We start from the raw sequence: 71,542 nt of genomic DNA, 5'->3' as shown, positions 1-71,542 counted from the left end.
CTTCACCTTGTTCAGCAACTGGAATGTCTGTCGCCTCTTTCTTTACCATCTGTAATAGTACAAGTATAGAACCCTGGTACATCATTCTTTATTTGGTGCTTCTGTAATTTTTAAACATTTGTACCTGTGAATCGAATAATGCATTGGTTGTTTGAACCTGATGGATATGAATAAAGCTATAGCCTACTTTCAAGTTTAAATTAGGTACAATTTTAAATAGCAGCAATTAAATTAGGGCGAAATTACGTTGTGCAGGTCATTACGGCACACACGGTTAGTAAAACACAAACGTTTGTGATATACACCATAATCCGAGACGGTTCACAGAGAGGAAAGGTGTGCAAGCATGCACACAGTTGCCGTTCGCAAAGCGTGTGTGATGTCAGACACTATCACATACGGTGCGGCAAAACTAAATGTGTGTGATTGTCTACCTATCGTACACGGTTTATAATCATGAACTGTTTGTGATGTGCTAGGCATCGTAAACCTCCCGTGCCTAGAATCTGCCTAAAATCTGCCTGGAAAGCTCCCGTGCCTAGAATCTGCCTGGTTTTAGGCAGAACCACAAAACTCCGACTGCGATGGCAATGCGAGCACAAACGAGTAGCAACGATGAAGCGTTTGGGATATTCGAGATATCGAAAACGGTTATATAGGGACAATTGTATGCATCAAGGCTCCCTATCCCCGACGGTTTCTGGGTCGTGTGGGAAGGACCCCCTATTACCCACACTCACTTGGCGGCGGTTCCAAAAGTCGTCGCGGAAAGGGGTAAAAAACCGTTTGTTTAGGACGTACGCGCACCAGTGATCTCTTGGTTTCCCCTTCTTCTATAATGAAGGCTAAATTGATTTTTGCCACTTGTATTCGTGGCTGCTGGATGGAGGGATAGACATCCCACCTCCCTCACATCCAAATACCAAAGTTACCCTAGGTCATAATCCTAATAGGTAGTGGGTTTTGCCACATGTTTGTCATCTTCAATTTGTCATCTCCTCATAATCCTCATGAGGAGGATATCCCAACACTAATAACTTCAATCTCAACTTTTTAACTGAAGTGGAGATAGAGGCTTTGCCACCCGATCAACACAATCAAAAGCACTAGAGAATAGAGGTAGCGGGCCGTCATGGTTGTACTTATGAATAACTTAGCAAAACACAGTATCCTCCATGAATACACGCCTGAGTTCATGTTGTCGAGACCATCTAAAACCTCAGTTACATGACTTTTTTGTTGCAAATTAGTCGATTTTGATGCGTCATACTATTCATCTTATTCCTCCCACCTCTTCTTCCAACCCAGTACAAACCACCTGCCGCAGGCCACCTAATGAGTGTATTTTTTATACTCATTCCACCATTGATTAATCTAATAATCCTAGATATTATGAAAATCACTCAAATTTTCTCACTAATGACTAATAAACACAAAAGATTGCAAAGCACTTTGTGTAATTTGTTTACGTAGGAAATGGACCATAAAAGGGAAGGAACTGGAGCAACAAATGAAATATAAAGTTTGGACATCAAGCTAAGCCAACCAGAGGCATCACAAAGGATCCAGAGGAGAAGACACCGTCTGCCTGCTCGGGCCCTGTGCCAGCAGTTCCGAGACGTCATTCCTGACACACTTTATATAAGGCTCAAGGCCCCATTCGCAACAGAACAAGCAAAAAAGGAGCAGAGAGTCTCCACGATCACCACCACCATTCCCAGAAAGCCTAACACGTAATCGATGAACATTTTTATTCCCAGTACATGAATTTTTTTAAATATTTTTATTCCTAGTACATGAACATTTTTTCAAAAACATTTTTTGCAAACAAATGTGTCAACTTTAAAAAATATATGGACTTGTTTTAACTAATTTAGTGATGGTAAGGTCATTCTTCTATATACATGATATTTAAATAAATATGTGTTATTTATTTGAAAGCATGAAAATTATATTTAGTGATATATGTAATGTCCTTACTGGCCGCACAGGTGGCGACCCATCATTTAAGGGGGCCTTCAGCAATTTAATCTGCTATTCTATGTTGATCCCTCAAAACTGTCGGACTGGGTGATGCTTCTGTTCACCTAGTCTACTTCATACTTGCTTTCTCCTCTTGTTCCTCATTCATGCATTCTTGTTAGCAAACTAGGTTTAAATTTGAGAATCTCCTATTCACCCTCAGCCCCCTCCTCTAGTCGATACATCTCGATCTTTCAAAAAATTAGGAAACTTGGAGATTATAAAGACATGGGGAAGGATATAAGAAATCATGCTTGAAAGGAAATTAGGAAAACTCGGGGGGGGGGGGGGGGGATAATATTAGTTGTATGCACCTCTTTTTAAATGACCCATACTTTCCTAGAACACTTTTCACTGTTCTACATTTTTATAACTCCCTTATTTTCATTTTTGCAGATGTATAACTCCCTTATTTTTACCTAATGCAAACTAGTTATTTTAGCATTACTAAATTTTAATATAGAGTATTTGTTCATAGGAAATATTTCTAAAGTTTCTATATTTCATAATTATTTGCAATATATTTGAAAATAACCGCAAACTTCCTTCTTTAATTACCTGCTATTTTTTTCAAAATTCTTGATATCTATACCTTTCAGAAATTACCAGTCCCGAAGAAATGTTGACCGGGTAGGCATTGTATGAACCATTATATTGTGGCAATTTTATGTGGCGCAAGGGGCCAATCCATTTGCTATCGACAATGGAGGATCTAGAACTTTTGGAATTGATTGAGGGACTGAACTTAGACTGTAATAACAAAAGAAAAAACTTTTACCCCTTCATTTATCTTTTGTTAAATTTTTCAGCTTTTGTCAAACCCTTGTTCTGAAGTAAAGTTGAAGTTGAGAGTACGTCTAGACTTATTTTTTGGGTGGTATTTTTATATATGTTGATCTGGAATATGTTCATCTCACAGCATAATGCATATTCTGTTGACCTTTTTTCTAGATACACATATGTTGACTTCCAGTAACATGCATGGTAGGTAGTATCCTCCTTCTTCAGATCTACCAATCATATATGTAGATTGCAAGTGTTAATCTGACCCAAGGGGAAGCACACGCACGAGCCACGTCTGACTTGAAAGAACGATCAATCACTTTTGCGAATATCATAGATTTTAATATATGAGACAAAAGAATATACATACATGTTACAAAAAGATCGAAAAAATCCCCAACTTCAGATCAGAATCAGAATGCAGACGAATAAATGGCAGGCAAATCAAGCTACGTACACGCGCAATCCCATGCAGCTTGATGCCATTGCCATATGCAGCCTAGCTGAGATCGACGGCAGTACGTGCGAGGTAGTAGCGAGCTAGTAAGAAAATGCCTAGCTTGATCAGGTGATTAATTAATAGCCGAACTGCTGGTTGCTGGTGAAGGTCATGCCGAACCCCCACCACGCCGGCACGAGGTTGTACATGTAGAGCGTCTGGCCGTTCGTGGAGGTGACGGAGAAGGAGATCCCCTGCCCGACCAGCGGCGCGTTGCACTGCCAGTTTGCTCCCCAGTTCCGGCTCAGCTGGATCCAGTCCGTCCTCTCCCCCTTGATCGACACCGACCGGATCGACCCCGGCCCGCCCACGTTGGTGATCAGCACCAGCTCGAAGTTGTTGAACCCTCCAATGGTGAACCTGATCCCTCCCATCTTCGAGCACCTCACCCTACACCACCATCAGGACATGGCGACATGCTCATTAGATACTACACTTATAAGATAATGGAAGGAAGAAGAAGAAGTTATGTGGGCACTCTTCACTTACTGCTGGTAGAGGACGGGGACGATGCCGGCGCGGTAGATGGCGAGGGTCTCCCACGCGGGCTGGGACATGTCGAAGTGGGGGCGCGGCGGGTTGCACCAGCCGCCATTGTCGCTGGCGAGAGCCCAGTTGGGAGGGCAGAAGTTGGTGGCGGTCACGGTGATGGACGTGCCGGGCTTGCACATCGTCGACTTGCCGGTGTCGCAGGTGATGAGGTAGCACTGCCCGCACGACGCGCCGTCGTTGAACAGCGCCGTGCTCAGCGCCGCGTTGTTGACTCCGTACCCAGAACCGTACAGGTTCCCATACCCGCACGCGCCGCCCATTGTCCCGGAGCCGTCGGCGCCGCCGTAGAACGTGGCCGTTCCTTGGTACCACCACGCCTGCGCGGCCGGCGCGAAGCAGCCGGCCGCCGCTAGGACGACGAACAGTGCCAACATGGATCTGGCCATCTCAACTCAGATGAGATGGGCAGCGAGCACTAGGAGAGCAACAAATGACGATGGAGGGACTGGCGGAATCAATGGTATAAGCTTGGTGGATCTGAAGAGAACGTGGAGTGGCTTATATAAGAGGAGCAGGGAAGGGGAATTTGTCAGGGAATGGCAGAGAACATGCCATCGATCGATCGACATCCCAGTGCATGCTAGTCTGCTAGCGAAGCTCACATGCAATATGATGCCAACAGGGAATTGCGCGTTAATTAAATTGGACGACTTATTGGTGCATGCATGCGCGTGCAGCATGGCATGGCATTTTGTACGTCTCTCCTGATGATCAAGTGGGAGGATAATACATTCCATACATGTTCCGTAATCCGTAGCTCCGTGCTCGCCGGCTTGAGATGGAGCCAATTGGATGATCGACAGCTTAGTATCCATGGCATACGCCGTTAAACTAGAGTATTTTGGAATGAACTCGCATGGCTTAAATTATGGTCGTCTCTCTTGTGTGTGGGATAACCGATTAGCAGCAGATTCTTGGAGCGGAGGGAACTCGGAGCCACATGAGGCCATGAGGGCCAGCGGTGTCAGCACATGGACGACGGCCCTGGAGGTGGATAAACTAGACGAAGTACGTGCTTATCATCTCACCGCGTACGTACGTTGGTTGGTAGATGCCTAATCATTCTCAATCTGGCTGAAAGAGTCAGCGGTTTAGTGCCTGGACTTGGCCTAGTTGACGGCATTGTTTAGAGGAAATTAAAGAGCTGACCAAGTCGTTCACACTACGCAGACAATCAGACGGAGTGACAAGCAGAGGAAATTGTTTGTTTTGACAGAGTTTGGTACCATTCCTGGTGGTTATGCTTCCATGGACCAATCAAGTGCAGTTAAGCGTTGCGGGGTTACGGCCTCTAGTGTACTGTACTGACCTTGTACCGTTGTACGGTACCGGGACAGCCCCTCTTTCCGTTGTTGTTGCCATTGTTGTTGTTGAGTACTCCGGACTGATGGACATGCATGGACCAGTCCCAAGTGCATTTGGCTAAGCTAGACCAAGTGGCATCGTGCACAAGAGAACCAATAACTTTACCAATAGTTTAACAAAAAGAAAATGTTTCTGTTGTCAATGTTCTTAACAAAGGGTATGACCAGGTTCAATTTTAGAAGAACTATTATAGCGGAGCATAACTGACACCTAGCTACTTTGGAATTACTCTGTCAGATTAGTAGACAATGTAAGTTGGCTTCTAGCTGCTAATTGTTTTTTCACTATCGGGTCTTTCTATCAGAAAATAATAATGAAGAGGTAAACTTCACTGACAAATTTCACTGGAAGATTAAGCTCCCTGTAAACATTAAAATCTTTGTCTGGTTGATCTTGCGAAACATCATCATTACAAAGGATAATCTGCTTAGAGGAGGCTGCAAAGGAGCAAATAAAACATGTTAATTTTGTGGGGGGAGATGAGACAATTGGCCATCATTTCCTACAACGCCAAATTGCTAAGTTCATCTGCAACGTTCTTCAATTTGCATTTGGTTTTAGAGACGATGTATGTGGCAGTATGCATGATCTACTTCAGCCCTGGTTATCTATGATCTACTGCAGTGTTCTGGACTACTTGGAAAGTCGGAAATGAAGCCTATTTTGACAATAAAAGGGTTGCTGGCCCATTTGTATTTGTTTGGGAAAATATCTGGTGCACCGGAGCTTGTGGTGCTACCGGTGCATCGAGCTCACATTATTCTTTTAAAATGTTCAAAAAATTCTGAAAAAAAAATTTAGCAGACTTAAACAACATCAATGTAGGTTGTCACAAAATTTCAAGTCAAAATTCGAAACATAACTCGACAAACAAAAATGACAAATTCAACACTGAATAGTACGTAACATAACTTGGGCTTTAGATTTGGCCCATTATCACATTGATGTCAAATTTGTCATTTTTGTATCTTAAAAAATATTTCAAAATATTATACGAAATTTTGTGACATCCTAAATTGATGTTGTGTTAACATGCTAGAATTTTTTTAGATTTTTAAAAAATATTCTATGACATCCAGTGCACCGGTAGCACCACAAGTACAGATGCACCGGATACATTCACGTATTTGTTCCTTTAGTTGACTATTGGCTAAATGCTTGGTTAACTCTGCAGAACATATAGGAAAAATGTGATGCCCTAAGATGGGGAGTAAGACTGTGCGAACAAGTAGTAAGTGAATTCTGCTCAAGGTGGAGACATGTCATTTGTCAGATAGTTTGATTGTGTGCGTCTTAGCTATGCAGAAATCAAGTGTTGCTCATTATGCTTGTATCCGCTTGAAGCTACATTTTCAAAGAACAAAAGCGCCTTTTATCGAAACAAAGCTGGCTAAAAACTGGAAATTTCCGCTGAACTAACGATTGTTAGACTTTGTATTATAGCCCTACTGTGTAAACCATACCTTATTGGTATTGGACTTATATATCATCATTATATATATGTGATAAGCCATCCCTTTGAGGGTTGAGCAGTTCTCCCAAAACCTACGTTTTACATGATATCGAGTCTAACCTAGGTCCTCCACCTCCACCCCACCCGCCGCCGCCGCCGCACCAAAACCCTAAACCCTAGGGCTGCCGCCGCCGGCTCCATGACCGCTTCCGCCTCGGGCGCCGCCAGCTCCGGGTCTATCCCCGCGACGCTTGTCGCCCTCCTCAACCTCCCACCTCGTCCCCTGGCTCCGTCCGTGCCTCAGTTCTTCGGCACCACCGCCGTCGGCTCCCTGTTTTCAGCGCCGATCCCACCGTCACTGCCCGCGACGGCCTCAGCACCAGTCGCGCCGCCGCCGCCCGCGATGGCCCCCTCTGGATCCTCCTCGACACTCGCCGTCATCCCGGCGACCTCGGGGGAGACGCTGCCCGCGGAGCCACCCGCGGCCTCGCTTACGGCACCACCCGCGGCCGTGATCCCGATCGTCCCCGCGCCGCCACCCGCGGCATCGATCGCGGTCGTGGATCCTGTCGCAGCTCCGGCGCCAATCGTCCCTGCTACTGGCGCAAGCACGCCCACCGGGCCGTTCCACTTCGACAACTTGATCGCCATCCGACTCACGCCGGACAACTACTTGTTCTGGCGCGCCGAGGTTCTACCGCTGCTACGCAGCCGGTCTCTCCTCGGGTTTGTTGATGGTTCGCTACTGTGTCCTCCGCAGGTCATCCCTACCATCCATGGCCCGGCCATCAACTCGGAACACCGTATGTGGGTGCAGCAGGACCAAGCGATCCTCTCTGCCATCCAGGGTTCCCTCGGCGACGGGGTCGCTGGCCTTTGTCTCTTCGCAGCCACCTCCATGGACGCCTGGACGACCCTGGAGCACGCTTTTGCCCAGGTCTCTACCTCCCGCTCGATGGCCCTTCGCAGCGAACTCGCCGACATCAAGAAGCTGGACTCCTCCGCTACGACCTACTTCAACAAGATGAAGGTGCTGGCGGACACGCTCACCTCTATTGGTCGGCCGCTTAGCGACGAGGAGTTCGCCGGCTTCGTCATCAAAGGCCTCGACGCCGACTACGACAATCTCGCCGAGGCTGTCCACAATGCCAAGCCAGCGATGCCTCCTCACGAGCTCTACTCACGCCTCCTCTTCACCGAGCAACGCTTCGAGGCTCGTCGCTCCTCCGCCACCATCACCGCCCAGCCGGCGGCCTTCTGGGCCTCTCGTGGCCAGCCCCCATCTGCCCCGTCACCTGGCAAGGCAGCCCCGCCCCCTGCATCGACCCTGGTTGGGGGCCCTAACACTAGGGTGGTGTGCCAGCTATGTGGTCGTGAACGCCATGTCGCCTCCAAGTGTCACCGCCGCTTTCAGAGGAGCTTCCTTGGCATCGGCAACGACGGCAAGGGCAACGAGCGCCAGTTTGCCATGGCAGACTTTGGTCCTCCCGCCGCCGCCCCGGCTGCCCACATCGCTGCCGCCCCGTCTTCCCACATCACCGCCAAGGGCAAGGACCCGCACGTCGAGCAGGGATACACACCATCCTACCCTGTTGATCCAGCCTGGTACATGGACACCGGCGCCACGGATCACATGACGAACGAGCTCAACAAACTCTCCACCTACCAGCCCTACTATGGGCACGATCAGGTTCACACCACCAATGGTGTAGGTATGCCCATCTCTCATATTGGCCAAGCATCTCTTTTAACTAGTCATCCCTCTAGGCAGCTCCATCTTCGTAATGTTTTACGGGTACCCTCGGTAACTCGTAATCTTTTATCTGTCCCTAAGCTCACCCTTGATAATCATGTCCTATGTGAATTTCACCCTTTTAATCTTTTTGTTAAGGATCGAGCAACCCGGGACGTTCTGCTTAGTGGTCGGTTGAGCCAAGGCTTGTACCGTTTGGAGGATCAATCTGCCCCGTGCGTCTTCAGCGGTGTTCGTGTGGCCTTCCCAGTGGCACTCTCGCTTTGGTCACCCCGCCACACCCATCGTTCGCCACATAATCCACCGTCATGAGCTGCCATTAGTGTCTAGCAATAAAGAGATGTCCGTGTGTGATGCCTGTCAGCAAGGCAAGAGTCATCAGCTACCTTTTGTTTCATCTACTAGAGAAGTAAAGAACCCTCTTGAAATTGTGTTTTCTGATGTGTGGGGTCAGCACAAACATCTGTTAGTGGTCACAACTATTATGTCAGTTTTGTTGATGCCTATAGTCGCTTCACTTGGCTTTATCTTCTTAAGCGCAAATCTGATGTGTTTGATATATTCATACAGTTTCAATTGCATGTTGAACGTCTACTCAAGCATAAAATTATCCATGTTCAATCAGATTGGGGGGCGAATATCGCAACCTCAACACCTTCTTTAATAAGCTTGGGATCTCTCATCGTTTATCATGCCCGCATACACATCAGCAGAATGGCGCTGTTGAGCGCAAACATCGCCATATAGTTGTGACCGGCCTCACACTTCTTGCTCATGCTTCTGTACCCTTTCGTTTTTGGAGTGATGCTTTTGCTACCGCGTGTTTTCTCATTAACAGATTACCTACGCGTGTTCTTAATATGAAAACTCCAATTGAGCTTCTCTTAGGTGAAACTCCTGACTATACCTTTTTTAAGGTGTTCGGGTGTGCCTGCTGGCCTCATCTTCATCCTTATAATGATCGCAAACTTGAGTTTCGCTCCAAAAAATGTGTGTTCTTAGGGTATAGTTCTCTCCATAAAGGCTACAGGTGTCTCCATGTCCCAACCAATCGAGTCTACATGTCTCGGGATGTTGTTTTTGATGAGACCGTCTTCCCCTTTTTTGCCATGCCTCAGTCATCCACCACAACACCTTCTATGCATTCATCTCCTCTTATGCCTAGCCAATTTGAAGATGTTGCATATTCGCCTGTGTTGTTACCTAATCATGGTGCAGGAATTGGACGTGGAGCTCGCCTGGAACTCCTCCCTGACGGACCCGCTACGTCACCTGTGGTGCACGTCGATCGGCCGGTGCATGCACCGCCTCCCGCCCTCGACCCTGCACCAGGCACCCCGTCTCCAACCGCGCCTGGGCCGGAGCCCATGCTGGCTACTGCGACCGGGCCAGAGCCTGTGACGGCCTCCTCTGAGCAGTCTCCATCGCCACCTCCTCGTCCGGACTCCCCTCCATCGTCGCCCTCGCCATCCGCGCGGGCGTCCTTGGTGCCTACTTCGCCCGGGTCTGCAGCGGCTCACACACCACCGGGGCCTACGTCGCCTGGCCTGCGTCGCCTGGTCCGCCGTCGCCCGGCCCGACGTCACCCGGTCCTTCTTCGCCGGAGTCCCCCGGACCAGCCTCACCTGCTCTGGACATCCCGCCGGCCCCGGTGTTTGCTCCCCCACGGCGTCCACACACTTGCAGCCGCAGTGGCATTGTTCGTCCCAAGGAGCGCACCGATGGCACGGTCACCTATCTTGCTGCTTGTCTGGCTCATGCTGTGGATGATCCAACCGCCGAACCACGCAGTTATCAAGCCGCTATGAGTATTCCACACTGGAGGGCTGCTATGGAACAAGAATATCATGCTCTTATGAAGAATAAGACCTAGACACTTGTTCCCCCTCCGTCTCGCGTCAACATCATTGATTCGAAGTGGGTGTTCAAGGTGAAGAAACATGCAGATGGTTCCATTGAGCGCTACAAAGCGCGCCTCCTGGCTAAGGGCTTTAAATAGCATCAGGGCCTGGACTATGAGGATACATTCAACCCAGTTGTCAAGCCTACCACTATTCGACTTCTTCTGTCTCTGGCAGTTTCTCGCAGATGGTCTCTCCATCAGCTTGATGTGCAGAACGCTTTTCTTCATGGATTGCTTGAAGAAGAGGTTTACATGCGGCAGGCACCTGGATTTGTTGATCACACTCAGCCTCATCATCTCTGTCATCTGACGAAGGCCATATATGGATTGAAGCAGGCTCCCCGTGCCTGGCATGCTCGCCTGGCTTCAGCTCTACGCACTCATGGGTTCATTCCTTCGACGGCTGATACTTCACTGTTCTTGTTTCAGCGACCGAGTGTGACCATGTACCTCCTTGTGTATGTGGATGATATTGTCCTGGTGAGCTCATCTCCGACGGCTGCTGATGCTCTTGTGACTGCACTTGGTCGTGATTTTGCACTTAAGGATTTGGGACAGCTTCATTTCTTCCTGGGTATTGAGGTCGCTCATCAGTCTCGTGGTAGTTTGGCTCTCACCCAGAAGAAGTACTCTCTTGATCTCTTGCGCCGTGCTGGTATGCTCAAGTGAAAGCCATCGCCTACGCCCATGTCCTCCACTGACACCCTTTCTGCTACTGATGGTGCTCTTCTCTCTCCTGAGGATGCTACTGAGTACAGGAGTATTGTTGGTGGCCTGCAATATCTGACGATCACGCGTCCTGATCTCTCCTTTGTGGTTAACAAGGTGTGCCAGTATCTTCATGCTCCCACTGATGTACACTGGTCTGCTGTGAAGCGCATACTGCGTTATGTGCGTCTCACTGTCTCCTTTGGTCTTCACCTGCGCCCCAGGTCCTCCGGAGTTCTTTCTGCATTCTCTGATGCTGATTGGGCTGGGTGTCCAGATGACAGGCGATCCACGGGGGGACATGCTGTGTTCTTGGGTCCTAATCTGATCGCCTAGAGTGCACGCAAGCAAGCCACTGTTTCCCGCAGCAGCACAGAAGCTGAGTACAAGTCGGTTGCCAATGCAACTGCTGAACTTATATGGATTGAGTCCCTACTTCGAGAGCTAGGAGTTGCTCAGCCACATCCTTCGGTCCTTTGGTGTGACAACATCGGTGCTACGTTTCTGTCGTCAAACCCGGTGTTCCATGCACGGACTAAACACATTGAGATTGACTATCATTTTGTGAGGGAACGTGGTGCACAGAAGCTACTACAAGTCAGGTTTATCTCTTCAAAAGATCAACTTGCGGACATCTTCACCAAGCCTCTACCTTCTCCCATGTTTGAGGCCTGTACGCGCAATCTCAACCTCCTAGATACTTCAGGAGTGAGTTGAAATTGAGGGAGGGTGTTAGACTTCGTATTGTAGCCCTACTGTGTAAACCATACCTTATTGGTATTGGACTTGTATGTCATCATTATATATATATGTGATAGGCCACCCCTTTGAGGGTTGAGCCAGTTCCCCCAAAACCTACGTTTTACAACGATTATCGATGTTGTGATTCTTTCCTCCTTAAGCATAATCATATTTGATGATTTGCTATATTTTGTGCATGATCCCAGTATTCACATAGTCGGCAGGGGCTATGTTGATAAACTGTCTGATATTTGCGCTAAATGTTTTATGCACCGCAGAAGCTCGGAACTGCCTCTTTGGGGGTATTTTATTTCCCTCCTTTTTTGTAAGGGGCTTTATTGGTTTGTATTAATGGAAATCATAGGGCGCCCCCTCCCTTTTTCCTGAACATAAGGTCCCTCTTTTCACACACACACACACACACACTTCTTGGCTTCATTGATTAAGAGGATTTGGCGTACACAATTTGTAAGATAGAATCCCTAGGGATTTTCAGTTTGGGTTATTTGATTTGTAGGATTGAATAATGTAGTAATGTTTCTGAGGGATCCTTCGGCACTATATTTTTACTGTAAATTTCAATCCTCTCAATCTCTCGGAACGAATCATTTGTTTTATGTGATGCAATCAATAAAAATTTGGGGCAAACACAATCTTATAGCATTTGAGTGGGCCTTTGCAATTTCTTTGTTTCTCTTATTCATGTGGTTTCAAATTTCCGGCAATCAAAGAGTATCTCTTTTTCATAGTTCATCCACACGCATTTGTACCTAACGAGGATGTCCATTATTAACATTTAGGCAACCTTTATGCGGTCGAGTAGTAGGATGCTAATGTATGATCCGCAGTTTCATGTGTGGATTCTTATTGCTTCTCATATTAGGTTTCCTTATAAGCCACCATATAAGTACCTCTGTACAAGTCACACGTGATGATATAGTGCCTCATTGTAAATTCCATATGTTTATAGCACTTCCCCTCTGCTCCCGGTATACCGAAGATTGATATTTTGTGCATATAGTTTTCTCCGGTTAGGGTTTAGATGTAAGAAAAAGATTGATGTCCCTATTCTTGATTTAACTTCTTATTTCCTTGTGGATATATAACAAAGAATTTATATCAGTCATGCATTGACGTGGAACTACATGGTGGTTTTGGTGGGCGTTTCGAGCATTCAGGCACTATTTTTGTTTGAGTCCATTCACTTATGTAAGACAGGGTGTTCTAAAAAGATTTTGTTTTAGTACATTGTTTTTTCTTATAACTAAGAGTATATCTAAATATTACTTGGCTTGGAGTTTACAAAATCTCAATTGGCGGGGGGCATGAAATAAAAAACTTGGTTTACATCCATTGAAAAGAGCATATCACCTAAACAATTCTAGTGCCTAATCCCAGTCAGCTAAGATTGAAAAGAAAATCATCTGGTTAGGAGAAAAATGTATAATCAAATTGTAAGAGTGATGGATTTGCTATCTCTCACTAAACCTGGTGTTTTCTTACATACTCCCTCCATCCGGTGAAAAGTGTATATATCGAAATTTTAGAACAAATTATGGAGTGGAGTAAAAAATGCATTGAAAAGGTGCAAGCCACCATCTCTCTCCTCTTTAATTACCCAACCCCCAATGAGCTAAGTGCATGTAGAAATTAAGGAGACCACGTATAGAATGATATTAGTCTTGATTACCGTGTGATGAGAGAGAAATGTTTTTTTTCTACTTTAAAGTGCATTGGGAAGAAAGAAGTACACTCTTTTGTGGGCAAATTTTAAAGACAATGTACACACTTCACCGGACGGAGGGAGTATAGCTTAGTTGACGACATTAGGTGGCATATTAACATGGGAAATTTTTGTTTTTGCCACTCTAGATTTTGCCAATATTTCTTATGCCACTCTAGATTTTTGACATTTCACTTTTGTCACTCTTAGCTTTTGACACTTATCACAATTGCCATTTCATGGCATAGACAAAAAATTTAGAGTGGCAATTGTGATAGATTGTCAAAAGCTAAGAGTGGCACAAGTGAAATAAAATTATTTTGCTTTTGCCACGTGTGATAATTTTCATAGGTTAAGAGTGGCAAAAGTGAAATTTCAAAATTCTAGACTGGCATAAGGAAAATTGGCAAAAATAAAATTCTCTATTAACATCACTTTTGCTTTGGACAACTATTCTTATAGTACTTTTTTTACTATTTAGTATTATCAGTTGGTTGCCTAGAGCAAAAATAGAACTTAGCTGATTTCAATCATTTTCATGATGTCCTTCGTTCATTTTTTTTCTTCCCAATATCAGTTGTGCGCAAAGGTGGATTTCACAACTGACAAAGAATAAAAGTTGTGTTTTCAATCTTACAAAAAATATCGGTTGGGGCGATGGACTAGTAGTGGGTGCAATAAATTGAAAAGGTGGTAACTACCGCGGGAAAGGAATACTATCGAGTGTTAGAGAGTGGATTGACACGAATGAGGTGTTCGTGTAAGGAGACTAGTAGATGATGAAAGAGGCAATGGAAACAATCACTAGAGATACGTGATGAGAGTAGGAACAATGACAAAGGGTGAAGGTAGTAGCCATCAACAAATAGTTAGGAGGAGAAAGTTTCGGTGGAAACAAAATTATAATAAAACTTTATGGAAACCTTGTTCGAACTACGTCTTCAAAACATTGTGAGCATTTTTTTCCACTTTGTGTTTACAATTTTGTTTTGTGTGATCCTTCTTCGCCTTCTGTACACATTTTTGAGAATTTTGTTAATAAAGACAATAGCTAATAATATTTTTATTTTTAGATTACTTCTTCCTAGATCTAGACGGTGCAAAAAAAATTATTGGGGTAGCTTTGTTCAAATACAATACTGGGAATTAGGACTGCTATAGAAATATACTCCATTCCAAGATATAAGGTATATTAGTATTTTTAAGTCAAATGTTCTTTTGGTGAGCAAGTTTATAGGAAATTATATCAACAACTACAATACCAAATAAATAAAATATAAAAACCGATCTCATGATGAATCTAACGATATGGTTAAACATTCTAGCTATAGATATTTTGTTCTATATACTTGGTCAAACATAGACATGTTGACTTTTCCAAAAATTAATACATCTTTTATTTTGGATCGGAGGGAGTATCATTGCTAGTCATGGTTGTCTCAGAGCTCAGCTATCTTTTGCTACATAATAGCAAGTAATAACATATTTATAAGTTGGATTTAATTATATCTTCATTTTTAATGAATATAATGATCGTTAATAAGCCCGTTCAATTCAATCTTAATGTATGTAAGCTAGAGAATATATTGCTTATTTTTATTTTATTTTCTGACCATGACGCAGGCAAGGACGTATATTTCTAACTAATAATATATACTTTATTTGATCGTTTGGTAGTAATGCCCATCGGAAGAACACATACTGATTTTTGCTACCTAGATGTAAGCCGAAGAAGGGTGGTAATAGAAAAGACTAAGTGGAAGATATATTTAGGCTGTTCAAAATAGTCTCTTTTTAATGCTACTTTAGCTATATTTGCTTACCCATTTGCCTTGGTATATAAAATAAAATATATGGATGACACGTTTTTTGGGAGGAAAGGGTATTGAATTAATTAAACTAGATCAAACTGATATAGTTCACAGATGTTTACACCCCTTTCAGGTCCAGCCGTAACGGCCATTTTAATCTCAAGTCTCCCAACCTTAGCTACATCATGACTAACATATATGGACGGCACTTTCAAATGCAAAACAATTTCCCATTGTAATCTGCATAACAACAGGGGGGATGATTGTCCCATTTAAGCCACCGGATCTTATTCGGTGCCTTAAGCGCTCCTTTGTTTTTTGCAACTAGCGCACACCCTTAGATTAGAATGGGCCGGGCCATCTAAGCACCTAGGGAGCAATCTTGTCCCAGTTTATGGAAGCTTCTCGGAGCTTCCCATACGGTTTCGGGAAGCGTTTCGAAGTTTTCGGTCATTATTTTTCTTTTCTTTTCTAGTTTTTCTGGACCTTTTTTCCTATTTTTTTAATTTTCTTTTATTTATTCTTACTTTTCCTATTTGTTTATCAAATGCAAGAACTTTTCAAATTTGGTTTTTTCAACTTGGTGAACTTTCGTAGATTCATGAACTTCTTTTCATTTTTGTGTGTAAATTTTCAATTCAATGCACATTTTCCAATTCACAATTTTTTTCAAAATTTTGACTTTTCTCAAGCTCATGAACTTTTTTCCATTTTTTGTGACCGTTTTTCAAATTTATAAACATTTTTTCAAACTTCTTTCAAATGAGTACAAAAAATTAAAATTTAAGAACTTTAATTATTTGTTTTTTAAAATTTTATGATTTTTCCTTTCTTGAACATTTTCCAGATTCATGGTTTTTTTAAAGTCAACGCTGAACTTGTTAAAGGTCAATCAACCAATGATCAAGCAGTCAACCCTGAAAAACTGAGCGAGGGGGAGCGAGCAGTTCTCTTGGATCCATAGATTGTTCCAATTCCCCGCATACCACAGGGGGTAGAGACAAACGTGCACCCATGGGTGGCGCATGCGAGTGCCCTTGTGCTATATGGGCTGACCCATTCAGGATTTCCTCCACGCGAGTTTTGGGAAGGTTCTAGAACCTTCCTAGAACACTTTCTTTCTTTTTCTGGTATTATTTTATGTTTTTCCTTTTTCTTATTTCTCTTTATCTTTTATTATATTCTTTTTTTGTTACCATTTTAAATGTTATTCAGGAACAGTTTTTGAAATTTGGGGAAAAATTGAAATTCGTGAACATTTTTTGAATTTTGGACACAATTTTGAAATTCTTAAAAAATGGATCCTTTGAATTCGTGAGCATTGCTGGAAGTTTTTGGAATAATACTGAAATTCCTGAATAGTTTTTGAATTCATGAAAATTTTTGAATTTGTTAATATTATTGCAAAGTCATTAACAATTTTTAAAATCCATGAATGTTTTTGAAACTCGCAAACATTTTTTGGAAACTGGAGCATTTCTAATTTGTGAACATTTTTTGAAATTTGAAACTTTTTATCAAATTCATGATCATTTTTTAGAATTATTGAAATTGATATTTTTCCGTGAGATTACATGTCGATGTCTGTTGCCTTAATCTGTTATCTCACGGAAAAAATATTCACTGACATCAATCGTACAGAACGAGGCAAAACCAAGAATGCAAATTCCGAAACCTCCGGTAGGCCTACTCCGCTGGTGGATCAATTTTTGAATTTCGCAAACAATTTTAAAATTCACCTCAGAAACCACTCCAGCTTCTCTCAATCTTCTGTTCACATTATTATTCGACCACACGACTACGCTACGCTAGCCTCATTTCCACCCTGAGACCCAGACTAGTCTGCACCATTATTGGACGGAACCAAATAGGATGAAAACCGAGCCTCCAAGCAAACCAGGGAAGTCGATCTCGCGTCCGACCGCTGAATGTACGACGGACGAGTCAGTAGGAGAACTGAAGGCTGGAGGTGAAGGCCTGGCCGAAGCTCCACCACGCCGGCACGACGTTCGGGAAGACGACGGTCTGGCCGCCGGTGTCGGTGACCCCGAAGGTGAGCGCCTGGCCGGCGAGCGCCGCCAGCGACTGCCAGTTGGCGCCCCAATTCCGGCTCATCGGCATCCTCTCCGTGGCCGTCCCCTTCACCCACACCGCCTTGACGTCCCCTGTCCCGGCCACGTTCGAGATGAGCACCAGCTGGAAGTGCTCGAACCCTCCCATGGTGAACCGCACCCCTCCCCGCTTCACGCACGCTACCCTACATAAATAAAACATCACACACTGATTAATCTATCCAATATCCATCCAAGTCAAACCGCCCATCCAATGGTGGAGCCGTACCTTTGGTAGAGCACCGGCACGACGCCGCCCTTGTAGATGCCGATGTGGAGCCAGGCGGGCTGGGCCATGTCGAAGTGCGCGCGCGGCGGGTTGCACCAGCCGCCGTCGCCGCCGGCGAGGGCGTAGTTGGGCGGGCACAGGTTGGTGGCCGTGACGGTCACCGACTTCCCCGGCAGGCACCATTGCGACTCGGACTCGTGGTCGCACATCACCCGGTAGCACTGCCCGCACGACGCGCCATCGCCGAACAGCGCCTCGCTCAGCGCCGCCGTGCCCGTCCCGTATCCCGTCCAGTACAGGTTGCCGTACCCGCACGCGCCACCTGCATCCATGCACGCATTGAGAACTTCGCGTACTGCTTAACCACTTCACGGTCCCTTCTAGTAGTTCTACTTCTAAAGTAAACAGAGGCTAGCAGTGGGCGCCCGGCGAACTTACCCATGGTGCCGGAGGCGTCGCTGCCGCCGTAGAACGTGGCCGAGCCTTTCGACCAGCCCGTCGCCTCCGCCGCCACGAAGCCCGACGCCGCGGCGACGACGACGGCGAGCAGCATAAAGCTCCATGGTTTACTACTCAGCATCTCCGTTTCTCAAGATCGTCGGTGAGAGTGATGGCCGGTCCGCCGGTGTGATCGGTGAAACGTGAAAGGTAATCCCAACTCCAAGTGATCCACTCTAGTAGGAGTACTACAACTGTACAACATAGTACACTGTACACACGGTAGTTTAAATAAGTAGCGGGAGTGAGCGATCGATCGAGTGGAATCGATTTCATAATTTCAACCCTGCCGGCCGGTGCAGTGAATCGGTGGCGCGCATGACACGTGCACTGGAAACTGGATCGCTCAGCTAGAACTGCGCTCGCTTCTCGCAGATCGGATCGTCGGTCGAATTGCTCCATTTTTCTTTCGTCTTTCCTCGTAGTTTAGCTTCCATGTCCAGTGTAAGAAAAAGAACTCCTGATCTGCATCCACGCGTACGCCTTCTATTCCTTCCCTGCTGGACTGTAATATCATTGACCGACCATATATATGCACGCTGACGAAGACGAATACCCACTTCCGCCATGAATCTTGCTCAGCTCTTCCGCCATGAATCTTGCTCAGCTCGATTCGACAATGGGATGTCTTAGAATAAATCCGAGGCATACCGTCAATTATTCGAGGACCAAGCAATCACACAAGGCACGACATCGAGATTTGTTAACGAGGTTCACCGATATGGCTACATTCCCGGGCCTGACTACGGGGGCTCCTCCCCGTGACTCCGTCACAATACCGCACACCGGCCACCCGGGCGCCGGCACACGCCGCCGGCTCCCCCTTGCGCGTCTGTGCTATTATGTTGGCATAGGTTACATCGTGTGTCTACCCGCGCTATATAAGAGAGGCCTAGGATACAGGTGTCCTACTAGGACACGACTCCACATCCTATGTAAACACAATACAACTCATAGTCCAACTGTAACCTACCTTGTACGCAATATTCAACGCAACTCTAACAAACTCCACCTTGGCGAATATTCTTCGCCACCTTGAATTCGTCAGTGCGTCAAACTTCCATGTACATTGGACTTGAACTTATCCCATGAGAACCGCTGCTACTCCAAAGACTCCATATGACTCCACCTGCAACTTGTAGTCCCTTCTTTTTCTTGACCACAGTCAACACTCGAGCAAAATTAAGTTCCTTGTTACTCTAGTTTGTGCTCCCAAGTTCCAGAGTATCAGTCCAACGCCATCACACACTGATCACTGACCTGCGAGAAAGTGAACAACTCACATTGGGTGTCACACATAAGAGTTACCTAAACTCAACATCACCGCTCCTTTCTTGACCGCCTGTCTGAAACTTGAGGGAATTTCACTGTTGCTTTTAGTCATCCCAAGTCAAATTCGCAGTTGTCTCACCACATGTATGACCACCAGAGCCCTGCCCCGTCTCCATGTCCCATGCATACCGCACGCCTCGCCGCTATTACCGCGTCGAGCCTCCGTTGTCCCGCTCGAGTCTCAAGGATCACGAACCCACACCACTCAACCCCCACTGCAGAGTACCACCTATCATCACCGACCGATGACGAGTTTCACGATTCCATCAGACCACTGGGCTCCAGTCCGAACTACGTGTCACTCGCTTTGCCCGCTGAATAGGCTTCGACTCTCTGTCGACTTACGCCGTAGCCCCTCAATCAGCACCAAGTGAAGTCCTCTAGACTCCATCCCCACCTTCAACATGACTTCATGGTAGATGATCAGTCCACCCACGCGTCTCATCGACTTCAAGCTCCGTGTATACACCACCTTGAATCAACCCCGCGTCATAGTCTTGTCGAAGCCACACAAGCCCTCGGGGCCCGCGCCACGTGTTTCCACGCCCAGAAGTCGGTCACCATCAGCATCACGCTCCTACGTCGTCGTCGCCAACCCCGCACCGTCTTCTGTACCAACCGACTCACGTCGATCCGTCGTACTATCTAGTCCGACTCAGCCGAACTTGTCCGGCCGCATGACATGCTCCAGACTCCACGAGCCTGGTACGCACATCATCTGTCTTGATTTCCCTTCGACCATCATACCGAACTAACGCCGTCGCTGACCATCTTCATACACGATCTACGTACAAAGTCAAGAACTCCAAAGGAAAAAGCACATAAGCCTTCTTGTGTTGTAGCTGCACCTGTAACTCTAACAACAGCAGCTACACCACAGGTGACTTTCCAAGCCTTTTCTCTTCTTCTTGAGCAAACATACTTGATCGATCCAATGTGATAGCAAGTCAATGCCCCAGTGACAAGACAACACCGAGCAACGCCCTTCCGCAACGAACGACATCCTCCTTTTTTTAACCAAACAACTGTCTGATACTGAATTGCTTTGACCGTACTGCACCACGCGCCTGTACGCCAGTACGTGCACGTCGCCAGGCCACTGTTCGTCAAGGGCCGCACCGCGCAAGGCCATGATGGCCCACCACAGCGGTGCTTGGGTTTCCTGCCGGCTGCCACACCGCGTGCTGCAACCGTCGTTCGAGCCAGCTGCTACGCCGCCGTCGCCCTAAACAGATCGCCGAGACTTGTGCTTCTTCCAAACACGACGCCGTGGTTCCCAAATCTTCAAAAGCAACCTTGATCCACCGACGCGACAACATCCGCTGCCATGTCTCCAATCATACTCATTGCATCTCGCTAGATCCCATCGACAGCTTCCACGTGTTCTCCTCAAGATCAACAATTCACAGCCTCAGAACAACCTAGCTCATGATACCACTTGTTAGAATAAATCCGAGGCATACCGTCGATCATCCAAGGACCAAGCAATCACACGAGGCATGACACCGAGATTTGTTAACGAGGTTCACCGATATGGCTACATCCCGGGGCCTGACTACGGGTGTTCCTCCCCGTGACACCGTCACAATACCACACACCGGCCACCCGGGCGCCGGCACACGCCGCCGGCTCCCCCTTGCGCGCCTGTGCTACTATGTTGGCATAGGTTACATCGTGTGTCTACCCCCGCTATATAAGAGAGGCCTAGAATACAGGTGTCCTACTAGAACACGACTCCACATCCTATGTAAACACAATACAACTCATAGTCCAACTGTAACCTACCTTGTACACAATATTCGACACAACTCTAACAGGATGATTAGCTGGAATTGTTTGCCTTTTCTTACAGGACGGCGAACTTGTAATGCACCTCCTGAGTTGTTAGTTTATTTTCCAGTTGACATGCGATGCCACACAAGGAGGGCCGGGGTCCATGATAAGAATGAGAAGAGGAATCCTGGGATTGTTGGTAAGTAGAGCGGCAGCTCACATGAGGACGGCGGCCACAGCCCACAGGGAGAATCCAGGTGCATAAGCTGCCGTGCTGTCACACGGATTATGGCGAGGGAGACGGTGCCGGCCCGTGGTTGTTTAACAAAAATTCAGAAGTCTACCAGCGATGCGCACGCAAGTCATCGGCTTCGTTCATCCTACACATCGATCTATCCACGGATAGCTCATGCGCTGTGGAAAGGGGGTGGAGTATTTCTTGAAAGTTGTGCTGTGAATCTGTGACGTCAGGGCGGGAGCTTTGGAAGTTAAGGACTTTCGAGTCCGTCTTTTTTGTTTCTTTTTACACCGGTTCTCCTTGTTTTTTCTTTTTTTTCTTTCTTCAACACATGTCTACTTTTTCAGTACACATTCTACATTTTTTCTATTTTCTTGCAAGGAACATTTTACATTTTTCTTATGCACACGTAACATTATTTTGATACATGTTAAACATTTTGTAAATACATTATGTACATTTTAAAAGGAATATATTTTTAATATTTTTTGTGAAATACTCCCTCCGTTCCAAAATAGATGACTCATGTTTGTACTAATTTTAGTACAAAATTGAGTCATCTATTTTGGAACGTACGAAGTACATGTTAAAACAAATTCAAATATATGTTGAACATTATTTTTAACAGTATGAAACTTTTTTTAACTACATAAAATTTTTTTCTTCCATTGTCTAAACATTTCTTTTAAATATCATGAACATTTATTTGGAACGTGAAAGTGCGTTAAGTCGACTAGAGGGGAGTGAATAGGCGATTTTTATAAATTCTTCACTGGGTAATTTCAGGGTGAGGAAATTCCTTAGCGAAGAACTACTTGCAGCGGAAAAGTACTCAGATGCAAACATAACATAACATAAGCATGGTCATCATGATGAAATGAAAAAGACACAGAGTACAGGAAGCGTAAGCATAGGATAAAACATGAAGACAAACAGATTGAAGAAATTGAACTGAGGAAATTGAGAAAGTCTTCAGTCAAAGTCTTCAAACAGATATGAACAAGCACTCAACACAGTTATGAGGAAATGAAAGATTTGATGAAATAGAACCAGTAGGCTTGGTGAAGACAATGATTTGGTAGACCAGTTTCAACTGCTGTGACAGTTGTACGTCTGGTTGGAGCGGCTAGGTATTTAAACCTGAGGACACACAGTTCCGGACACACAGTCCTCACCGTATTCTCCTTGAGCTAAGGTCACACAGACCTCGCCCAATCACTCGTGGTAAGTCTTCAGGTGACTTCCAAACCTTCACAAACTCGGTCATTCGGCGATCCACAATTTCCTCTTGGATGCTCTAGACCATGACGCCTAACCGTCTGGAAGATGCACAGTCTTCAAAGGTAACAAGCATCTGATCTATGCAGGATCAATCTCTTCAGTGATGCTCAATCACTTTGGGTCTGTAGGTGTTTGGGTTTGGGTTTGGGTTTTCCTCACTTGATGATTTTCGCTCAAAGTCCTCGGAGGATGGGATGCTCTCAAATGACAAGTGTCAGTTTCTCTCGGAGCAGCCAACCAACTAGTGGTTGTAGGGGGCGGCTATTTATAGCCTAGGGAGCAGCCCGACATGATAAGACATAAATGTCCTTCAATGATATGACCGTTAGGTGGGTAGATATTTTGGGACAGCTGACGCATAGCACAGCAACGGTGGGAATTTTGAGTATCAAATTCCTCAGGGTTATCATGTTCCTTACTGTGTAGGCAATCCGCACTGGCGAATTCCTAACTCCTTAGTCAGAACAAATTTCTCAGAGAGCAGAAGACTTCGTCTCTGTCACTGAAGAAATTGACTGAGCTGTATGAGATTTTCAATGGCTTCATTCGAAGGGATTGGTAGGTGTAGGATTTGAGTTAAGCATCACTTGGAAATTTTTCCTTAGTATTTCCTCGACCCCCTTTAACAGTATGGTGTTTCCTATGACTCAAGAAAGAGAAAATGAAACTACGAAAACAAAAGTCTTCACGCTTCATGTTCCTCGAATGAATGCCAAGTCTTCAAGGTCACACCAATTTCTTCACTTTCAAAGTCTTTAGAAAGTCTTCAGAAATTCAAAGTCTTCAATCGAAGAACTTCATTTTTAGGGGTCGACTTTCTCTGTAAATATCAAACTCCTCATAGACTTATAGACCTGTGTACACTCATAAACACATTAGTCCCTTAACCTATAAGTCTTCAATACACCAAATCACTAAAGGGCACCAGATGCACTTACAGAACGCGTGACCATTTTCTTTACTATCACGTACATTGTTTTGAGTTACGCAAATATGTTTTTGCATTGTATAAAAATATAAAAAATGTTACATACCTTTTCTATCAACATTTTTTTGCAGTTACACCAAAAATGTAAGTTTTTTTTAGGGAACCAAAAATGTAAGTTAAAAGTTTATTGGAATAAAAAATACACCGTGTTAACATTTTTTTGGAACAATGTTACAGAATTTAAGTTAAAAGTTTATTGAAATAACAGTTAAAACTTGCCATTGTATAACAATTACTATCAACATTTTTTTACAATTACACTAAAAAAAATTGCCTTACATTTGTAAAAAAAAGTTAAAATTTTATTGGAATATATGCATTTAGAGTATTTTGAAAATATAAATACACACACAAAAAACTAGCATAGGTGCCTATGTACGTGCCTAAGTGTACGTGTGTGATTATGGGCTAGCCCATTTAGGACCATGCTCAGGCGAGGGAGCGCTCTGTCTTGCTATAAGCGAGACAAAGCAATGCTAGAATGGCCTAGGATGAGATATCGAGCAAAAATGAAAGTTGAAGGCCACAATTCAAGGGAGTTATACATCGGCATTGCGAGTACGCGCGGAATGCTCTTCTACATCCACCCTAGGTGGACGACCCATATGTGTGCACCGGCAGCTCACATGAGGAATTGAGGAGGGTGGCAGCCACAACCCATAGGGAGAATCCAGGTGCATGCGCTGTAGTGCTATCACACACATTGTGGCGGCAGATGCAGTGGCGGCATGCGGTTATTTATCAGAAATTAATTAGTCCACCCATGCTCTCCTGCCCTTCGATGTTGGGTTGATCGGGCATAATAGTTGAACATTCTATCTATCCGTGAACGTTGGGTTGATCGGGCCTAAGACCTGAAAGGAGTTGTACAATACATAAAAGATGATGGGCCTAAGATAAGGTGGTGAGGAAAGACGGAAGTTGAACGTCGGGGCTATTTCTAGCCCGATGCAACACTTCACTTCGTATCTCCTCTGGCGCGGCGCACTAGGCCGCCCAGTACAGTAGCTGCCACATGAGATTTTCTCTCTATGGTTTTCATTATCATATTTTTATTGTTTTGATCAGTTTCCTGCGAATTTTTTTCAGGTTTATTTTTTCCTTTTGTTGTCTTCAATTTTCTTTGTTTCTTTCTTCTATTTTCACTGGTTTGCTTTACTTTTTGCTCTCCCCTTTTTCTTTTTCTTTTTCTTTTTTTAATATATGTCTACTTTTTCATACATATTTTACATTCACTATCTACATCTGGATGATTTTTTAATATTTGTTTATAATTTTATGGATAAATGATTAGCATTTTTTAAAATATATGTTTTGATATCTACTTTATAAATACACCTTGTACACTTTTCATATATATCTAAAACATGCATGTTTAACATGTATCAAATACTTGATTAACATTTTGTCAAATTCCTGTTTTGAAGATTTTTTCAAATTTTTGTTAAACATTTTTCCAATTACACATCGAAACATATTTATAAATCATACAGAACATTTCGTTAAAACTATCCAAAAAAATTTGTACATTGTATAAATATCTGAAAAATGGATCTAACCTATTTTTCAAATGTGTGAATATTTTCATAATTTTAACTTACGTTATTGGATTGTGTGAAATATTTTCTTATATTGTGGGACTGAGAGAGTTTCATTTTATTAGATTGTACATGCATCATTTTTTTAAACGTGAACTTTTTTTACATGTCCTAGCTTTTCTTAATGCTATCGATCTTTTTTCATAAATTAAACCTAAAATGTTGTTAGACTCTTAAATTTTTTTAAACTCATGGTTTTTTATTTAAATTTAATATGTACATAAATATTTTCAAAAGTAACAACCAAACAAATGAAAATAATGAGATGAGTAATAAGTAACCTACAAGAAGCTACTTGGGCCGGGAGAGGGCACGTCCTGCACGCATGGGCATATGCATCCACTTTTAAAAAATGCATTTTAAGCATTTTTTAAAATTTGAAATAATTAAAAGAAATTTTCACTCATATATGTTCACAAATGGGTATGCGCGGCACAAAGTTTTGTGAAAAAAGTCATTTTATTTTGTCTGTGAAGCACTTCATGCACAATTTTTTGTCTTTTTTGCTGAGGCCACAAAGAAATTTTTTTCCCGTGAAACTTCGTGCAGGCACATAGAACATGGACATGAACCGCGCAACTTTTTTCAGATTTTTTTAGCATTTAGAAATTTGTTTTTCGAAGTGGGTTCACATGTACCCTGATTCATCCATGCACTTTCTCTTGGGCCGGCCAATTATTAGCCGCACATGTTTTGGGATGAGCTTGTGTCTCGCTATAAGCGAGGCAAGGCCGCTCCCAAAGTTTAATGCCACAAATCAAGGGAGTGTCTATATATGGTAAAATGCATTTATTTTGCTTTTTTACAAATAAATACTTTTGTTTTGCTGATTTTATAAAAGAAGACCACATATTATAAAGTTGCTAGTGCATTAAAAAATATTGACAGTTTGAAAGTTATTCATCATGGGTTAAAAGATATTCTTCATGGATTAGAAAAGTGTTCGTCAAGTGTTAAAAGATGTTCACTACATATTTTTAGAAAAGCCGGTATGTATCTAAAAAATGTTCATTACGATTTTTAAAAGGGTGTATTGTGTTTAAATAATGTTCATTGTGTGTTAAAAATACTTTTAACATGTAGTTTAGCAATGCTCAGTGTCAATTCACTACATAATGTTTATTTTGCATTTATAAAAATCTTATCACGTATTTCAATGATTTTTATGTACAAAACGAAAATAAAGGCAATAAAATAGAGACAAAAAATGGAAGCAAGACAAAGTGAAAATCAGAACAGAAGAAAAAACAAAAAATGGAAAAACAATTAAATAAACATAAAGAAATAAAAATGGAAAAATAAAACAAACAGGACATAGACTGCCATGACATCACTGAAGACCAGTGCTCCGACCCAAACTAGTGCTCTAACTAAAAGCTGAACAAACAATTGTGTTGGTCTATGCTGCTGACATACAGTATAGCAAAAAAGAGAAAAAACGGGAACTATAAGCAAAATCGAAAGAACGCTTGACGGTATGGGTCTCATGAGCATGGGCGCGTATAGGCGGGCATTGATTCCAACTCACAATGGTCGATATATAGTTGGCGCGACAAATAAATGGAATACCCAAGTTGTCCCTCTCGGCGACAACATGTCGCACAATCACACAAGGAGCGAACAAATATGGGCTGGCCCAAAACTCGCAGGACGTGGTCTCCGGACAGTTTCGAGAGTGATTTTTCCGGGTTCTTTTTTCGGAGAGCAACTAGTTAACGAGCGCTTCTTCGGGAGCCTCGCAACGATCAGCGCCACTTGGTGCGCTCTCAGCCATTCGCCACATGTCGCGCTCTGGACGCTCCCTCCGGATTTTGTTTTTTATTTTATTTTTTCGCACGCGTTTTCGGCTTTTTAAACGTATTTTTTTCGATTTTTTCGACGTTTTGGTTTTTCACCTGTCTTTCTTAACTACTCAATCAAAAAAGAATTTGAAAAAAAAATTGCACGAAAAAATGCGTTTTTTTTTTCGCGAAAGTCATGGTTTTTCTTCCGCGAGAGGCACGGTTGTGCTTTAGCGAGAGTCACGGCCGTGCCTTTCGGAAACGGAAAAAAACGTGTTTTTTATTTATTTTTTCTTTCGTGAGAGTCACGGTTTTGCTTCCGCGAGAGGCACGGTTGTGCTTTCGCGAGAGTCACGGCCGTGCCTCTCGGAAAGGGAAAAATACGCGTTTTCTGTTTTTTTCTTTCGCGGGAGTCATGGTTTTGCTTTCGCGATAGGCACGGTTGTGATTTCGCGAGAGTCACGGCCGTGCCTCTCGGGAACGAAAAAAAATGTGTTTTCTGTTTTTTTCCTTCCACGAGAGTCATGGTTTTGCTTCCACGAGAGGCACGGTTGTGATTTCGCGAGAGGCACGGGCGTGCCTCTTTCGGAAAGGGAAAAAAACCGTGCTCCCGGTTCAGTTTTTTTTGCTCGGTTTTTTCGTCCGGTTTTTTCGTGAAAAAAAAGTTCGTCAAAACCTATCAACATGTGATCTAGTTTTTAAGACCTCGACGCGAGGAATTCAATGGTGAAAACGGTTCGAGATTTGGACGCATGGTTTAAGAGATAAAACGTTTTGAATAAACGGATCTACGAAAAAAAGGGAAAACTCCCCGGTTGCGCGCGCGCCACTTGTCGCGACCTGAGAAAGTGGAGTGTTCTTTGCAACGTACTCCTTAATTAGTGATTTCGCTTTTTTCTGTTTCTTCCATTCAGTTTTTCTACTGTCTTTCTTCTTCTTTTTTCGTATTTTTTTTAAATTCACGAAGATTTTAAAAATAATTTTTTTTTAATTTCGCAAGTTTTTACAATATTTTAGATTCAAGAACATTTATAAAACTGCACAGCACGCCGCGGTGGACGCAGAAGAAAAAAAGGTGCTTATTTCATTGAGAACTAATACCATGTTCTTTTAAGGCTGTTTTTTGTAAGTGCTGATTTTATGTACGCCTCCAATCCATATTAATTATCATAGCGTTAGTACAACTTTAGTACAAAGGTGTACTAAAGCCGCGACAATTGATTGGATTGGAGGGAGTAATATATATTGCCTCAGGCCTTTTAGCAAGAGCTCAGCATGCCACCTGAATGGTTTTATTCAAAAGTGATTTGCGACACTTGTCTATGACTATGCATAAAGGGTCCAACATTCGTTGTCTTTTGTCCCTGTGTACCCAAGAGAGGAGATGCAACATATGAGAAATGAAGGATGTACTGCCTCTCTACTAAAATGTAAGATATTTTTATAGTTCAACTGAAACTGCAAAAATATCTTATATTTTGATACAGAGAAGTACGTGTGAGTGCCAATAATATGACAAGTAGTATCCAAACATGAAAAAGATAGTTTTCCACAAGGAATGCGAGTTCAAAAGGTCCAAGCATTACTTCAGTTGAGCGGAGCCATCTGTTACTCCATTTTTTTGGGTTTAGAGGGCTTATCTTAATTTTTCTGTTTTATAAGTCTTATTTTTATAGCCCTCCATCACATATTCAGAGCTTCAGGTGCATCAAATCGCTGCATGCAAGGCTTAAGAGAAAATTCATCACTGCATGTACTTTTTTTTGTTATTTGGTGGTCACATATTCAGAGTTTCAGGTGCACTAAATTGCTGCATGCGGCATATATGGCACTAAATTAGTATCACTAGATTCATTTTGAAATGTAGTGACATGATATATCAATTTGATGTCATATATGCTACTCATTTTTTTCTATAAAATTGATCAAAATTCTAAAATGTGGACTTAGTAAAAAAAGGGTGGAAGTACACTTATTCATAGAGTGAGGGAGTACATTGATTCTCCGACTAAGGACACTTTACGCACATGTAATAACGTAGTGATCCAATTAATCGTTTACTTCAGACCACACACTTCGATGTCCACCCCATTTTACCCTTGGGCACATTCCTGAAGCGAAACTGCTCCATACACGACAGTGTGAGGACGATAAGTGCACGACCAAAGGATCCAGCGGCCACTGCTCAGCTGTGCTTGAGATTCGTCGGCTCGATTTAATCGTCGTTCATGAGTCGTCCAAACTTTGTCGTCCCCATAGCATTGCTCTTCGTGAAGAGCATATCACGCACATGCATTCATTTAACTGGTGGTCAAAGTCAGAAACCATGGCCATCACATTCTATATAAATTAAAATCATCAATGGATCGGTGGTCAACAGTAAACAGTCCGCGCCTTGCAGCGAGGATCGGGGCGCCATTTCAGCTAGCACATCAGCCGGTCATCGCAAGCAAGGCGGCAGGCACGGCGGGTAATTGATCGATCAGGCACCTCAGCCATGCAAACCGCCCTACGCGCGGCACCTAGCTACCTACTACCTACCACTTCCCATCCATGAGAATGAGGCAAATCTTACTTAACTTCCCAAATGCGAAATCGAAAAGGCGTAAACGGAAAGGAAAGGCGACCGCTCCGGCGCCGGCGCGCACGCACGCACGGCGGCGCGCGGGAATCGCTAGTAGAACTGGCCGGAGTTGGTGAAGGTCTGGCCGAACCCCCAGTTGCTGGGCGCCACGTCCTGGAAGACCACCTTCTGGCCGTTGGTGGCGGTGACGGCGAAGGAGATGGACTGCCCGTTGAGGTAGCTGTTGGACTGCCAGTTCGCGCCCCAGTTCCGGGACATGGTGGTCCACCCGGTGCGGGACCCCTTGATCTGCACCGCCCTGACCGACCCCGGCCCGCCGACGTTGGTGATGAGCACCAGCTCGAAGTAGCTGTTGCCGTTGATGGTGAACCGCACGCCGCCGCTCCTGGAGCAGGACACCCGCTGGAACAGGATGGGCACGATGCCGGCGCGGTAGACGCCGATGCGCTCCCACGCGGGCTGCGCCATGTCCAGGTGCTTGCGCGGCGGGTTGCACCAGCCGCCGTTGTCGTTGGGCTTGGAGTAGTCCGTCGGGCAGAGGTTGGTGGCGGTGATGGTGACCGTCACCCCCGGCTTGCAGTTCGGGGAGCTGCCCTGGTCGCACTGCACCTGGTAGCACTCCCCGCACGCCGCCCCGTCGTTGAAGAGGGACGTGCTCAGCGCCGCCGTGTCCGTCCCGTACCCCGTCGAGTACAGGTTGCCGTACCCGCAAGCGCCGCCTGCCATTAGTTCCAACGCCGTCCTCGATCAGTACATATCCACGGCGCGCAGAAGTGCAATGCAAATACGCTAAGCGAGGAGCGCAGTCGTGGATGGTCACTTACCCATGGTGCCGGCGGCGTTGCTCCCTCCGTAGAACGTGGCCGAGCCCCTCATCCAGTCGGCAGCACCGGGCGTCGCCGCGGCGAGGCAGTAGGCCGCGACGACGACGACGGCCAAGCGCGACAAGACTCCGCTCCTGCGCGCCATCTCCAGTGCGTACGGAATGGCCTCGGGCACAGGGCACTGTGGTGGGTGGGTGCACTCGATCGGCGGGCGACGCGGGAGGCGAGTGAAGTGAGGAGGTGGAAAAGCCATGGCGTCGGCGGTGGTTAAATAGCGATGCGGCGATTGAGGCGCGCGCGAAGCCCGGCGGGGACTCACGTGCCCGCCGAGGCGGTCGACGGCCCCGTTGCACCCAGCGCCTTAAATGCATGCCATGCACGATTCCTGACTCTCTTTTTCTCCCGCCCAAAAAATGAAAAGTCTATGCTCCGCTACGTTTTCGAAGGATTCCCCATTTCCACTGGCTGATCTGCAGGGGGCGGCCGACTCTGCCGCATTTTCATTTTCTTCTCTGGCAAGCAGCAGAGCCGGCCCACTGTGCCCTAGTAGGTTCCACTGATCCGTGCCAGTAGTACGTCTTAATCATTTGGGATCAACATTACGTACGACTAAACAATCATCAGCTTGGAGGGAGACGTACAGTACGTACGAGTGATGAGCATCAACATTTTGATCAGAAGTAAACCAGTTCGACCATCCGGAGGCGGAGGCGTCACGTGAGCTCACGAGACTCGGCCGCTCCGAGTCACATGGGGATTTTTTTTTTGAGGGAAGAGTCACATGGGGATTACTGGCGATGGAGTGGTTACCGAGGGTCATTGGATCGGTAAGCAAGCCCCTAGCCCTAACTACTCCAAAACACGATGCAGCCCCTTGGATTGAGCCGGTTGACGCGCTGCTCAGCTCAACTGATACCCGCCAAGAAATGGAAGCTACTACTACTACTCCACTTGCGCTCGTTGTTACTGTGTGGTCCCCACTGGCAGGTACTAGCGGTTAGGGTTAGGGGTGAGGGCTAGGGGAATTTAGCACCCTAGGTAGGTCATTTTGGCTTGATTTAAGGGAGGATTAATTAGTTTTTCTCCCGCGCGCGGGCCTCGAGCTTAATTTTGTCTTGCTCGGTTGATTGGAATCTACGGGAAGAAACTCTTTTGCTTTGGGGCAAGTCAACTGCCATGCACACTAGGGCCTTGAAAAAACTGTCACTCTAGGGCCTCGACATTGGATTATTAGGGCAACTGTTTCTACATGTACGGCTAGTGCTTTTCTTAATAGGTATGACCTCAATTTTATACTGGCGATCCCTGCTAGATTACGGGGTCAAACCTTTGGATTTGAATGCGTTCAGATTTCATCGTTTTTTCCCCGCACCGCCCTTCCCAAAACCTCCCCGCACCGCCGGTCTTCCCACCGCCCCCGGCCATCCCTCTAAGCCAGGCGACCACAAAAAAAAATCAAAAGCAGCACCCCACCCGTCACCCTAAGATAGATAGTGGGGTTGCTTCTCCCGTGAACCTGCACCGACCACCCTAAGATAGATAGTGGGGTTCTTCTTCCCCGGCCTCGCCGTCTCCTTCTTCATCTCCATCGGTGCTTCCTTCTTCCTTCTTGGCTGCTGTAACCTGGGCTATATGGTTGGCACGTAATAGAGCTACCTTCGAGAAAAAGTTAATTAAATCTCCTTTTGAGATTGTGTTCTCGGCATGTTCTTTTCTCTTGTATTGGGCAGGCCTTCAGACCAAGGAAGAAGCGAAGAAAGCTACACCAAGGTGCCGAGATGATTCGATCAAGCACAACCAGACTGATGGCGATGTGCGAGGAGGCCAGGCGCACGGCGGATGGCGCTGGAGAAGTGCTGCCTTGGTGATGGGCTCGGTTGCGCTACGTCATGGCTCTTCTACTTCAGTCGTTTAGCTTTAAAAAGAGACAATCTAGTTATCCTGTTAGCTGGTGTTTGGCTCTGTATGCTGCTTAGACTGTGTGGTGTTGTCAGGTTTTCGCCCCATAGTGCTCGTTTCGATGGCGGGCGGGCACGGTGGGTTTCCTGTCAGTGCGTTGAACTCGCACTAGTAGAAAAAGGGCCTATTGTCCCGGTTTGTAAGGGCCATTTGTCCCGGTTGTTGAACCGGGACTAAAGTGTCGTTACTAATTCTCTAGGCCTTTAGTCCCGGTTCTTACACAAACCGGGACAGATGGGCCTCCACGTGGCCGGTGCGGCGAGCCCAGGCAGGAGGCCCTTTGGTCCCGGTTGGTGGCACCAACCGGGACCAATAGGCATCCACGCGTCAGCATTTCAGGGGCTGGAGTTTTTGTTTTTTTAAGGGGGGTTTTGGGGGGTTAATTTAGGTGTTTCATATATTGTGTTAGTTAGCTAATTAATAGAGAGAAGTGTCCTCTCTTATCTCCGTGCTTGGTCGACGCTACGTACTATACGTATAGAGAGGACTAGACACGCTAGCTAGTAAGCAAATGAAGGAAACAGAAGATCGTCATGAACATATGCATACAGAGAGAAGTGATATCGACCACCTCTCCTTCTCTGAGAGATTGGTCGAACAACAAGTTCTCGTATATCTATCTGACGCTACTGGCTACATATATACAATATAATTATCTCTTACAATATAATCTCCTAATTATATATGAACTCAGGGTCCACGTGATATTCTCTGTCTTTATCGATCACGTGGTCAAGAAAGAATGCCGCCAATTCCTCTTGAATTGCTCGCATACGATCTGGTGGTAGGAGTTCATCCCGCATCCGAAATATCTAGTTTGAAGAAGGGGGCCAATACATATTTATGAATAAATGAAACTCAACACAAATGATGGTAATAAAATAAAATTGTGAATATTATTATTTACGCACTTCATATTGTTTGTCAGAGTAGCCCCGCTCACAGGTCGTGTGGCGGATGGACTCGCAAACGTAGTATCCACAGTAATCATTCCCGGCTTCCTGCCACAACCACTTTACAAGAAATAGAGGTCAATCAAACTGATAAGCAAGCATGCTAAATGGTATTGATGAAACTAGCGCGCGCTTGAATCACTAGGAGATGCGCGGAACATGCTAGTAGTACTTACTTTCGGGTGTTTAAATTGCAGCTTCTTCGGCAATCCGGAGCTTTTGTGGTGAATTTTGTCCAAACCCTGCCAGACAAAGAAAATAATTGATATCAGGAAATGAACAAAGATGCCGATATGGTGCGATAATGATCGATTTAACTTACTTCTCGAGCATTTCAGTCATGTCCGCATACTCCTTGGGATCTTTTCGTCTCGAGTCTAAGACGGTTACTAGTCCCTTCTCAAGCTTAATCTCTAGGAGAATATAGTGGAAGCTGCGCACGCATGCATAACTCATCAATTACATTACTAGCTATAACCTGGACTAATAAGGGAAACCGAATATGCACAAGACAGTAACACTCACTTGAAGTTGTAAGAAAAGAGTATTATATCTTTGTTTTCATTTATTACCAACGATCGTAGCAAGTTGGCCTCGGTCTCTCTGGCCTTAAATTCAATCGTATATGCATCTATGAGATTTGTGTTAATGAACCCAATATCACCGATTTGTCTTTTCTTCAATTCGGCGATCTTCAATCTGCATAATATAGTGAGGATAATTATAAATACATGCAATGAAAAAGCTGACCTATATATAGAGACTTAATGACAGAAGTAGTACTTACAGACAGTAGCAAGTGACCATTAATTTATCGAGGGCATGTTGATTGAAAAACTGAAAGAACTCCTCAAATGGAACATTCAACAGATCAATTCCAACGAGGTCATGCTCCTTTTTAACTCTCAGCGTCAAAAATATTCCTCCCCCCAGACTCTCTGCAGGTTTTCATGTACCAATCATGGAATCTTCGCATCATCGTTGTTAGAGAGCTTTCATCTTTGACGAGAGGCTTCCCGTACTCGTATCTGTGTTCGTCCACCTCGAAGAAATCATAATGTACATCGTCGGGCAGGTAATCTCCAAGATTGGTATAACCGGGCACCATCCTCGGATCATTAGCGACGATATCGCTAGACACCTTGAGCGGGGGGCACGATTGATTCGCTTGTTCTCCGAGCTGGGCAATTTGTTTCCCAGCTCGTCGTTCTTTTAACCTTTGATCACTTCTAGTACTTCCCGACCGCTCCGCTTCGATAAATGACTTTTCAATAATGCGCTCATAGTTGCCTTTCGGCGGAGACTTTGGTGGTTTCGTCAGGGCAGCCAGAGTGCGCTTCGCTTTCACCGGATCTACCTTCTCCTTCGGAGGTGGATGTTTCTTTGCTTTCACCCCTTCAAAGAAGTTCTTCACTTCGGCTCGCACGATCTTCGCGTTTTCCTCCTAGCTCCTCTCGTATGGTAACTTCTCTGGAGTCTTCAGAGAAGGACCGAATCTGTATTGCCTCCCGCCTCTGGCTGTACTGCTAGACGCCGGAGCAGACGGAGCGGCTGCGACTGTCTTCTTTCCTTTATTACGAGGAGGAGGAGAAGGACTACGACGCGCCGGAGCAGCCATAGCGGCGGCGGGTCTCTTCCGCCCTTGCTGACAAGGTGGAGAAGGAGGAGGCTGGCTGCTCGGGCGCGCTGGCGCAGGCGGAGAAGGAGGCGGAGTGCCGCCACGCGCCGGAGAAGGAGGCTGAGTGCCCTGATCACTCGCCGGAGGAGGAGGCGGAGTGCCCTGACTCGTCGTCGTCGTCGGAGGAGGCGGAGGCGTCCAGTTCGGAAGGTTGATGAGCTCCTTCCGCCATAGGCATGGAGTCTTCAGAAAAGAACCCAGCCGAGTCTCCCCATCACCCGTAGGGTGGTCAAGCTCGAGGTCCTCAAATCCGTCCGTTATTTCATCCACCACCACCCTAGCATATCCTTCTAGAATCGGCCGGCAGTGGTAGGTTGCGCCAGGTTCAGAAGGTAAAATAGAGCCAACAGCCGCCTTGACTTTCATTTTCATCCATTGCGTCATAAGGTGGCAATGTTGAGACTCCGTGATAGCATCCACGGGGTAGCTAGCAGGAGCCGTGAAGACAGGCTCTAGCTGAAGCTGCTCGGTGGAAGCCACGCTGCTTCTCCGCTGAGATGGCGGGGTAGCTTCGGGGGAAGCTTCGGCAGGTCGTTTGCTGCGATTTGCTTCTCGTTCCTCTATCGCTTGTACCCTTGCGTGCAGCGCCTGTAGTTGGGTATGCTCCACTTTCTTCCTCCTCTCCTGGCATTTGTAACCGCATGCGTCCGGAAACCCAGCCTTCCACGAAACGGAGCCTGGCGTGCCTCGTGTCCGTCCAGGGTGCTCAGGATTCCCGAGGGCCATTGTGAGCTCGTCGTTCTCTCTGTCTGGAACGAACGTCCCTTGCTGTGCTGCATCGATATACTCCTGAAGCCTCGTGACGGGTATTCTCAGTTGCTCGTCCGTCCAAACGCACTTCCCTGATACAGGGCCCAAGGTTCCGCCAACCCCGAAGAACCAAGTCCGGCAACGGTCTGGCCAGTTCAATGTCTCTGGTTTGACCCCTTTATCAATCAGGTCATTCTCAGCCTGGGCCCACAACGGCCGGGCTTTGAGGTAGCCACCTGACCCCGTGCGATGGTGATGCTTCTTCTTCGCAGCATTCCTCTTGTTTGTCACTGACATCTTCTTACTCTTGTCCGATGTCTTGTGGGCCACAAATGTGGGCCAGTGATCTTTGATCTTCTCATACCGGCCAATGAGTTTCGGTGTCTCTTCTTTGTCGACAAATTTTTTCAGCTCATTCTTCCACCTCCTGAATAGTTCTGCCATCTTCTTAAGAGCATAAGACTTGATCAATTGCTCTTTAACTGGCTTCTCCGGATCCTCCTCTGGCGGTAGGGTGAAATTTTCCTTAAGCGCGGTCCAAAGATCATCTTTCTGCATATCGTCGACATAAGACACCTCAGGGTCTTCTTTAGCCGGCTTTAACCATTGGTGGATGCTGATCGGGATCTTGTCCCTAACAAGAACCCCGCACTGAGCAGCAAATGCTTCCTTTGTCCGGATGGGTTCAATCGGCATGCCATCGCGCGCGATTTCTATGATCTCAAACCTTTCATCCGAGCGCAACTTTTTCTTCGGGCCTCGTCTCTTTACCGAAGTTGTGCTCGATCCGGAGGGCTAGAAAAAAGAAGAAAGATGAGAGTTCATTAATATGTGTACATACCAAAAACAATTAATGCATCAATTAGCTATAGTCAGCACATGCTTAACTAATATATATACCTGGCCGGACTCCGTTCGGTCACCGGAGCCGTCATCACGGTGTCCTTCTTGCACCAGCATTGGGTCACCGGAGCCATCATGATCAGGTCCCTCCTCCTCCATTGTTCGATCACCGTATCCTGCTTCTTCACCCTGTCCTTCCAGACCATCGCCGCTGTCGTTGAGATACGACAAGACATCAGCTCCGGCTGCGATTATGTCCCCCAACACCTGTTCTGTTTCCTCGTCTCGTCCGTGCTCCATTGTTTCTGCAAATATTACAACATGCAAATTATTATACAAACATGACAGCAGGTGGATATATTAGTGGCAAACGTAGAACTAGCTAACTAATCACAATAAGGAATCATATTAGTGGCCTCGACGCTGCTTCTCTAGGGTTTGGGGTGGCCTCGACAACGCTTCAAGGGTTTGGGGTGGCCTCGACAACGCTTCAAGGGTATGGGGTGGCCTCGATGACAACGCTCTTTTAACTTGGTAAATTTGGGTGGCCTCGAGAGAGTTTGTCGGGTAGGGGCGCGGCGGGGGGGGGGGGTAGGAGACCGACATTGTTTTTTCTAGGGTTTGGGTGTCCTCGAGAGTTTTGGTCGAGCGAGAGGGCCGGGGGGTGCTCCCGTGGTATAAGTTATCACGGTCGAGAGGGGGCATATATATCGACCGCCCATCATGTCGAAGTTATTTTGGAATGGAGTTCCCGATAAAAATTAAGAAGAGGAAGTAGAAGATAAAAAAAGAGGAGAAGAAGAAGGAATGGAGGAGAAGAAGAAAAAATAGAGTCTATTTTTTCTTCTTCTCCTCTATTCCTTCTTCTTATCCTTTTTTTTTCTTCTTCTTCCTCTTCTTATTCTTCCTTCTTCCTTTCTTCCTAGCTAGATATATAAAACTTTTCTAAAAAATGTTATCGGGGAGGGGGTATATCGACCTCCACTCATGTTGAAATTATCGGGGAGGGGGTATATCGACCCCCACCCCCCTCATCATGCATATATAGCTACCACATACATATATACATTAAAAAAATTACATATATGCAACAAAAACATTAATACACATATGAACAAAAAATACATATATGAACAAAAACATGCTCTGAACAAAAAAATTAATCTAATAAATCTAATAAGAAATTAATCTAATAAAAAACATGCTCTGAACTTACATATAGCCACATACATACAAATATAAATTATATATATGAACAAAAAATTAATCTAATACAAAATAAAAAACAGAGCCGGACCTGCGCGGCGGCTCACAGCGGGGGCGTCTGGCGATGGCGACGGCGGGGGAGGCGAGGGCGCCGGCGCGCGGGGGCGGGCCGCGGGAAGGGGCTCGGGCGCGGGACAGGGGCCGGCGCGGCGACGACGTGGTCGGGGGCAGGGGCGGCGCGACGACGGCGTCGGAGGCAGGGGCGGCGCGGCGATGGCGTCTGAGGCAGGGGCGCGAGGCGCGACGATGGCGTCGGAGGCAAGGGCGATGACGGCGACGGCGACGAGGAGCAGCGCTGGGGCGTCGGGCACGAACTGACGATGAAATTGTGAAATTTTCACAAGTCCAGCTTATATACCCAGAGCGTTGGTTCCGGTTCGTGGCAACAACCGGGACCAATGCCACCTTTAGTCCCAGTTGGTGCCACCAACCGGGACTAAAGGGAGGGCATTGGTCCGGTTGGTGTCACGAACCGGTACCAATGCACCCCTTTAGTCCCGGTTGGTCGCACCAACCGGGACCAGAGGCCCTGTGCTGTCCGCGTCGCGGCCAAAACTTTAGTATCACCTCTCTAGTTGAGAGAGCCCGAGAGTGGTTTATAAGCGCTGCTGCGCCAACCCTCTCGAGCTCCTCTCAACTACAGGCTTTCAGGCCTAATTTGTCATGATGTGCTTGTGGGCCTACTGGGCCTCCTGCGGGCCTGAATCCTGACCCATGGTTGGGTTTCTAGTTGTATTCAGGCCGTGTTGGCCAGTAGGTGGCACTTTTTTCTTTTTTTGTTGCTTTATTTATTTTATTTTGTTTCTACTTACAACAAAAAACTTACTGTTCCTATTTTTATTTATTTTATTAAAGTTTATTTATTTTACTTTTATAAAGTTTATTTTGTTTCTACTTCTTTATTTTATAAAAGTTTATTTTATTTTATTTTATTTCGTTTCTACTTATTTATTGTATTAAATTTTAATTTATTTTATTTTGTTTCTACTTATTTATTTTACTAAAGTTTATTTTATTTTATTTTGTTTCTACTTATTTATTTTATTAAATTTTATTTTATTTTATTTTGTTTCCAGTTATTTATTAAAGTTTATTTTGTTTCTTTCTGCTTTTCATCTTTTGAACAGAAAATACTTTGATAATTTCAGTGGCATGAATTTTATATAATTTTAGTTAAAAAAATACTAGAGGTTTATACAAGCTTTTTAGTTTATTCCTTTTGCTATTAGAGTTTTATAAAAGTTTTTTAGTTAATTTTCTTTTTGCATGGTATCATCATTTCATCCACATAGCATGTGCAAGAAAGTAGAAAGAATTACGGCAAAAACTGGATGCACTTCGTGTACAAAATGGACAATCTCTTTCGAAGTATCACGGTTTCATACGAAAACTCGTCTGTTACAAAGGGATGTCATTTTTTTGAACTTATTTGAACTCCAGAGTTTTTCTGTGTTCAAAATGCACCATTCAAAGCCACATCATCAATTTTCAACCCTTTCTGACTTCATTTGTTATTTTTCATGCATTTACTGATTTTTGTGAGCTAAATGACCCTGAAATTGAAAAGCATTTCAAATGAACTCTGAAAAGGTTGAAAGTTGGCATGGTATCATAATTTCATCCACATAGCATGTGCAAGAAAGTAGGGAGGGTTACGGCAAAAACTGGATGCACTTCGTGTACAAAACGGACAATCTCTTTCGAAGTATCAGGGTTTCATACGGAAAGTCGTCTGTTACAAAGGGATTTCATTTTTTTAACCTATTTGAACTCCAGCGTTTTTCTGTGTTCAAAATGCACCATTCAAAGCCACATCATCAATTTTCAACCCTTTCTGACTTCATTTGTTATTTTTCATGCATTTACTGATTATTTTGAGCTATAAGACCCTGAAATTGAAAAGCATTTCAAATGAACTCTGAAAAGGTTGAAAGTTGGCATGGTATCATCATTTCATCCACATAGCATGTGCAAGAAAGTAGAGAGGGTTACGGCAAAAACTGGATGCACTTCGTGTACAAAACGGACAATCTCTTTCGAAGTATCAGGGTTTCATACGGAAACTCGTCTGTTACAAAGGGATTTCATTTTTTTGAACTTATTTGAACTCCAGAGTTTTTCTGTGTTCAAAATGCACCATTCAAAGCCACATCATCAATTTTCAACCCTTTCTGACTTCATTTGTTATTTTTCATGCATTTACTGATTATTTTGAGCTATAAGACCCTGAAATTGAAAAGCATTTCAAATGAACTCTGAAAAGGTTGAAAGTTGGCATGGTATCATCATTTCACCCACATAGCATGTGCAAGAAAGTAGAGAGGGTTACGGCAAAAACTGGATGCACTTCGTGTACAAAACGGACAATCTCTTTCGAAGTATCAGGGTTTCATACGGAAACTCGTCTGTTACAAAGGGATTTCATTTTTTGAACTTATTTGAACTCCAGAGTTTTTCTGTGTTCAAAATGCACCATTCAAAGCCACATCATCAATTTTCAACCCTTTCTGACTTCATTTGTTATTTTTCATGCATTTACTGATTATTTTGAGCTATAAGACCCTGAAATTGAAAAGCATTTCAAATGAACTCTGAAAAGGTTGAAAGTTGGCATGGTATCATCATTTCACCCACATAGCATGTGCAAGAAAGTAGAGAGGGTTACGGCAAAAACTGGATGCACTTCGTGTACAAAACGGACAATCTCTTTCGAAGTATCAGGGTTTCATACGGAAACTCGTCTGTTACAAAGGGATTTCATTTTTTTGAACTTATTTGAACTCCAGAGTTTTTTGTGTTCAAAATGTACCATTCAAAGCCACATCATCAATTTTCAACTCTTTCTGACTTCATTTGTTATTTTTCATGCATTTACTGATTATTTTGAGCTATAAGACCCTGAAATTGATAAGTGACCAAATTAATAGAAGTTCATCATCACATTAAAACCAAAGTACATACATAGTTCTCATTGAACAACATATAGCTCTGCAGAGCATCTAATTAAACCATACATTGAAATTATGTAAAACATTTCAATGCAACAATAAATGCGATCATAATCGCAACCAAGGAAACAATTGATCCAACTGCATAATGATACAAAGCCTCGGTATGAATGGCATATTTTCTAATCTTTCTAATCTTCAACCGCATTGCATCCATCTTGATCTTTTGATCATCGACAACATCCGCAACATGCAACTCCAATATCATCTTCTCCTCCTCAATTTTTTTTATTTTTTCCTTCAAGTAATTGTTTTCTTCTACAACTAAATTTAACCTTTTGACAATAGGGTCGGTTGGAATTTCCGGTTCAACCACCTCCTAGATAAATTAAATCTATGTCACGTTGGTCGGCATAATTGTCATAAACAATAAATGAACCAAATAGTTATAAAACGATAATATATACCACATCCGAATCATAGACAGGACGAGGGCCGACGGGGGCGGATACCAAAACCATCGCACTATATAATAACAAGGAATAATAAAAGTAAGAAAATTAGACAAGTATCTATCTGAAGTAAGAATTTTTTTTCTTTCAGAAAGAAGATAAGAACAAGAGGCTCACCACGGTGGTGCCGGCGACGAGATCGGCGCGGGCGATCGACGGCGGTGAAGACGGGGACGGGACGTGACAGACCGCTAATATAAACCTAGACAAATCTCGGGGAAAATGGAGCTCGGAGGTCGAGCTTCGAGAGGAGAAAGCTTAACTAGTGTGGCTCGGGCATAGGAGGTGAGCTAGAGCACCCAAATGCCCTCCCCTCGCCGGCCAGAAAAAGCAGAGCACTGTGGAGTGCTCTGCTGCGGCAATGGGGTATATATAGGTAACTCATTTGTCCCGATTCATGGCAGGAACCGGGACTAAAGCTCCCCCTTCTGTCCCGATTCGAGCCACGAACCGGGACCAATGGCAGTGGGCCAGGAGCGAGGCTCATTGGTCCCAGTTCGTGCCTAGAACCGGGACAAATGGGTCGAAACGAACCGGGACCAATGCCCACGAGGCCCCGGACGGCCCCCTGGGCTCACGAACCGGGACTAATGCACCCCATGGGTCTCGGTTCGTGCAGAACCAGGACTAATGGGCTGGCCAGGCCCGAACGAAAGCCCTGTTTTCTACTAGTGTCGCTACCCTTTTTCTCTTCTCCCTGTTTGTGTGGAACTATTGTATTTCCGTTTAATGCAAATGGAAAGGGGTACGCCCGGTTCAAAAAAAACAGGGGCATTATCCTCTTACTCAAATATTTTTTGTACTCCGCTTTAATGCTGCAAAAAACATTTGAGAAATAAGAGCTGGCAAGCAAATTAAAAATAGCAAGACAAGCAAAACAATTTGGCCTCTTTCTTCGGAGTGTTACACTAGTTTTCTTCCCCGGCAAGCTAATTTTGCGATTGATCTGATCTTTTCTGGAACTTAGCAACCTTTTAGCCACTACTCATGATATGGTACGGAACCATGCATGCTCATGATCAGCTTCATCATGTCGGCCGGAGTACTATGTGATGAGGGCTAGCCAGGGATTCCTCACGCTTGTCATGACAAAATTACGTGGAAACGTGAACCATTCCGTGGGGTCCTTGAATGCAGACGAGGCCACTTGGTGAATCCGGCCGGCGGTTTGTTGTTAATCTGCCCACATGCACCCTTGTTTAACTGTTTCCGAGTATAACAGAATCCCGGCATGTGGTGTTGCAGTCTCTGTTGCTCCCTCCTCTCGTCTGCACCGGGCCAAAAGTCCACTCCAAGGTAGCGATCGTTCGATCCATCTTTCGGTCGCACAGTCAAGTGTTGACATCAAGTTTCCTGTAGGGAAAAAAATGTTAGTACTAGTGGCGTCCTAGTATCTTCGATCCCCTTTTGCCTCTGCCGTGCTGCGTGCATTGTACGGTGGACTTTAAGCTTAACGACATCACAAGATTGTTCCATGTGATTCTAAAAACAATGAAGGATGGATGGACTAATGGAGTGATGGTCATTGCTTACGACATCCAGCTAATTGCTCACGGCCATGTCAAATTTATTTTGGTTATTTTTTTAGATCAAAAGGCTCCTCGCATGTTCCATTCACTTGAAATGAAACAACGTCCGCAGTTATCTTACACCAGAGTGTGCGAACATGCTGTAAGGAGCAACTACGGGAGATACAGCATCACACCGCCAGGTTGAGTACCATCCTAGGAGCCATGGCCTCAGGAGTACCCGAACCGGTCATCAGGACAATTCTGCTCTTCTTCATGTTGAGTTTGGCCGGGGAACCTCCCTCGCCTTGGAGTCCATAATCTGCAGCCATTTGTCCATTTCTTCTTACAAAAAGATCAGATCTATTATAAAGATTTACCAGAAGTATAATAAAAATTACATCGAGATCTATGAACCACCGAACGACCATTACCGTCACCAAAACGAGCCGCCGAGGCGCCGCCGTCGCTGCTCCCATACCGGAGCCGGCCTGACCTTGTCAATGACAGCCGGGGAGTCTTCGTGCATGTGTCTCTAAGGACCAGCGTCCCGAGACGCAATCGTCGTCGTTGAATCCTTGAATCGATCTGAAGAATTTGACACCCAATATCGCCGTTGCGTACGCACGGCAAGAAACCCTAACCTGCAGGCATTTGTCCATTAACAACATATTCTCCCGAGCAGAGCGCTTGAGTAGTCGCAAGAGCGTTGTCATATCATCATCCAACTCACATGGGAGAAGTATATATCATTTCTTAGTTTTCAGGTAAAATGATCGAATCGGATGACTAGAGGGGGAGGGGAAATAGACGATTGAAAATTTTAGCTTAGTCGACAAATTTAGGATAATATGGATAAAATAGGTTTTCTAAATACACATCAAGATGAGAACAACAATATATGACAAGCAAGGAAACAAGAAGATAAAGGAAGCAACAAGCTACTTAGCAAGCCCACAATCATACAAAGCAAGTAAAGATGTGTGAAAGGTTAACCATAAGTGAGTCGAGGACGTGAAATTTATCCCGAAGTTCACATTCTTTGGGGACTACTAATCTTCGTTTGAGAGGTGCCGAAGTCAAAGCTCTGGAGCACCACAAGTGGCTCACCTTATTCTCATTTTGAGTAGCCCCCAACCGGTGAGTCTCAAACCGTTTAGGGTTGTTCTTGAAGACAACCACCACACATTTACAAACTTGTTAGAGCACACCACAAGCAAGCAAGTTTATGAGCCATGACTCCTATCGCCTAGGAGCTCAAATCTCTATGAGTAACAAATCCTCAACGTAATCAATGGTGAACTCAAATACGGTTTGGTGGAAGTGTAGATCGGGAATCCTCTCCCTTTTCCCTCGAAGGAGTATTATATTTGACGGAGTAAAGTTGAGTAGATCAAGATTTTGAGCTTTAGAAATGGAGCAAGGGAGAGAAAGATCTTAGCTTAATGTAATGGGATTGAAATTCCAGTGTGTCCCGGATTTCACTTCCGGTGTGTCCTGGATTCCGGTGTCACTTTCGGAGCATGACTTCCAGCTTACATCGGAGCCGCTAATGTCAAGCCAAAACATTTGCTGGAGGTAGCACCGGATTCCAACATTGCCGTATTTAGGGAAATACTCTGGGCGCTCTGGATTCTGGGGTTGGCTCCAGGGCGTATCTATTCTCGGCCAAAACCTACACTCGAGGCAACACCGAATTCCAGGAGCTCCCGAAATTTCATCTTGGGACTTTTGATAGCTACTTCCGGAGAGTGTAAAAGAGGCCCAAAATGAATATCAAGAAGTGTATATTTCGCTCTCTTAGGAGCATGTATGGTGAACAATGGGATGTATCAAAGGTAAGTGAGTTCCACCATAGATCTTGAGTGACCCCCGTTAATAGTGTGGCTGTCCTACGTCAAATAATACCAAAATCCTTCGAGTCTTTGAAGAACCAAGGCCTTTTTTGTTTTTGAATTAGGGGGCTAACTCTATCCCTAGACAAACACTAAGAGGACAATGTCTTAAGATAAACTTGATAACCGACATTAGTCCTCAATATACTGCATTTTTCGATCTCCCTTTTTTGTTGAATTGATGACAATACGACTAGAGCATGACAATAGAGATAAACAATGAATGATGTCATGCAACACTACCAATATAGGGAGCTCCCTTGATCTGTGCATATACTCTAATAACCTTGGAATGCAATAGTACACAACAAGGGAGCTCCCCCTACATCAATAGACACGTGAAGTGATATGAGTGAAGCATATAACACATGAATACATTGCACAAGCTAATATGTTGCCACAAATATAAACAATACGGTGCATATGTCACATAGTAGAGGTGTGATGTGATACGTATCGAACATATATATAATTATTTATTGTTAAATGCTATCATGTTATCATTTTTGTATACTTTATATACTATTATATATAATTTTTCTGGACTAACCTATTGATTTAGTGTCCAGTGCCAGTTTGTTTTTTTGTATGTTTTTGGTTTCGCAGAAAAACCATACCTACATAAGTTCAAACATGATGAAACTTTTTGATGATTTTTTTGGACAACAAGAGACCCTCGAAGCTTCGGGAGAGGTCGAGGGAACCCATGAGGCAGCCACATGAGCGGACAAGGGGGTGGCCGCGCCACTTGTCCATGTGGCCCTCCCGAGCCTCTGTTTGACCTAATTCCAAGCCAATAAATACACCAACATTCCATAACCATCAGAAGCGGACCCGAAGGAATTTTATCACCGCCGCAAGTCTTTTTTCTGAAGCGATCCCATCTGAAGCCTGTTCCAGTACTCTGCCGGAGGGAGGAATCATTAGGGAGGTCATGTTCATCAACCTTGTTGGCTCCATGCATGATGATGTGCAAGTAGTTCCACCAGGACCTACGGGTCCATAGTACTAGCTAGATCTCTCTCTCTCTTAAATACAATGATCTCTTCGGAGATCCATCCGAAGTAACTCCTTTGGGAAGTTTGTTGAGATCTGATGAATTATGGATTTATGATCAGATTGTTCATTGATTTATATTGATTCTCTTTGAGTCCTTCTCTTGTGTAATTTTATAGCTATGTATGCTTTTCCGATCTATGAGTTTTCTTTGGCCAAGATAGATGAGTAGATCGTCAGAGGGGTGGTGCATAGTAGTGAGTTCAATCTTGTGGTGATCTTGTCTAGTGACAAAAAGGACGAAAGCACGTATTATATTGTTGCTACTAAGAATAAAACGATGAGGTTAATATTATTGCTAGGTTTTTTCTGTCTACATTATGTCATCTTGCTTATTGTGTTACTCTGTTTATCATGATAATACATTGAGATGCATGCTGGATAGCGGTCTTGGGGTGGAGTAATAGTAGTAGATGCAGTTGGATAAAGGTCTACTTATAGACGTATTGCCTATGTGAGATTATGCCATGATGATGATCATAGTTATAATTTGCGCTATTCTGTGAATTGTCTAACAGTAGTTTGTCTACCATGCTTATACATGCTTTCGAGCGAGATGCCTCTAGCGAACCTATGGCCCCGAGTCTATTCTCCATTAATACAAAAAGCTTTTACAAAAAAAATTTGCTTTCTTTTGCTATTTTTGTCGCTTTGCCTATCACTGCCCGCTTTTAATCTTATAACTAGCAAGAACAAGGGGAGTGACAGCCCCTTTTCCTTGGTTGGGTGCAAGCATTTGTTGTGTTTGTGTACAGGTACTGCTAACATTGTTAGTGTGGTGCCTCCTACTGGTTCGATAAACCTTGATTCTTAACTTGGGGAAATACTTTCTGCTGCTGTGCTACATCACCCTTCCTCTTCAGGAAAATCCAACAACTCCGTCGTGAGTAGCAGAAGGAAACTCTGGCACCGTTGTCGGGGAGACATCATATACCAAATCAAGTGCCTTCGCACAAACACTTTATTTTTGCTTTTTTTATTTTCCTGTCTAGTTGCCTTTTGCCTTTTTCTTTGTTTGCCAAAAATTTCCAAAATACAAAAAAAATCTTCTGTTACCATCTCTGCTTGTGTTGCCACTATGTCTACTCCTGAAATACCAAGCTATGGTTTCTCACGTATGGTCTCTCGCTATGCTATGAAATTGGAGCATGATTTATTACTCATTGTCTTCCTTATGAGCGGTGGTCGAGGACGAGCGATGGTCTTTTCCTACCAATCTATCCCCCTAGGGGCATGCGTAGTAGTACTTTGCTTCGAGGGCTAATAAAACTTTCACGATAAGTATATGAGTTCTTTATGACTAATATTGAGTCCATGGATTATACGCACTCTCACCTTTCCACAATTTGCTAGCCCCTTTGGTACCGTGCATTGCCCTTTCTCACCTTGAGAGTTGGTACAAACTTCACCGGTGCATCCAAACCCTGTGATATGATACGCTCTATCACACATAAGTCTCATTATATCTTCCTCAAAACAACCACCATACCTACCTATTATGGCATTTCCATAGTCATTCCGAGATATATTGCCATGCAACTTCCACCATCATCATATACATGACTTGAGTATTCATTGTCATATTGCTTTGCATGATGGTAAGATAGCTAGCATGATATTTTCATGGCTTGTCCGTTTTTTGATATCTTTGCTATGCTAGATCATTGCACATCCTGGTACACTGCCAGAGGCATTCATATAGAGTCATCATGTATCAGTTTTATCGATTTGTAAGTAAACAAAAGTGTGATGATCATCATTATTGGAGCATTGCCCCAGTAAGGAAAGGATGATGGAGACTATGCTTCCCCCATAAGTCGGGATGAGACTCCAGAAAAAGGCCAAAAAGAGCTCAAGAAAAAAGAGAGAGAAAAAGAGAGAGAAGAATATAAAAAAAATGTGAGAATAAGAGAGAAGGGACAATATTACTATCCTTTTACCACTCTTGTGCTTCAGAGTAGCACCATGGTCTTCATATAGAGAGTCTCTTGAGCTATCACTTTCATATACTAGTGGGAATTTTTCATTATAGAACTTGGCATGTATATTCCGATGACGGGCTTCCTCAAATGCCCGAGGTCTTCATGAGCAAGCAAGTTGAATGCACACCCACTTAGTTTTCAGTTTAAGCTTTCATACACTTATAGCTCTTAGTGCATCCGTTGCATGGCAATCCCTACTCCACGCGTTGATATCCATTGATGGGCATCTCCATAGCCCGTTGATCCGCCTAGTTGATGCGAGACTTTCTTCTCCTATTTGATCCATACCACCGCATTCTATTCCACTCATAGGCTATATCCATGGCTCACGGTCATGTATTGAGTGAAGTTGAAAAAGTTGAAGCGCGTTAAAAAATATGAACCAATTGCTCGGCTTGTCATCGGGGTTGTGCATGATAAATACGTTATGTTAAGATGGAGCATGACAAGGCTATATGATTTTGTAGGGATGACGTTCTTTAGCACCGATATTTTGAAAGACATGATTGTTTGTTGGGATGCCTGAGTATTGATCGACGTCTTTATATCAAATTATAGACTATTGCTTTGAATCACTCGTGTCTTAATATTCATGCTATGATTAGATTATGTGATCAAGATTATGCTAGGTAGCATTCCACATCAAAAATTGTCTTTTTTTAATTATTTACCTACTTGAGGACGAGCAGGAATTAATCTTGAGATGTTGATACGTCTCCGTCGTATCTATAATTTTTGATTGTTTCATGCCAATATTATACAACTTTTACATACTTTTGGCAAAAATTTATTTGATTTTCTTGGACTAACATATTGATCCAGTGCCCGGTGATACGTCCATTTTGCATCATGTTTTCTTACTGTTATTTATAATGTTTTTATCCATAATAATGCTTTTGGGAGTAATTCTAATGTCTTTTCTCTCATAATTTGCAAGGAATACACAAAGAGGGAGAATTCCGGCTGCTGTAAATTTGGACTTGGAAAAGCTACGTCAGGCCACCTATTCTGCACAACTCCAAACAAGCTGAAACTTCACGGAGATTTTTTATGGATTATTTAAGAAGTATTGGAGCAAATAACTACCAGAGGGGGCCCACCAGGTGGGCACAACCCACCTGGGCGTGCCAGGGAGCCCAGGCGCGCCCTAGTGGGTTGTGCCCTCCTCGGCCCACCTCCGGTGCCCATCTTCTGGTATATAAGTCATTTTTACAAAAAAAAATAAGGAGAAGGCTTTCGGGACGGAGCGCCGCCGTCTCAAGGCGGAACTTGGCAGGAGCACTTTTGCCCTCCGGCGGAGCGACTCCGCCGGGGGAACTTTCCTCCCGGAGGGGGAAATCATCGTGATCATCATCACCAATAACTCTCCCATCTTGGGGAGGGCAATCTCCATCAACATCTTCAACAGCACCATCTCATCTCAAACCCTAGTTTATCTCTTGTATTCAATCTTGTTACCGGAACTATAGATTGGTGCTTGTGGGTGACTAGTAGTGTTGATTACATCTTGTAGTTGATTACTATATGGTTTATTTGGTGGAAGATTATATGTTCAGATCCATTATGCTATTTAATACTCCTCTGATCATGAGCATGTTTATCATTTGTGAGTAGTTACTTTTGTTCTTGAGGTCACAGGAGAAATCATGTTGCAAGTAATCATGTGAATTTGATATGTGTTCGATATTTTGATAGTATGTATGTTGTGATTCCCTTAGTGGTGTCATGTGAACGACGACTACATGACACTTCACCATATTTGGGCCTAAGGGAATGCATTGTGAAGTAGCAAATAGATGATGGGTTGCGAGAGTGACAGAAGCTTAAACCCCAGTTTATGCGCTATTCCGTAAGGGACCGATTGGATCCATAAGTTTAATGCTATGGTTAGAATTTATTCTTAATACTTTTCTCGTAGTTGCGGATGTTTGCGGGAGGGTTAATCATAAGTAGGAGGTTTATTCAAGTAAGAAGGGCGCCTAAGCACCGGTCCACCCACATATCAAGTTATCAAAGTAGCGAACACAAATCGAATCAACATGATGAAAGTGACTAGATGAAATCCCGTGTACCCTCAAGAACGCTTTGCTTATCATAAGAGACCGTTTTGGCCTGTCCTTTGCCTCAAAAGGATTGGGCTACCTTGCTGCACTTTTGTTACTACTATCGTTACTTGCTCGTTACAAATTGTCATGTTATCAAACTACTCCGCTACTTACAATTTCAGCACTTGCAGACATTACCTTACTGAAAACTACTTGTCATTTCCTTCTGCTCCTCGTTGGGTTCGACACTCTTACTTATCGAAAAGAGCTACAATTGATCCCCTATACTTGTGGGTCATCACCCGGTGCCAGTTCCTATTTGTTGCATGTTTTTTGTTTCGCAGAAAATCCATATCAAACGAAGTCCAAATGCGATAAAATTTTACGGAGAATTATTTTGGAATATATGTGATTTTTGGGAAGCGGAATCAACGCGAGACGATGCTCGAGGGGCCCACAAGCTCAAGGGGCGCGCCCCTACCCAGGGCGTGTCTGGCAAGCTTGTGGGGCCCCTGTAAGGCGGTTGGTGCCCTTCTTCGGCTGCAAGAAAGCTAATATCCGGATAAAAATCGTGTTAAAATTTCAGCCCAATCAGAGTTACGGATCTCCTAGAATTTAAGAAACGGTGAAAGGCCAGAAAACAGGAACATGGAACAGAAGAGAAATAGAGAGAGAGAGAGATTCAATCTCGGAGGGGCTCTCGCCCCTCTGCTGCCATGGAGGCCATGGACCAGAGAGGAAACCCTCCTCCCCTCTAGGGGGGAGGTCAAGGAAGAAGAAGAAGGAGGGGGCTCTCTCCCCCTCTCTCCCGGTGGCGCCAGAGTGCCGTCGGGGCAAGGATCGCGACGACGATATACACCAACAACCTCGCTACCGTCAACACCAACTCTCCCCCCTCTATGTATTGGTGTAACACCTCTTCTCCCCGCCGTAATATCTACTTAAACATGGTGCTCAATGCTATATATTATTATCCAATGATATGTGCCTATCCTAGGATGTTTGAGTAGATCTGTTTTGTCCTATGGGTTGACTGATGATCGTGATTGATTTGAGTTGTATGTTTTATTATTGGTGTTGTCCTATGATGCTCTCTGTGTCGCACAAGCGTGAGGGATCCCCGCTGTAGGGTGTTTCAATACGTTCATGATTTACTTATGGTGGGTGGCTAGAGTGACAGAAGCTTACACCCGAGTAAGGGGGTTGTTGAGTATGGGAGTAAAGAGGACTTGCTACTTAATGCTATGGTTGGGTTTTACCTTGATCTTTAGTAGTTGTGGATGCTTGCTAGAGTTCTAATCATAAGTGCATATGATCTAAGTAGAGAAAGTATGTTAGCTCATGCCTGTCCCTCATATAAATTTGCAATAATGATTACCGGTCTAGTTATCGATTGCCAAGGGACAAATAACTTTCTTGTGTTACAAAAAGCTTTCTACTAAACAACTAACTTTTATTACCTTGCAAATTATTCATAGTTTTATTCTTGCTAATTACTTCTATTTTTATCATTGCAAACTTATCCCTACACCTAAAAAATAGTTTCATACTTGTTCTAGGTAAAGCGAACGTAGAGTTGTATCGGTGGTTGATAGAACTTGAAGGGAATATAAATCCTACCTTTAGCTTCTCGTTGGGTTCGACACTCTTACTTATCAAAAAAGCTAAAATTAATCCCATATACTTGCGGGTTATCACACCCTCTCCAACCAACAACTCCAAATTTATCAACCACTAGGTGGTGGTCTTCTTTCCTTAACTTGCTAAATGTAGAGGAGCTCCCACATATTTAATAGGAAACTACTAATCCGACAACCAAAAGCTTGTGCAAAGATAGGAATGTTAGGTTCTGCAATATTAATGGGAACCGAATCATTTTTATGAAAAATAATTTTCATGCGAGATAGTTGCTCAAATAAGGCCAAAAGCCACTTGAGATTTCCTTGCGCTGTTGCTAAATGTAAGGCACCTGAAATTTTCTTAATTTTCAGTCAAATCTCTCACTGTCCATTGTGGTGCTTTGTGATTTGTGTGTCACGTGTAGGAATAAGTAGTTGACTAATGTGTGTTGTTTGTTCAGTCGATTTCAAGCCTATTTTCTTCTGTAGCTGGGCCGGCCTGCTGCCCACGGACACAAGTCCAGTTTTTTCAGCTTTATTTTCTTCCACAACTTTTTTTATGTACATTGGTAAGTTGTACCAGTGTAGCCAGCGGATGCATGCATGCACATTGGTTGCTTAGCTAGAATAATACTCGTGCATGTGCATGAGGATTGGTTTGCATATGTTGTTTTCTCTTGTTTTCATGTGTGTTTTCTTTTTTTGTTTCTTTGCATTTTTTTCTTTTCTTTATGTGTATGTGTGTAAATTAATATGCATTAGTACTATATAATATGTGTGTATTATACTAGACCATAAAAATTGCATAATATTTGCTTACTCTTGAATATTATAAAAAAGTGTAATTTTGTGCAAATTGTGTGCAAGTATTTGTCTTCCTTTTTTATTTTATTGTATTTTCTTTCTTCATTAAGGGTAATACCAATGCCACTAGATCATTCTTGCTTAGAAACCGTTTTTTGTTTATTTTTTTAGTATAGGGTAATACCAATATTCCTAATTATTTTGTATTTTTTCATTAATGGTAATACCAATGCCATTAATTCATTCTTCCTTAGAAAACTTCATTTTTTTTAGTTTTAGTACAAGGGGAAAAGAAGACTAGAGGAAGAATAAGGTAGTTGGGCCTTTGGATCTTAATCGGGCGGTAGTTAGCGATTTGAATGAACCAAAAAAAATCCAGGTGCATGTTTAATAGTTGCCCCTTTATTGTTAGCTTTTTTTCCCACACTCGTGCTAATGTTTTGGTTCCTTTCCTTTTTCTTGTTGCTTTGTTAATTTTTGGGCATCGCATTTGCTTTTATATCTGTGCATGCTGCGACGGTTTAATACTGCAAGCATGTGGCACTGCTTAATTTTGTTATTTGGAAGTTATAGTACTATATGCTTGTTCTTACATATTGTGGAACATTGCAAGCTCGATGAAATATGTGTGCAAGTTTTGCCATCCTTTGTTTTAATTTTTCTTCTTCTTTTTAGTTAATACCAATATCATTAATTCAACTACCTTAGAATAACATATATTTTAGTTTTTCCTTAGTGTATGTTTCTGTTTACCCATGACAAAGGAGTGATTGGCAAAAAAATTATTCTTCTCATGGGTGATAATGTTTCTAGCCCCTGTTTTGTTGTTCTTGCTTAATATCTTTATTTCTTTATTTTTTATTATGTCTTTGTTTCTATATGCTTAGTCTATCTGAGAATTACTTTTCTCCTATATTTGTGCATGCCATAGAGTATTTGATGTTGCAGTTTTCTAACACTACTTCATTTTGTGTCAGGAATTAAAATGAAGTTCATTTTTCATGGTTCTACTCGATTCATAATTATTATTAAGGCTACACGACTATATGCTTGCACTTGCATAGTATTGAATAGTGCAAGTTCTATGAAATCTGTTGCAAATTTAGTCATCATTTGCTTCAAGTTTTCCCTTGGTTTTCTTTCTTCTTTATGGTAATTTTAGTACTCCTAATTGATTGTAATTGATAATATCATATATTTTTATTACGTGTTCATTTATTGATGCTTAGTTGATTTCCTTTGCCATTGAATTTTCTCTTATATTTTAGCATGCAACAAGATATTTGATGTTGTAATTGGGTGAAACTGCTTACTAGACACTTAATTTTTTTTTAATTTATCTACTAGAATCATAATTATTATTAGAGTTCACTAGTTTACACTTGTTCTTGCACATCATAGAATAGTGCAAGTTTTACATTATTTGTCAGCAAGTTGTCAAGATATATTTAATTTCTTGTTGCTCGAAAATACAAAGGTGAACATGGTTCCACGTGCACCCACATGAATAGTAAAGTCAAAAAATATACTAGGAAAATTGAAAAAAATCTAAAATTTTGGGGTAACCAACTTGGTCAACCATTCTACTCACGTGTGAAGTTTCATGACGTATTGACACCCATGGTATTCTTAGTGAAGAAAATACAATTATGACCTTACTATTAATTAGTGTTTTTTAATATAGCTTAAATTTGTCATTTTTTCCCAGAATAATAAGTATGTAATTTCTTTGTCAAACTTCATACGCGGGTATATCAGTTGACTAAGTATGTTACAAAAAATATTCAGATTTTTAATTTTTTTTTCTAGTATTTTTTTTGAATTTACTATTCCTAAGGGGTGCGCATGGAACCATGTTCACCAAATCTGCGTCCCTTGTTGCTTTCTTATGTTTTAAACAACTCTTGTAGTTCATTCTTTCATAGAAAGAAAGTTGGGCTTGTTTGTTTTTTATTTGTTTAATTCACTTTGATAACACAACACCTATAATTTTTCTTGCTTAGAAAGAAACATGTTCTTAGTTGTTTCTATTTTTATTTATTTTTGTTTGTAGGTAACACCACTTCTAGAATTCTTTCTCTCTTAGACTGTTTTATTGTTTTGTTTTCATATTTCTTCTTTTAGGGTAACCCCACTCCCATATTTCTAGTTTCATTATATTAAAAATTAATTATTTCTCGCCTTTTGTTCATTTCTTGGTTCAAATTTATCCTTTTTTTCTTTTTTTTCTTTTTCAATTCTTTATTTATTGTTCATTTTGACTAATTTGAATGGACATTTTCTTTGTCGAATATCTATATTATTTTATTTTGCATGTAATACATTGATTTTTAATTAATTTTCTTTAAATATAATAGATAAGAATTCTGGTTTAATTCCCTCTTTTATCCCTCTATCGGTCTTTATAACTATAGAGTAAAATATGTGTCAAAGCAACACATGTATACATGGTGATGGTTATGCAGTGCTTTGAATGTATAATGTGTGCTCATGCTCAAAGAAATTTGATCAGTTGGGAGTGGGGTTTGATCAGCCATGTAGTTTTTTGCTGGGCTTTGATCAGTTGGGTTTAGATAGTAGTACGTCTATTCTGCTGCTGCGCTTTGATCGGGTTGTGTGTTGAAATTGACTGAAACTTAACTTGGGTCAACCGGCCACGTTGCATGTTATCAATCGTTCCTGAGTAAAATTGACTGACACAAAGACATTTTCAGGCACCTGAACTATAGGTAGACTCCAAAAAAAGGACTAAAAAACGGGAGCGACTACAGCCCAGTCGACTAAAATAATTTTGGGTCAATCGACTGAAAATGTCTGTACATAGTAATTTTTACATAGTCCTACCCCTACGTGTATGGTACTTCTACACAGTTCTGCCCCTAACTAGTAGTTTCTAGAAGCACATCTGCACATGAGCTAGCTTGACATGTTGGCTGAAAAGCTACATGCATGCCCGTGCATATGCGACTACACATAAAACAAGCAATGATAGAAAATTGCACACGGTTGGCATGGAAATTGCACTGTTTCATAATATGCAAAAATAAGCATACATGAATGCAATTTTTAGACAACGGTGTGAACCACACACACATTACATTAAAAGTGAGTGAGTGTTTATCCTTGTTATGAGGGCAGTTATTTGATAGGCGCTTAGTCTTTTACAGCCTGGCTCGGACCCTAAAACGAAAAATAAAAAAATACCAGTGGAGTGAGATCGGTATTGCCTCTAAAGAAATAAAATAAAAACAAAAACAAAATCATAACAATAAAGTTTTTTATGAAAGAATGAAACCATTTAAGAAGAAAGAAAATGAAAAAACTAAAACAAAATGAAAATAACAAGGTTTGCACTGAAATTGCCCTTTTAGTAATATGCAAACAACGAACATATAATATTGCAATTTTGCACTCTACTATAATTTATACACATGTTGTATAGTACTCATGTGTATAATTATTTAAACACACAAAAATATAACATTTTCTAAAAAAAGAATGAAGTAGTGGCATTGGTACCACCCTTTAAGAAGAAAGGAATGAAAAAATAAATCATGGTAAATTTGCACATAATTTACACATAAATTGCAATTTTTATAGCTATGCAAGAACTAACATATACTAGCAGAAATTACATAAAAAATACTCCCTCTGTAAACTAATATAAGAGCGTTGTGATCTAAACACTCTTATATTAGTTTACGAAGGGAGTAGGTTTTCAAAGAAGGAATGAATTAGTGTCATTGGTATTACCTTTAAATAAGAGAGAAAGTGAAATAAAAACTTAAAACTAAAATTTTGTCACGATTAGTACTAAAATTGCACTTTTTATAATATGTAAGAGGAAAAATATAGTAGTGAAATTTCCATACTCTAATACTCCAAAAAAAACACGTAAAAAAACTAAAAAAGCTAAAACACATAGAAACAGAAATCTGGAATAAAAAAAGCAAAAATACCCACAAAAGAAAGAATAAATATGTGGCATTGGTATTACCATTTAAGAAAAAAGAAAATGGGAAAAATAATATAAAACAAACACCGACAAAATTTGCGTGAAATATAGATAAAAATTGTGCTTTTTAAAAATATGCAAGTATAAGCATATAAAAGTGAAACTTTTACAAAAACAAAATCTAAGAACAAAGGAATAGTGGCACATAATAATGCATATTTCACAAAATTACAATTTACACACAAATTATACATTACTTACGTGTATATATTTTATATTCGCCCAACATCCAAACTATACCCATAAAAACCGACAAGAAAACAGATGTATAAACGCTCGCAAACAGCCTAATAGGAAAACATGTAACAAGCTTCAGCCCAACAAGAAATCGACTGACCCAAAATAGGGGTCAATAAAAAATCGTCTAGCCCAATACATGACACAACACACAACAGGAAGAAAACAACTAGGATGCATCTTTGAGCAGCAATCTACGGTCAAAAAAATCGACCGACCCAAAACTTAAAAGTCAGAGATGACATTTAGCTAAAGCGAAAAAAAACTTGAGCTATAGGCGTTCTTTTCAGGAAAGACGAGGGTATCATCTAGACTAATAATCCTATCAGGTATCAAACTGTTTTCTTTATTTAACTCAAAATGTCGAAATACAGGCATCAAATCGATTTGATTGATGCCGTTTTAACTGATTCGTTTTCTCTCGTCGCTCTCGTTTTGCCATGAAGAAGGAATGATAGAGCTACAGCTTTCCGCAGTCGTAGTCGGCCATGTCGACCATCACTCTGGCCAGCAATCCTGACAGGAATTTCTCTCTGAGGAACTTGATCGCCGGGTTGCTGCTCTGCTGCACGAAGCCGACGAAATACGCGGCCGTGACCAGCCGGACGGCGCGCCACCTCCGCTCCCCGGCGTACTTGGCCAAGGCCGCCTCGGCGCTCCCGTGCCCGCCGGCGCCCAAGGCCTCGCCGAGGCACCGGGCGAGGACGACGCCGTCCTCGAGCGCCGCGCAGCCGCCCTGCCCGAGCTCCGGGGTCATCGGGTGGAACGCGTCGCCGGCCACGCACACGCCGCCCCGGCAGATGCTGCCCCGGACCAGCGCCAGCGGGGACCGGAACCGCAGCGGCGACGACACCACGTCGCTCATCTCGCTCCGCTCGATCACGTCCAGCGCCTCCGCCGGGATCTTGGCGGCCCGAAGCCTGGCCAGCACGTGCTGCCGCATCTTGTCCACGCTCTCCTCCGCGTCCCCGTCCGCCGGGGACGGGTACCAGGTGTAGTTCCAGTACACGGAGGTGTCGGAGCAGGGGAGCACGCCGGAGCGGAAGCCCTGCCCGATGAACTGCAGCATCTCGGGGCCGAAGCCGTGGCCGTCCGGGTACTCGGCGAGGCCCCTGGTGGCGGACCGCCCCGAGAGGATCGGCTTGGGCAGGCCCAGCCACCTCGCCACCACCGAGTTCACTCCGTCGCACCCCACAAGAACCTGCACGCACGTATCCGATTTTGTTACTGCGGTGCAGACAAGAACACATGCACTGCATCGAGGAGATGTCTTACGTTGGCTCTGATGGTGGAGCCGTCGGCCATGTGCAGGAGCTTGACGTTGCCCTCTTCCTCGATGGCGACGATCTTGGAGGAGTACCTGATGGTGCCCTCCGGCAGCTCATTCTCCAGCGTCTCCAGCAGGAAGTTGCGCTTCACGCACCGAATCTCGTGAGGCCCGCTGATGGAGCAGATTAATGGTCAGAGCATCGTTCGTGAGATCGTACACTGAGAAACTGTGAGATCTAATTCAGTGACATGGTTTCGTAAGATTGTAGTACCTTTTGCCCTGCATCTTTAGGCTCAGTTTTGCGGCAGCCTCGCCTGTGGATGCAGAGAAGGCCACCAGCCTGCGAACAAGCACGATAACTCAGTGAGCTATAGGGACAGTGGTTTGTCGAGAAAAATACGTAGACATTTTCCATTAAAGAAAGAAAGGTTCATCTTAAATCTAAAAGCGTTGAAGTGATTTGACGGGTTTGACGCTGGCCTAATTATTGCGGGGCCCGCTGTCAGTCACTATCTGTGCTACCTTCATTTCTATCTACAGAAAAGCTTTGGTGGGTGGGTTCCTTAAAGATTATTACCTCTCGTAAAGCAGATGGTGCTCCCTGATCTTGTCCCCGACGCCCAGGGCATCCAGCGCGCGGAAGGCGTTGGTCCATGTGGTGAAGGCGTACCCCGACGCCCGCAGCGTCGCCGACGACTCCAGCACCACGCTCCTCACCCCTTTCCTGCACCGCACAGCACCACCCGCTCGTCAGCTCGATCTCGCGTCCAGGCCGGAGCTAGCGCCGAACCGAATAAGGAACCCAAATCAAGATGGTTCTTCAATTACCTGTGCAATCCCAGGGCCGTCGCGAGGCCGGCGAGCCCGGCGCCGGCGATGACGATCTCCTCGACGCCCTCCATCCACCGTGGGGTGGGCGTAGCCGGTGTTAGCCGGAAGGAACAGAGCAGCGAAGAGTGCTAGAGCAAGAAGAAGAGAGAGAGAGAGAGAGAAGAGGGGATCTGATGGAAGAACCAGGAGCTTCACTGTGTGACGTATTTATAACAACAGCATGGATTGGAATCAGGTTGAGATTGGAAGGTGGCTGGAAGGGCGGCCGATGGAGGTGAGGTGATCATCTCATCTTCACGTGACGAATTGGATGGATCATGGAGTTGGATGACCGGATTCTTTCTTTCTGCTGGACGCGACGGGGAAGGAAGGAAGGAGAGCTCTGACTTTGGTCCACCGCGGCGGCCGTCCACGTCCGGGCATGTATACTACTGCCTTGGCTCTCACGTCGTCAGAGGCAAGGTATGACCGGGCAGATTCTTGGCAAGTACCGTAAACGGTTTCAAGATTGTAGTGCTGCTCGTCTGCGAATGCCTATGTCGCAAAATTGGTTGTTATCGTAGTACACGTCGACGCATGATGAATTGGACTCCACGGCTACCGCTGAAACTGATGGTCATAGCAATCAGTTTTGGAGGCCAGTAGTGCATGTTCTGGATCTGAATCTTGTCCACCTTACAGATCGATGGAGCCTTAAAGGAAACTGCCTAGATGGTTTCCTTCAGGCTTCAGCAGCTCATTGATTATGTGCCAGAGGCGGCTACTGAAGAAAACTGAAAATCCCTGGAGCCGACCAACGATTGCAGCTAACATTATCCTATTTTGCCTAACAAGAAAGTTAACATTATCCTACGTATTTGTTTGTTAGGTACAGAGAGGATATTGCGCACTCCCCTTTGTTGTTGGTAGCCACATGGGCAAGGGTGGCCGATCGAAAGGCATGCCGTTCCTCTTAGGCCGGGACACCTGTTGTGCTCTTCTTTTTTTAAACATACTGCCGCCAAAAAAGCAGAGCCAAAAGTTTAGTTATAAAACGAGCATCTTTTTTTAAAAAAAATCACAGCTTTGCAAGAGGCCAAACACCAGGGTGGCCTAGGCCAATCACGAGGCTCCAATCAGATCATCTACAGTCAGCGGCCTCAAACCCGTCTCAAACGTCCGGACGGGCAGACCGGTCATTAAAAAATCGACCCACCCAGAGGCTTCAAACCGAAATCAAACGCTCGGGTTGTCCGGCGCTCCTCGTATCCTGTTCAAATATAGGACGGATATGGGGCGTGTCCGCCATGCCGGAGCTGACAGGCTCGGCCAACCACCGACCCCCGGTTGTCCCAATTAAAACCCCAATCCGGCACCTTGCTCGGAACCCGAGCTCACTCACTCTCCTCTCTCGCTCCGTCTTCTCCTCTCATTGTTTGAAAGTGCCTATTCACCCCCCGCCCCCCTCTAGGCAACATCCTCATCCTTTTAGCTGGCCTATTCAAATCCTCCTCAAACATTGGCGGATGCGCCCAGTCACCAGACAAGAGAGAGAATAAAAAATGACCCAACCGGACCCCTCATATCATTCTTATACGTCCATGAACCCTCATATTGAGACCAAATGTAAGGAGGATATGATGGCTCGCGGGAGCGCCCGGTCAGTCCACCACGTAGGGTCCCCCTCCCCTCCCCCCCCCCCACACCTTTTCTCTTTCTTTATTCTTTTTCTCTCTTCGTCTCCAGCAATCACGTGCAAGTGACTGATTATATAAGAAAGAAAAATGAGGGTATGGTTGCATAGATGGACAGATAGAGGCACAATAGGATGTACTGGAACGCCTAAAGGCCGAAAACCACAACATGAACAAAGAAGCACATCTCAACAAAAGCGATCTCATCATACATCACCTACTACGCTCACGGCCCGACGACTTCGACTTTGCTACAACTTCGCCAAAGAGCACCACTCAGTCGCATCGGACAAGGCCGCCACAAGCATGTTCGACGACATCATCGGCATCAGAGAGAGAAGACAAATACAATGAAAGAGGAGTGAACATGTGCCTCTCCGGTCATGAGAGGACACCCAACATGAGTGGCGCTGCAGAGGAGGTTATCTTTGGACAGACCGGCGGCGGCGAAGCTCGTTCCCTTCTTGAAGGCGTCGTCGCGGCTCTCATCGCCCGTCGTGTTGCTCCAGTTATTTCACACCTACTTTTTGCGGATGATTCTTTGTTGTTTTTTCGTGCTTCCACTCAGCAGGCAATGTTGGTGCGAGGTTTCTTGAACACTTATGCCTTGGCAACAAGGCAACTCATAAACCCTTCGAAGTGTTCCATTCTTTTCTCTGACAATTGTTTAGTGACGGACGCCCGGGAAGTTAAGTCAATATTAGAGGTGACTCAAGAGGTTTTTGATCCTAAGTATCTTGGTCTGCTGGTTCCTGAAGGAAGAATGCATAAGGGGAGATTTGAAACACTGCATGACCGACTGAGTAAGAGACTTATTGATTGGAGTGAACAGTACATGGCCACTTCTAGTAAAGAACTATTAATTAAATCTGTTGCGCAAGCTATACCCACCTATGTGATGAGTGTATTCCGGTTGCCGGTGTCGGTACTTGATCTTACACGGTTAATGCAGCAATATTGGTGGGGAGTGGAAAAAGGAAAACGGAAGATGACATGGTTGAGTTGGGATAAAATGAGACTACCGAAGTCCAAAGGTGGTATGGGCTTCCGAGATATGTGAGCTTTTAACCAAGCCCTGCTCGCGAAGCAGGCTTGGCGACTCCTTGATTCTCCAGATAGCTTATGTGCTTGGTTGTTACAGTCGAAGTATTATCCCAATGGTAATTTGTTGGATATTGTATTCACATGGAATTCCTCAGCTGTGTAGAAGGGAATTGAACATGGTCTGAAGCTGGTTAAAAAAGGGATCATTTGGCAGGTTGAAGATGGTTCTTCCATACGCACATGGAGGGATCCTTGGATTCCCCGTGGCCATAATCTCTAACCGGTCACGCCCAAAAGGAATTGTCGATTTAACCGAGTATCCGATTTTCTTGATGATAATGGTGCATGGATGGTGCAACGTTTGAATGACCACTTTTGGCCAATGGACATACACGAAATTCTAAAAATACGTGCCTCACCGAGACAACGTCATGATTTTTTCGCATGGCATCCGAACAACCATGGCCGATTCTCTGTGAGAAGTGCGTATCACTTGTCGATGGCAGATCATGATGAGCAGTTCGCCGGTGGAGCGTCCAGCGCTAACCCCGACGGGAACCGTTCTATGTGGAATCTGATATGGCACTCCTTTGTGCCTCCGTGTATGAAACATACGGCATGGCGTCCGGCGACTGGAGCACTGGCTACTGCTGCTTGCATGCAATACCGGCATCTGAAGACGCGTGGGACGTGTCCACTTTGCAGCACTGTTGATGAGGACAGCTACCATGCATTGGTTGCATGCAACCATGCACGTAGCATATGGGAGGCCATGAGACAAGTCTGGTCGCTTCCACCAGACCGGCTCCTTATTAATAGTGGCAAGGAATGGCTGCTAAACTTGCTGCTAAATTGCAATGAAGCTGAGCGCGATAGAGTTCTTATACTTATTTGGCGTATTTGGCAATTACGGAATGATGTTACTCATGATAAATAGGTTCCCCCACTGACCACTATGATGGATTATTTGGACAGTTATATGAAGTCTATTGGAGATGCATGCAAGTACAGTACAACGGAAACTACCAAGGGTAAAATGCCGGTTACTGACTCGGCCATACCAGAAGTGAGGATTACTCATGTTCCTAAGCCTTGGCCACCCCCGACCACTGATTACATTGCTCTTTCAGTGGATGGGTCTTTTTGGTGGAATTCGGCGTGGCAGCGGCAGGGATGATTCTTCGACGACATGATGGTTCAGTTTTTTTGCAGCATATCGGTTTTTTTTTAATTGTAATGAAGCATTGGAAGCAGAGATACATGCAATTATACAGGGGATGGCGCTTCCTATACAACATTTCAGTCTTTCAGTCATTGTCCAATCTGACTCAAGTGAGGCTTTATCGTGTCTATCAGGGGATGGACTAGTTCGTTCGGCATATGGTCATCTCGTGGCTGAATTTAAGGAGTTGATGTGTGAGAGGGAGTTTATTGCTGGAATTTTATCTATTTATGGGCCTAGCCCAATAACAATTTCAGAAATTTCTAATAAATCCTAGAGGCCCACTTAGCCCATTCGTGCAAGGCAAGGGACACTACTAAAGTTTAGTCCCACATTGCTAGTTTAGATGGAGTTGGACCTCTTTATAAGGGAGGTTCTTTTCTCATATGTATGAGCATGAGAACAAGAGGGACATCCATGCGCGCTCCTCCTCCGCCGCCCGCCTCGCCACGCCGCGCCGCGGGAATGAGCCGAGCTGATGTCTAAATTTTTGCCATGCACTACGGGTATACGAAAGGTCACTCGTGAGCTGGAAAGTTTTTGCTGTATTGAATATGAATGCTGCACCCTTCGGCTGCTATTTGTTCGTTTCATCTCCCTTGTTCCCTTCAGCTCCCGGCGCAGCCTCTCGCCTCCTTCTCTTGCGCCTATAAAAGGGAGGTCGCTCCTCTCAGAGAGACGTATCAGAACTCATTCTTCCTCTCACCACCGGTTCCTGAACACTGCGCTGCTGCTACGATCTTCCTCATCCCGACTTGCGGCGTGCACCGCAGGTCGGGACAGTAGGCCTCCGAAACCGCACCTCTTTGAGTCCTGTACGGGAGAAGGGTGATAAGGTTTTTGGGGAGCGCTCTGCGCGACTACTGACTTCTTCGTCACGGACACCCCGGACTCCGACGACTACTTCCCCGACGTCGACAACCTCCTCCACGACATGGCTACCGAGGACACCGACCCCAAGTCCAGTGCTACTGTTGCAGTTGTTGTCCCGTACATGTTCTTGTTTTTCCCGTTAGAGGTTCTGCCACAGTTCCTTGTTCTAGTCCTTGCCCTACACATGATAGGTTGTACTTCATATATGCTACTTGGTCTACTGTCTACTCCAGAGATGTTCGGTTCTAGTTTATATTTGCAGATGTTATCTACCTTCTCTTTGTCAGATCGCATGACTTGCTTTATCTCTGCTACTTTAGTCATGCTTTATCTAGTATTTCCATTAATAAAATCATATTATAAATTGCTCATATTTCCAACAATCCAAAAACCTTATTATAGGCAATTTACACCAAGTGGTTTAGCTGCTTCCATGAGACCTCCTATGTTTGAGGGTATCCACTATAAGAGGTGGCGCGTGAGAGCAGTCTTATGGTTTCAAACCATGAGTTGCTATGACGCCACTCTTGGCAAACCTGAAGGAGAGCTTGATGCTCAACAGGCACAAGCTTTTCAGAAAATGGATACTCTGTTTAAGGCTGCTCTCTTGAGTGTTCTTGGTGAGAACATAGTTGATGCTTATGCGTCAATTGATAATGGAAAAGATATGTGGGATGCACTCGAGGCCAAGTTTGGGGTCTCGGATGCTGGCACTGAGCTGTACATCATGGAGCAATTCTATGATTATAGGATGACTGAAGAGCGCTCCGTGGTTGAGCAAGCTCATGAGATACATCCATTTGCTAGAGAACTTGAGCACTTCAGTTGTATGCTACCGGACAAGTTTGTTGCCGGAGGTATCATCAATAAGCTTCCTCCTTCATGGAGGAACTTTGCTACCTTACTGAAGCATAAGAGGCAGGAGTTTTTCGTTCCGGATCTCATTGGCACTCTTGATGTGGAAGAAAAGGCGAGAGCAAAGGACACACGTGCTCGAGGTATTGAGGGAGGATCTAGTGCCAATCTAGTACAGAAGAAGAACTTCCAGCCCCACAAGTTCAAGAACAAGGGCAAGTTTGATGGTAAAACAAAGTTTGATGGGAAGAACAAGGTTGTGCAACACACGAACTTCAAGAAGAAGAATGACAAGAAGAAAGGTGCTTGTCATGTGTGTGGGGATTCTGATCATTGGGCTCCTAGTTGCCCTAATCGCTATGACAAGCGTCATCCTGGGAAAGGCGGCAAGACCACTAATGTTGTCATTGGAGACACTGACATAAAGGATGCTGGGTATGGTATATTTCCCACTATTCTTTCAGTATGTCATTCTCCTGATTGGTTGATTGACACGGGTGCTAATGTGCATGTATGCGGTGATATTTCCATGTTTTCGTCTTATCAGACCGCAGGGATTTCAACCGTGCTGATGGGCAACGGTTCAAGTGTTTCTGTTAGTGGTGTTGGCACAGTCGATCTGAAGTTTACTTCGGGGAAGATCGTGCGGCTGAAGAACGTGCATTATGTCCCCTCCGTCAATAAAAATCTTGTTAGCGGATCTCTTCTGTGTAGAGATGGCTACAAGCTTGTCTTTCAGTCGAATAAATTTGTAATATCCAAGTATGGAACCTTCATTGGTAAAGGCTATGAGTCAGGAGGCCTGTTTCGTTTATCCTTATCAGACGTTTGCAATAAAGTTGTTAATCATATTTGCAACAATAGTGAATCAAATGTGTGGCATTCACGTCTTTGTCATGTTAACTTTGGTTGCATGTCGCGACTAGCGAAGTTGAACTTAATCCCTAGTTTCACCACTGTCAAGGGATCTAAGTGTCAAGTGTGTGTGCAAGCTAAGCAACCTCGTAAGTCTCACACGACTGCGGAAACGAGAAATCTTGCACCACTCGAGCTCATACATTCAGATCTATGTGAAATGAATGGTGTTTTGACAAAAGGTGGAAAGAAATATTTCATGACATTAATTAACGAATCCACTAGATACTGCCGTGTGTGTCTTCTGAAATCTAAGGATGAGGCTTTGAACTTTTTCAAGATCTATAAAGCTGAAGTGGAAAACCAACTTGATCGAAAAATCAAGAGGCTTAGGTCCGACCGTGGTGGAGAGTATTTTTCCAATGAATTTGATGCTTTTTGTGCGGAACATGGTATAATCCATGAGAGGACGCCTCCCTACTCACCTCAGTCAAATGGGGTGGCCGAAAGAAAGAACCGTACTCTAACTGATTTGGTTAACGCCATGTTAGACACATCAGGTCTCTCCAAGGCATGGTGGGGGGAGGCGATATTGACGGCATGTCATGTCCTAAACCGAGTCCCCACAAATAACAAAGAGATAACTCCATTCGATGAATGTGAGAAGAAAAGGTTAAAACTTTCTTATCTGCGAATATGGGGTTGTTTGGCGAAAGTCAATGTTCCAATTCCAAACAAGCGGAAGCTTGGACCAAAGACTGTGGATTGTGTTTTCCTGGGATATGCTTTTCATAGCATTGGCTATAGATTCTTGGTTGTAAAATTTGAGATACCTGACATGCATGTCGGTACGATCATGGAGTCGAATGATGCGACTTTCTTTGAAGATATCTTTCCCATGAAGGATATGTCTACCTCGTCTAATCAGGAGATACCTAGTTCATCGAATCAGGAACTAGTTACAATTACCGAACCTGCCATTTCGATGGAACACTTTGAAAATTCTGTGGAGGAGAACAATGAAGTTCCTACTAGGAGCAAGAGACAGAGGATTGCAAAGTCCTTTGGTGATGATTTTCTTGTGTATCTCATAGATGACACTCCCAGTTCTATTTCAGAGGCCTATGCATCAGAAGATGCTGACTACTGGAAGGAAGCGGTTCGTAGCGAGATGGATTCCATCTTGGCGAATGAAACTTGGGAGATAACTGATCGTCCTTATGGGTGCAAACCTATAGGATGCAAATGGGTATTCAAGAAGAATCTTAGGCCTGATGGTACTATTGAAAAGTACAAGGCTCGGCTCGTGGCTAAGGGTTATACCCAAAAGGAAGGTAAAGACTTCTTTGATACTTACTCACCTGTGGCTCGACTGACCACTATTCGAGTTCTACTTTCACTAGCTGCCTCACATGGTCTTCTCGTTCATCAAATGAATGTTAAGACTGCTTTCCTAAATGGAGAGTTGGACGAGGAAATTTATATGGAACAACCAGATGGGTTTGTACTGGATGGTCAGGAAGGAAAAGTGTGCAAGTTGCTGAAGTCTTTGTATGGACTCAAGCAAGCACCCAAACAGTGGCATGAGAAGTTTGAAAGAACTTTAACCGCTGCAGGCTTCGTTGTAAATGAAGCTGATAAATGTGTGTACTATGGCCATGGTGGGGGCGAAGGAGTTATTCTCTGCTTGTATGTTGATGACATACTGATTTTCGGAACAAAATCTAAATGTTATTAAGGAGGTCAAGGATTTCCTATCTCGTTGTTTTGAGATGAAGGATTTAGGAGTGGCTGATGTCATTTTGAACATCAAGTTGTTGAGAGACGATGATGGTGGGATTACATTGCTTCAATCTCACTATGTGGAAAAGATCTTGAGTCGCTTTGGCTATAGTGACTGCAAGCCCTCTCCAACACCATATGATGCAAGTGTGTTACTTCGAAAGAATCAAAGAATTGCTAGAGATCAATTGAAATATTCTCAGATTATTGGCTCGCTTATGTACTTAGCCAGTGCTACAAGACCTGACATCTCTTTTGCTGTTAGCAAACTGAGTCGGTTTGTCTCAAAACCAGGAGATGTGCATTGGAAAGCTCTAGAGAGAGTTTTGCGTTATTTGAAAGGCACTGCGAATTATGGAATTCACTACACTAGGCACCCAAAGGTGCTTGAAGGGTATAGTGACTCAAACTGGATCTCAGATGCTGATGAGATAAAGGCCACGAGCGGTTATTCCCTCATGGAGGTGGCACTGTTTCTTGGAAGTCTTGCAAGCAGACCATCTTAACGAGGTCAACAATGGAAGCAGAACTCACAGCACTAGATACAGCTACGGTCGAAGCAGATTGGCTTCGCCGGCTCTTGAATGACTTGCCGGTTGTTGAGAAACCTGTACCAGGTATTCTTATGAACTGCGACAATCAAACTATGATCACGAAAGTGAGCAGCTCAAAGGATAACATGAAGTCATCAAGACACGTTCAGAGAAGGTTAAAGTCTGTCAGGAAAATGAGAAACTCCGGAGTTATTGCATTGGATTATATCCAAACGTCTAAAAATCTGGCAGATCCTTTTACTAAGGGTCTATCAGGTAATGTGATAGATAATGCATCGAGGGAGATGGGTATGAGACCCACAATATGAGTTGTTCACAGTGGTAACCTATTTTTTGTGATCGGAGATCCCATGAATTAGATGTAGAAGACAAGCTGTTGATCAACTGAGAGGAGAGTATCCTTACTATTAACAATACCACTCCATGAAGATGCAATACTCTCCTAAAACTATATGGCATGTTGATGTATATCTTAATGTGTTCTAAGTGGCTCATTTAAGCAGAGATGTTGTCCTGCAGAACATCTTTTGAAGAACACACCTATATGAGTCTGATTGTTAAACGTCGCAATGTATGAGAGTAGGGTTCTCTCTAGTAAACTCATGAAAGGTCTCGGAGTATGACGCATAAGCTCCACCCGCGGGGAAGACCCACGGTAGCCACGTATCGGTCAAGGCTTTATGTGAAGCTAGATTCGCAGAAAACTTGCAGTTCAAGGCCCAGTCCACTGTTCAAGTTGCTTACTAGTGTAGCATAGAGTTCTAGGTGGAAGTTCGACTTAACAGTCTCCACTGCAGTACCGGTATATAAAACAGTGTTTTGGAACTAAAGGTAAATTCTATGTGCCTCTAGGATCTGGTGGGGGATTGCTGGAATTTTATCTATTTATGGGCCTAGCCCAATAACAATTTCAGAAATTCCTAATAAATCCTAGAGGCCCACTTAGCCCATTCGTGCAAGGCAAGGGACACTACTAAAGTTTAGTCCCACATTGCTAGTTTAGATGGAGTTGGACCTCTTTATAAGGGAGGTTCTTTCCTCATATGTATGAGCATGAGAACAAGAGGGACATCCATGCGCGCTCCTCCTCCGCCGCCCGCCTCGCCACGCCGCGCCGCGGGAATGAGCCGAGCCGATGTCTAAATTTTTGCCACGCACTACGGGTATACGAAAGGTCACTCGGGAGCTGAAAAGTTTTTGCTGTATTGAATATGAATGCTGCATCCTTCGGCTGCTATTTGTTCGTTTCATCTCCCTTGTTCCCTTCAGCTCCCGGCGCAGCCTCTCGCCTCCTTCTCTTGCGCCTATAAAAGGGAGGTCGCTCCTCTCAGAGAGACGTACCAGAACTCATTCTTCCTCTCACCACCGGTTCCTGAACACTGCGCTGCTGCTACGATCTTCCTCATCCCGACTTGCGGCGTGCACCGCAGGTCGGGACAGTAGGCCTCCGAAACCGCACCTCTTTGAGTCCTGTACGGGAGAAGGGTGATAAGGTTTTTGGGGAGCGCTCTGCGCGACTACTGACTTCTTCGTCACGGACACCCCGGACTCCGACGACTACTTCCCCGACGTCGACAACCTCCTCCACGACATGGCTACCGAGGACACCGACCCCAAGTCCAGTGCTACTGTTGCAGCTGCTGTCCCGTACGTGTTCTTGTTTTTCCTGTTAGAGGTTCTGCCACAGTTCCTTGTTCTAGTCCTTGCCCTACACATGATAGGTTGTACTTCATATATGCTACTTGGTCTACTGTCTACTCTAGAGATGTTCGGTTCTAGTTTATATTTGCAGATGTTATCTACCTTCTCTTTGTCAGATCGCATGACTTGCTTGATCTCTACTACTTTAGTCATGCTTTATCTAGTATTTCCGTTAATAAAATCATATGGTAAATTGCTCATATTTCCAACATTTATTCCCCACAAGTTGACTAGGGATCATAATAGAGTTGCCGACCGTATGGCAAATTATAGTCATATTAAGTGTACCACGACTGTGTGCATGCATCTGGGACCGCTATGTATCAAGGATCTTCTGTCTTTCGAGTGTAACTCTCTCAATTTGAAATAAAACTTTTTTCCCCACGTAAAAAAATGTATATTCAATAGTGGCCTTGTATAAGTAAATGGAGGGAGTACATTAAGCGGCAGGTTGACAAACAGCAGCTCCAACTCTCTCGAGAGACCTCACAGTTCACAGTGTGCCGCAGTCGTAGTCCGGCATGATCAGCAGCCCCTTGGCGAGCATCCCGAACAGCAGCCTGTCCCGCGCAAACCTCACCACGGCGTGATCGCTCTGCTGCACCAGCCCCACCATATAAGACGCGGCGATCACCTGCGCGCTCCTCCACCGCCGGATCCCGGCGTACCGGCGCAGAGCCGCCTCGACCGACTCCCGTTCCTTTCCGACGATGGCGTCGCCGAGGCACCGCGCGAGGACGACAGCGTCTTCTAGCGCGACGCAGGCGCCCTGTGCCAGGTCCGGCGTCGTCGGGTGAAGCGCGTCGCCGGCGACGCACACGTTTCCCTTGCAGATGCTCGCGAACAGGAGCGACAGCGGCGGGCGGTACCGCAGGGGCGCCACGAGGACGTCGTTCATCTCGCTCCTCTCAACCGCTCCCAGCACGTCGGCGGGGGCCTTGATGCTTCTGAGCTTGGCCAGCACGAACTGCTTCATCTCCGCCGGGTTCTGCTCGGCGTCATCCTTACCGTCCGGAGTAGGAGAAGGAGACCATGTGAAGAACCAGTAGACGTCGGTGCGGTTGCAGGGGACCAAGCCCGCGCGGAAGCCCTGGCCGCCGAACTGCAGCATCTTGGGCTCGAAGCCATGGCCGTCGGGGCCCTGCGCCCCGAGTCCCGCGGCTTGGCGAGCCCCAGCCATTTCGCCACCACCGAGTTGATCCCGTCACAGCCGATCAGCACCTTTGCTCTGAGAGTTGAGCCGTCGGCGAGATGGAGGATCTTGGCATCGTCGCAGTCGTCGATGGAGACGATCTTGGAGGAGTAGCGGATGGTGCCTCTGGGCAGTTCTTCCTCGAGTGCCTGGAGCAGCACGTTACGCTGCACGCACCGGGCTTCATGGGGTCCCCTGCATCGTCAAGGATTACTTCACGAAGAACAGAGTAGCTCGAACCAAGTCTGCAATTCAGATTAGAGATTATGGAATCGTGTCTCACCATTTTCCTTGCACCCGGAGATCTACCTCTCGGGCTACTTGCCCTGTTGTCGAAGACATGACACACGCCCTACCAATAAGGAATGAAAACATCTACATAATTAATTAAATCCAACGACTGAAAATTGACGGGAAACGAGTGATGAGAACCATGCGCACCCCTGGATCTGCAGGTGTTTACTCCTAATGGTGTCGCCTACTCCAAGGGCATCAAGCGCGCGGAAGGCGTTCGTCCATGCCGCGATCGCGAACCCGGAAGTCCGGAGCACCGGCGAGGACTCCAGCACCACGCACCGAACGCCCTTCCTGCGGTTCATCCCCGTCTGAGCACATCAGGAAAGGATGCAGAGTTGCAGACATATGTATGTACAGGCTGGAGGACGAGGCTCTGCTTTACCTGTGGAGCCCCAGGGCGACGGCGAGGCCGGCCACGCCGGCGCCGGCGATGACGATGTCCTCGGCGGCGTCCTGCTGATCCACCATGTTTACCATGGCTTATGGAGTGATGGGACTGGCTGACTGACGGACTGACTATGGAGTGATGAGATGGCAGTGGGAAGGCGTTGACCGTTGAGCAAATCGAGGATGCCTGGTAGAGTGTGTGTGTGTGTGTGTATATAAATAAATATGCCTGCGGCCTTAGCAAGAGGGAGCGTCGATGAGATGAGATCAGAGAAAGGGTTTCCTTTGCTTGAAGAAAAAGAAGCAGAGGAGAATGGCGTCACTGCTGATGATGCAGAGCCAAGGAGGGAGCTTCGTGCCGACCCGCATCCAAGCAAGTAAACAAA

General features: G+C 44.5%; 4 protein-coding genes and 1 pseudogene across 4 annotated transcripts; all 5 read right to left on the bottom strand.

Moving 5' to 3' along the window:
• Positions 1-3,099: 3,099 nt before the first annotated feature.
• On the bottom strand, positions 3,100-4,309 carry LOC123100233 (expansin-A28). Its single transcript, XM_044522189.1, has 2 exons — positions 3,794-4,309; positions 3,100-3,694 (listed from the first exon to the last, which is right to left on the bottom strand). The coding sequence occupies exons 1-2, from the start codon at positions 4,240-4,242 to the stop codon at positions 3,382-3,384; spliced, it is 762 nt and encodes a 253-aa protein (XP_044378124.1). The 5' UTR covers positions 4,243-4,309; the 3' UTR covers positions 3,100-3,381.
• A 12,948-nt stretch (positions 4,310-17,257) lies between these two features.
• LOC123097043 (expansin-A15-like) lies at positions 17,258-18,233 on the bottom strand. The gene is made up of 3 exons (XM_044518817.1): positions 18,092-18,233; positions 17,654-17,975; positions 17,258-17,570 (listed from the first exon to the last, which is right to left on the bottom strand). Exons 1-3 carry the CDS (start codon positions 18,231-18,233, stop codon positions 17,258-17,260), a joined length of 777 nt encoding a protein of 258 aa, XP_044374752.1.
• Positions 18,234-29,456: 11,223 nt separating this feature from the next.
• LOC123100232 (expansin-A12) lies at positions 29,457-30,818 on the bottom strand. The gene is made up of 2 exons (XM_044522188.1): positions 30,551-30,818; positions 29,457-30,445 (listed from the first exon to the last, which is right to left on the bottom strand). Exons 1-2 carry the CDS (start codon positions 30,801-30,803, stop codon positions 29,817-29,819), a joined length of 882 nt encoding a protein of 293 aa, XP_044378123.1. The 5' UTR covers positions 30,804-30,818; the 3' UTR covers positions 29,457-29,816.
• Positions 30,819-56,950: 26,132 nt separating this feature from the next.
• Positions 56,951-59,135, bottom strand: LOC123098455 (monooxygenase 2). Its single transcript, XM_044520441.1, has 5 exons — positions 58,719-59,135; positions 58,468-58,614; positions 58,162-58,230; positions 57,896-58,061; positions 56,951-57,821 (listed from the first exon to the last, which is right to left on the bottom strand). The coding sequence occupies exons 1-5, from the start codon at positions 58,790-58,792 to the stop codon at positions 57,081-57,083; spliced, it is 1,197 nt and encodes a 398-aa protein (XP_044376376.1). The 5' UTR covers positions 58,793-59,135; the 3' UTR covers positions 56,951-57,080.
• Positions 59,136-69,671: 10,536 nt separating this feature from the next.
• On the bottom strand, positions 69,672-71,369 carry LOC123100231 (monooxygenase 2-like; annotated as a pseudogene).
• Between the last annotated feature and the right edge of the window lie 173 nt (positions 71,370-71,542).

This window comes from Triticum aestivum, chromosome 4D, assembly GCF_018294505.1.
Source record: "Triticum aestivum cultivar Chinese Spring chromosome 4D, IWGSC CS RefSeq v2.1, whole genome shotgun sequence".
Classification (NCBI taxonomy): domain Eukaryota; kingdom Viridiplantae; phylum Streptophyta; class Magnoliopsida; order Poales; family Poaceae; genus Triticum; species Triticum aestivum.
Note: the sequence above shows the minus strand (reverse complement) of the source record. Positions and strands in the feature narration are given on the sequence as shown.

What these genes read in the sequence shown, in the direction of transcription:
- LOC123100232 (XM_044522188.1), bottom strand. Translation starts at nt 30,803, where the DNA reads ATGGCTTTTCCACCTCCTCACTTCACTCGCCTCCCGCGTCGCCCGCCG. An exon ending in CAACGCCGCCGGCACCATGG is followed by an intron (nt 30,446 to 30,550) that starts GTAAGTGACCAT and finishes AACTAATGGCAG; the next exon opens with GCGGCGCTTGCGGGTACGGC.
- LOC123098455 (XM_044520441.1), bottom strand. Translation starts at nt 58,792, where the DNA reads ATGGAGGGCGTCGAGGAGATCGTCATCGCCGGCGCCGGGCTCGCCGGC. An exon ending in CACCATCTGCTTTACGAGAG is followed by an intron (nt 58,231 to 58,467) that starts GTAATAATCTTT and finishes GCTTGTTCGCAG; the next exon opens with GCTGGTGGCCTTCTCTGCAT. An exon ending in CTAAAGATGCAGGGCAAAAG is followed by an intron (nt 58,062 to 58,161) that starts GTACTACAATCT and finishes CTGCTCCATCAG; the next exon opens with CGGGCCTCACGAGATTCGGT.
- LOC123097043 (XM_044518817.1), bottom strand. Translation starts at nt 18,233, where the DNA reads ATGCTGAGTAGTAAACCATGGAGCTTTATGCTGCTCGCCGTCGTCGTC. An exon ending in CGACGCCTCCGGCACCATGG is followed by an intron (nt 17,976 to 18,091) that starts GTAAGTTCGCCG and finishes GCATGGATGCAG; the next exon opens with GTGGCGCGTGCGGGTACGGC. An exon ending in GTGCCGGTGCTCTACCAAAG is followed by an intron (nt 17,571 to 17,653) that starts GTACGGCTCCAC and finishes TTATTTATGTAG; the next exon opens with GGTAGCGTGCGTGAAGCGGG.
- LOC123100233 (XM_044522189.1), bottom strand. Translation starts at nt 4,242, where the DNA reads ATGGCCAGATCCATGTTGGCACTGTTCGTCGTCCTAGCGGCGGCCGGC. An exon ending in GTCCCCGTCCTCTACCAGCA is followed by an intron (nt 3,695 to 3,793) that starts GTAAGTGAAGAG and finishes ATGGTGGTGTAG; the next exon opens with GGTGAGGTGCTCGAAGATGG.